At 48.3% G+C, this 60,948-nt stretch overlaps 1 protein-coding gene and 1 long non-coding RNA gene across 2 annotated transcripts; both read left to right on the top strand.

Annotated features, from left to right (window-relative positions):
* Positions 1-10,121: 10,121 nt before the first annotated feature.
* Positions 10,122-15,069, top strand: ASGR1 (asialoglycoprotein receptor 1). Its single transcript, XM_031657327.1, has 8 exons — positions 10,122-10,356; positions 10,894-11,039; positions 12,247-12,363; positions 12,502-12,597; positions 13,952-14,119; positions 14,206-14,357; positions 14,430-14,536; positions 14,663-15,069. The coding sequence occupies exons 2-8, from the start codon at positions 10,970-10,972 to the stop codon at positions 14,835-14,837; spliced, it is 885 nt and encodes a 294-aa protein (XP_031513187.1). The 5' UTR covers positions 10,122-10,356; positions 10,894-10,969; the 3' UTR covers positions 14,838-15,069.
* Positions 15,070-24,760: 9,691 nt separating this feature from the next.
* On the top strand, positions 24,761-37,167 carry LOC103878626. The gene is made up of 2 exons (XR_001896139.3): positions 24,761-25,414; positions 36,889-37,167. It is a non-coding gene; the product is annotated as an uncharacterized LOC103878626 (long non-coding RNA).
* The last annotated feature ends 23,781 nt before the right edge of the window (positions 37,168-60,948 follow it).

Below are 60,948 nucleotides of genomic sequence, written 5' to 3'. Positions count from 1 at the left end.
TTTTCTATGCAGGACCGAGTCCAACAGGATCCTGGGGATGGGGACCAGGGGTCGGCATTTCTGGAAAGCTCCCAGGTGATTTTGATGTCTCACTGGGTGGAGAAGCACTGCTTCAAAGGATGCTTTTCTTTCCTTTTTTTTTTTGAGATGGAGTTTCTCTCTTGTTGCCCAAGCTGGAGTGCAATGGCACGATCTCGGCTCACTGCAACCTCCAACTCCCGGGTTCAAGTGATTCTCCTGCCTCAGCCTCCCAAGTAACTGGGATTACAGGCGCACGCCACCACGCACAGCTATTTTTTTTTTGTTTTTTGTTTTGTATTTTTAGTAGAAACGGGGTTTCACCGTGTTAGCTAAGCTGGTCTCAAACTCTTGACCTCAGGTGATCCGCCTGCCTTGGCCTCCCAGAGTGCTGGTATTACAAGCGTGAGCCACCGTGCCTGTCCCTGGATGTTTTTCTTTCTTTTTTTTTTTTTTGAGACGGAGTCTCGCTCTGTCGCCCAGGCTGGAGTGCAGTGGCGCAATCTTGGCTCACTGCAAGCTCCACCTCCCGGGCTCACGCCATTCTCCCACCTCAGCCTCCGAGTAGCTGGGACTACAGGCGCCCGCCACCACGCCCGGCTAGTTTTTTGTATTTTTAGTAGAGATGGGGTTTCACCATGTTAGCCAGGATGGTCTCGATCTCCTGACCTCGTGATCCACCCGCCTCGGCCTCCCAAAGTGCTGGGATTACAGGCTTGAGCCACCGCGCCCGGCCTCCCTGGATGTTTTTCAAATAATCCTTCTCTTAGCTTGGTTCTGTGTAATAGCAGATGGCTTGAGGCTGTGATAACGTTCTCTATCATGAGCAGAAGGGAGAAATCTAGGAGCTGAGGAAGGTATGTGTAGGTAATGCATCTGTGTGTTAAACTAGAAGGGGCAGAATCACATAGTTGACCTGGAAGGGGTAGAATCACATAATTTTGCATGTATTATTATTATTATTAGAGACAGAGTTTTGCTCTTGTTGCCCAGGCTGGAGTGTAGTGGCAACATCTCGGCTCACTGCAACCTCTGCCTTCTGGATTCAAGCAATTCTCCTGCCTGAGCCTCCCCAGTAGCTGGGATTACAGGTGCATGCCACCACATCTGGCTAATTTTTTGTTTGTTTGTTTGTTTGTTTTGAGACGGAGTCTCGCTCGGTCCCCCAGGCTGGAGTACAGTGGCGCAATCTCAGCTCACTGCAAGCTCCGCCTCCCAGGTTCACGCCATTCTCCTGCCTCAGCCTCCCAAGTAGCTGGGACTACAGGTGCCCCCCACCATGCCCGGCTAATTTTTTTGTATTTTTAGTAGAGACGGGGTTTCACCGTGTTAGCCAGGATGGCCTCGATCTCCTGACCTCGTGATCCGCCCGCCTTGGCTTCCCAAAGTGCTGGGATTACAGGCGTGAGCCACCGCGCCTGGCCTAATTTTTTGTATTTAGTAGAGACGGGTTTCACCATATTGGTCAGGTTGGTCTTGAACTCCTGACCTCAGGTGATCCACCCGCCTTGGCCTCCCAAAGTGCTGGGATTACAGGCGTGAGCCACCGCACCTGGCCTGCATGCATTATTTTGTAAATTACAATTAATACAAGTACCTGACAACAATTCAGATAAATATAGAAATACATATTGTTTTAAAAAAAGTTCCCGGCCGGGCACGGTGGCTCAAGCCTGTAATCCCAGCACTTTGGGAGGCCGAGACGGGCGGATCACGAGGTCAGGAGTTCGAGACCATCCTGGCTAACACGGTGAAACCCCGTCTCTACTAAAAAAAAATACAAAAAACTAGCCCGGCGAGGTGGTGGGCGCCTGTAGTCCCAGTTACTCGGGAGGCTGAGGCAGGAGAATGGCGTAAAAACCCGGGAGGCGGAGCTTGCAATGAGCTGAGATCCGGCCACTGCACTCCAGCCTGGGCGACACAGCGAGACTCCGTCTCAAAAAAAAAAAAAAAAAAAGTTCCCTCCCTGTTTCCCTCCACGCATTATTCCTCAGGGGAAGCACGGTTGCAGCTGGGGCTGTATTCTTCCAAGGCCATGGGAGCTCTTCCCTGGCCGCTTGAGAAGGCAATGTAATATAGTGCACTGGAGCCCCAGGCTCCCAAACAACGTCAGTTCAAATCTTGGCTCCTCTACTCCCCACACTTTTTATTTCTTTCAGTAAATACTTACTTGGATGTTCCTTGGAACTAGGCAGTGTTCTAGATGCTGGGAAGGCAACATCCCTGTCCTTAGGGAACTTTGGGTCCATCCAGTGGAGATGACAGACTATATAGGGAGTAAGTGAACACAGAGCGTTTAGACAATGATGGGTGCTATTATGCAAAGAGAGTGATGGCCCTTGCTGGTTTAGACCGGGCAGTCAGGGAGGCCCCTTGCAGCAGCATTTGGGTTGAGGCCTGAAGGACAACAAAGACTGGGGTGGTGAGAGTGTGCCAAGTAGAGAGAGGAACAGTCTGGAAGGAATCAATTTGAAAGGTTGAAGGATAGAAGGAGACCACTGAAGTGGAGTAGGGTGGGGGACAGAGAGAAACAGAAGGTGTGTCAGAGAAGTCAGAGAGGCCTGGCACACAGGACTTTCCGTGGATTTATTCAGAGTGGCATAGAAGCTGCTGGAGGGCTGTGAAGGGAACACGGTTTGTCCCTGAGCAGGTTACTCTGGGTGTGAAGGGGAATATACAGCAGGGGGCAATGGAGAGCCAGCTAGACTGTTGCTGGGGTTAGGATGAGGGATGATGGTGGAGTCACTGTCACTTTGGGGAGAGCTTAACCTCTCTAAGCCTCAGTATACCTAGCTGTAAAATGGAAATAACTACCTACCTTGCTGGATACCTGTGAGGAATTAATGGTAAAGTACATGTAAAGCCCTCAGCACAGTGCCTGACGCATAGTAGAAAATGGTAGCAATTATTGTCATTGGCCTCTTGGTCTATTTTCAGATATGGATAAACGCAAAAGTTAAAGCCTGGAATCATTTGGAGTTTTTACAAGTTTTACCCTCAAAAAGTAGGAAACAGGCAGGCCAGGCATGGTGGCTCACGCCTGTAATCACAGCACTGTGAGAGGCTGAGGTGGGCGGATCACGAGGTCAGGAGTTCAAGACCAGCCTGGCCAACATGGTGAAACCCCGTCTCTACTTTAAAAAAAAAAGCTGGGTGTGGTGGCAGGCGCCTGTAATCCCAGCTACTCCAGAGGCTGAGGCAGGAAAATCGCATGAACCCGGGAGGCGGAGTTTGCAGTGAGCCCAGATCGTGCCATTGCACTCCAGCTTGGGCGACAGGGTGAGACTCTGTCTCTAAAAGAAAGTAGCAAAGAGGTGTAGAGAGGGTCCTGGGTCAGAGAATGCTGGCTGTCCCAAGGTTGAAAAGGTGGGTGTGCCTGGGGTGGACAGAGTGGTGTTGAGGAGAGAGACCCTGCTGGAGACACGGAGCTTGGGCACCCATTTCTGCAGGCCAGCTTCTTGTCAACTGCAGAGACGGGATATTGAAGCTCTTGGGGTGGGTTGTGTCAGCTCAGATTTAAACTTGTGTGCAGAGGCCCGTCTGCTCCTCTCAGCACTGGTGATCCCGCACTTCCCAGCCCGAAAGGTTGGAGGACAGCCTTCCTTTTCCTCACCCTCCCCTGCTTCATCTCAACCCAATTGCTGCTCAGCCTTTTCTAGATATGGGGCCATCGGCTGCCCTCTCTGGGAAGTTCGTGAAGAGCCCCTGCTTTGCCCCTCCTGCCTGTTTGTTCAGGTGCCTCTTCTTCAGCTCTGCGGGTGTTAGACTCCCTGCAGGCCTGGGAGGAGGTCTAGCTTCAGCCCTTGGGTGCACAGGCCCATCCCAACCATGAGGCTGGAAAGTGCTCCGAGAGGGTTGGCAGTGACTGAGGGAGCTCAGAACCCTCCTTCTCCATAGCAGGGGAAGGGACTGTCTCAACTCAGACAACCCCCGGGCCACCAGCTCTGTCCCAGCGAAGTTGCTAACCACCCTCCGGGGTGTGGGGACAGACATCCTCTGCCATCCTGATCCCAATCTTCCCCCTTTTCTCCTCCTCCCACACTGGAAGAGGCCTTGGAGGTCTAATGCAACTCATGGCTGTGTTGCTGAGAATGAAACTGAAATCAGCTAGCACGTGCTGAGTACCTGGTGTGTGCCGGCACTGCGCTAGGTGCTTTTCACTCATTATCCCGTTTAACCTTGATGAGCACTCTGAGCCGGGCATGAGCCCATTTTCCAGATGAGGGCAAGGTGGAGCAGGTCCGGCTGATGGAGGGCCTCAGGCTGGTTTTGCAGCACGAGCATCCTTCCTGGAGCCTCAGGCCTTCAGCAAGCTTCCTGTTCAGCAGCCAGGAGCCCTCTTGCTTCCGGCCCTTCTCCTCTGTTCACCAGCTGCTCAGGCCTCCCCTAACCTGAAAATACTCCAGTCTTCCTGATTTACCCTCATGGGAAGTTCATTTCATTATCTCTCCCTAGCAATATGTATATATATATTTTTGGCTGGGCACGATGGCTCACGCCTCTTATCCCGGCACTTTGAGAGGCCAAGGCGGGCGGATCACAAGGTCAGGATATCGAGACCATCCAGGCTAACGTGGTGAAACCCCATGTCTACTAAAAATACAAATAAATAAATAAATAAATAAATAAATAAATAAATAAATAAATCAGCCAGGTGTGGTGGCGGGCGCCTGTAGTCCCAGCTATTTGGGAGGTTGAGGCAGGAGAATGGCGTGAATCCGGGTGGCAAAGGTTACAGTAAGCTGAGATCGTGCTAACCTAACCCTTACTCTCTCTCTCTCTCTCTCTCTCTATATATATATATATATATTTTTTTTTTTTTTTTTGGATGGAGTCTCGCTCTGTCACCCAGACTGGAGTGCAGTGGCGTGATCTTGGCTCACTGCAACCTCCGCCTCCTGGGTTCAAGCAATTCTCCTGCCTCAACCTCCAGAGCAGCTGGGGCGCCTGTAGGCGCCCGCTGCCACGCCTGGCTAATTGTTTTGTATTTTAGTAGAGACTTGGTTTTACTGTGTTGCCCAGGCTGGTCTCCAACTCCTGAGCTCAGGCAATCCGCCCACCTCAGCCTCCTAAAGTGCTAGGATTACAGGCGTGAGCCACGGCACTCGGCCTCCCGAGCAATATTTAACTTGGTACTCATAGTCCCCAGAGCTGGCCCTGAAGCTTGGATGACTGGCAGTCCTGGGTGCTTCCTCCTGCTTCTCCCACTGGCAGGGACTGTGCTCGGCTGCTTTCTTTCCACCATGCCCTGTCACGGGGCGGGGTCACCATGGGGCACTTTGCCACACCTGGACGTCGCCCACTCTGCTTTCAGAGGCTCCTGCTCACAAGTCTCTTCAGACTCCAGACCCATCTACAGTAGCCTCTGGACCCTGGGCAGCTGTGCCACTGTCCCCCGCCTCCCTGGTCCCCTCCTGAGTGCACATTCAGTAGCTACCAGGTCTACGTCATTCCTCTACTGAAGTTCTGCTCATCTGGCCCTCCCCGTCTGGCCTCTAGCCTCACATTTTCTCACTGAGACCAACGCAGCAGCCTCCTGATCATCTCCCTGCCTCTGGGCAAACCATCTCTGAGCCATCACCCACCCCAAGGCCAGGCTGTTGTTAAGCTCACAGATCTGACCTCACCACTGCCCTGACTGCAACTCTTTATGGGCCTTCCTTTGTTATCAGCAATACAAAATTAATACATGAGACTTTCTCCACAAGGAAAATCCAAGGTCCATAGCCTTTAAAATTCTTCAATATTTGAAAACATTATTAATTTTTATTAAAGAAAATATTTATTTATTTATTTATTTATTCTGAGACGGAGTCTCGCTCTGTCACCAGGCTGGAGTGCAGTGGCGCGATCTTGGCTCATTGCAACCTCTGCCTCCCAGGTTCAAGCCATTCTCCTGCCTCAGCCTCCCGAGTAGCTGGGACTACAGGCACGTAGAGAAGGGGTCTTGGTCTGTTACCCAGGCTGGAGTGAAGTGGCATGATCTTGGTTCACTGCAACCTCCGCCTCCCAGGTTCAAGCGATCCTCTCACCTCAGCCTCCAGAGTAGCTGGGACCACAGGCATGCGCCACCACACCTGGATAATTTTTTGTATTTTTGGGTAGAGACAGGGTTTTGCCATGTTATCTAGGTTTGTCTTGAACTCTTGAGCCCAAGCCATCTGCTTGCCTCAGTTTCACAGAGTGCTGGGATTACAGGCATGAGCCACTGTGCCTGGCCAAAAAATTTATTTATTTATTTATTTATTTATTTATTTATTTATTTATTTATTGAGACAGAGTCTTGCTCTGTCGCCCAGGCTGGAGTGCAGTGGCCGGATCTCAGCTCACTGCAAGCTCCGCCTCCCGGGTTTACGCCATTCTCCTGCCTCAGCCTCCCGAGTGGCTGGGATTACAGGCGCCCGCCACCTCGCCCGGCTAGTTTTGTTTTGTATTTTTTAGTAGAGACGGGGTTTCATCGCGTTAGCCAGGATGGTCTCGATCTCCTGACCTCATGATCTGCCCACCTCGACCTCCCAAAGTGCTGGGATAACAGGTGTGTTTTCCTGTCACCCAGCCAAAAAATTTATTTTCAAGAAAGGCATTCAAATGTATTAACATACACAGGGATAAACCACAGAGTGGTTACCCTAACCAAGGTATATAATTTTTTTTTTTCTCCCAAGACGGAGTTTCGCTGTGTCGCCCAGGCTGGAGTGCAGTAGCTCGATCTCGGCTCACTGCAACCTCCACCTCCTGGGTTCAAGTGATTCTCCTGCCTCAGCCTCCTGAATAGCTGGGATTACAGGCGCCCGCCACCATACCTGGCTTATATATATATATATTTTTTTTTTGTATTCTTAGTGGAGACGGGGTTTCACTATCTTGGACAGGCTGGTCTTAAACTCCTGATCTCATGATCCACCCACCTCGGCCTCCCAAAGTGCTGGGATTACAGGTGTGAGCCACCGCACCTGGACTATAATCTTTAATTTAATTAAATTAATTTATTTACTTATTTTGAGACAGGATCTCACTCTATCATCCAGGCTGGAGTGCAGTGGCACCATCATAGCTCACTGTGGCCTCAACTCCTGGGCTCAAGTGATCCTCCTACCTCAGCCTCCCAAGTAGCTGAAACTACAGGCACGATGGGGTCTTGCTATGTTGCCCAGTGTGCCTCAAACTCCTGGCCTCAAGCAGTCCTCCTGCCTTGACTTCCCAAAGTGTTGGGATGACAGATGTGAGCCACCAGAGTCGGCCTAACATGTTCTTAAAGGAATAAATGTAAAGGATAAGTGAATTCTCAGAGGGCATCGATCTACTGCCATTGTAGCATAGTTTTTTTTTTAGCTACTTTTTCGTTTTCACTATTATCTCTGGTATTTTGCAGAGGGCCTGGAAGTTAGTGGCCTGGTACATGGTATTATTTGTTTCCCTTCCATCTCTGACTTCCGTTCTAAAGTTACTTGCTTTGCCAAGTGTGGTGGCACGAACTTGTAATCCTAGCTACTCAGGAGGCTGGGGAGGGAGGATTACTTGAGGCCAGGAGTTTGAGATCAGTCTGGGCAACACAGTGAGACCCTCATCTCTAAAAATAATAATAATAATAGAATAAATGTTATTGGCTTTGGAGTTTTTTAGCACTGATCCAAGCCCTGCCCCCTAATCAATGAGTTTGGGGAATGAGGGTTATAGAGTAGAAATCAGATTTGAAAGTCTCTTACTCCAGTATAATGTGCAAACAGAAAAATGCACATATCATAAGTGCACAGCTTTCTGCAGTTTTGCAAGCTGAACACCACCATGGTGTAACCAGCATCCAGACCCAGGAGCTGAACTTTTCCATCATCCCCAAGCGCCTCTTGTGCTCTCGGCTAGTCACTATTTCTGCGAGGGAGGCATGGTGGTGGGCACCTGTAGTCCCAGCTACTTGGGAGGCTGAGGCAGGAGAATGGCGTGAACCCGGGAGGTGGAGCCTGGAGTGAGCCAAGATTGCGCCACTGCACTCCAGCCTGGGCGACAGAGCGAGACTCTATCTCAAAAAAAAAAAATTCTTTTTTTTTTTTTTTGAGATGCAGTATCTCTCTCTGCGCCCACGCTGGAGTGCAGTGGCACGATCTCGGCTCACTGCAACCTCTGTCTCCCAGGTTCAAGCATTTTTCCCACTTCAGCCTCCCATGTACCTGGGACCACAGGTGCCTGCCACCATACCTGGCTAATTTTTGTATTTTTAGTAGAGACGGGATTTTGCCACGTTGGCCAGGCTGGTCTCGAACTCCTGACCCTCAGTTAATCCGCCTGGCTCGGTCTCCCAAAGTGCTGGGATTACAGGCATGAGTCACCGCACCCAACCAGGTGACCACTATTCCGACCGAAATAATGTAGGTTCATTTGCCTGAATAAGCCAGATTGTAAGTGATTATATTAAAGGATGTTTAATTAACAGCCCAACAGTCAACAAAATCATTGGCCATTGTCCCAGCACATGTAAATGACACGGTGGTTGTCAGGACACAGACAAAGGAGGGCACACACAGAGCTGTCACATTTTATGCAAGGGATGTGTTCCTGAATATCTCACATCATTGAAAATTCTCAAAATTCAAGCCTTGTTTTCTCACTGAAATAACTGTAAAGTAGGATTTGGATGACTTCACATTTGGACCTAAAGTGAGACTTATTACCTTTTTTTTTTTTTGAGACAAAGTCTTGCTCTTGTCACCCAGGCTGGAGTGCAATGGCGCGATCTCAGCTCACTGCAACCTCCGCCTCCCGCGTTCAAGCGATTCTCCTGCCTCAGCCTCCTGAGTAGCTGGGATTACAGGCCTGCACCTGGCTCATTTTTATATTTTTAGTAGAGACGCAGTTTCACCATGTTGGCCAGGCTGGTCTCAAACTCCTGACCTCAGGTGATCCGCCCACCTTGGCCTCCCACAGTGCTGGGATTACAGGCATGAGCCACTGTAGCCAGCTTAAATGTATTATCTTTTTTTTTTTTTTTGAGATGGAGTCTTGCTGTCACCAGGCTGGAGTGCAGTGGCACGATCTTGGCTCACTGCAACCTCCGCCTCCTGGGTTCAAGCGATTCTCCTGCCTCAGCCTCCTGAGTAGCTGGGATTACAGACATGCACCACCATGCCCCGCTAATTTTTGTATTTTTGGTAGAGACGGGGCTTCATCATGTTGGCCAGGCTGGTCTTGAACCTCTGACCTCAGGTGATCCGCCCGCCTTGGCCTCCCACAGTGCTGGGATTACAAGCGTGAGCCACTGCACCCAGCCAAGATTATATTTAATACTGCCTGATTTCCAAGTGAGCATAATTCAAATTCACATGGCTCTCTCTGAAGCTCCGTGGGGCTGTAAGGGACCATGGTTTAGCATCTCTGGGACACTGGAGCCCAGCTGTGTCAACCGGATGGGATCCTGGCTCTGGGTGTGGTTCTGGGGCCTGAACGCAGTGCCTGGAGTCAGGCTGTTCACGTTCTAGTCTACCCTTTGCTGCGTCCTTGCAGCATGACCCTGGGCAAGCTCTTACCTTATAGGGCCTTAGCTTTCTCATCTGTGAAATGTGATGTGCTCTGGGGATAATGAGAGAAGTTCATGAACGCAGTGACCTGAGGCACAGAGTAGCAGCGAATGGAGGTTTGCTGGCACCAGTCCCAGCGGAGGCTCGCCTGCCTCTCCCGGAACCAAACCGGCCCTCATGCTGCTTGGAAGACTTTACTCCCCAGGAGAGGGAAGCAAGTCAGGCCAGAGCTGGGAAGCCTGGGGCCCGGCCCCGCAGGAAACTGGGGCCTGCAGCTCATGTGCCAGGGTCACAGGCCTGGATTGGGCAAGAGCAGAGAACCGGTTCCTCTGATCCTGTTCAGGGATATTTGGAGACACCAATCGTTCTGGGGAATTTAGAGGCAGGAAGCGAAATGGGGAGGGAGGGGGGATATGGCAAATTCCATCCCAGCGCCTCCTGGCCTGGCACCCCTCCCAAATGGTGCACGGAAGAGTAAGGTGACTGGCCTGTGTGGTGGCAACATGATTCTCCTCCCTGGGGAGGAGAGCAGAGGCAACCCATCCCCCACTCCCACCCCCACACTCCCCTAAGTCCCAATCCATTTCCACCTCTGTTTACTGTCCAAAGTCCCGGGCACTGGAGATGCCACGTTTGGCGTGCTTGGACACACAGACACGCAGACACAGAGACACCGGGGCCCAGGGCCCTCCTATGGACCCTGCCCGCTCCCACTCCATCGTCCACGGCTGTCCACCCACCCCCATTCTCCAAGCTTCAGCCCCCCTCCTTATCCGGCTTCTGCACAGCACTGAAGAACCTGGGCGTCAGACCCTGAGACCCCAAGCAAGTAAAACGGGAAGAGAGGCGGCGGGAGGCTGGCTGGGGGTGCAGGGGTGTGGAGGAAAGCCAGGCTGTATTGGGAGGTGCTGGTGGGAAACATCAGAGGACAGATTCTGGATGTCAGGCCTGGGGGTGGATGGAGGAAAGAAGAAGGGTCTCGGCCGGGCGCGGCGGCCCACGCCTGTAATCCCAGCACGTTGGGAGGCTGAGGAGGGCGGATTGCCTGAGCTCAAGAGTTCAAGACAAGCCTGGGTGACACGGTGAAACCCTGTCTCTACTAAAATACAAAAAATTAGCTGGGTGTGGTGGCAGGCGCCTGTTGTCCCAGCTACTCGGGAGGCTGAGGCAGGAGAATCGCTTGAACCTGGGAGGCAGAGGTTGCAGTGAGCCGAGATCGCCCCACTGCACTCCAGCCTGGGCAACAGAGCAAGACTCCGTCTCAAAAAAAAAAAAAAAAAAAAAAAAGAGAGAGAGAAAGAAAGAAGAAAGGTCTCCACAGAGCCGTCAATCAGATGGGAGTAAAAAGATGGGCCCCTCATTCCAGCTCTAGTCCTGGTGAGCCCCCACCTCAGCCCCAGCCTCAGCCTTGACTCAGTCCCAGCTCCAGCACCAGCCCTATCATGACCAAGGAGTATCAGGACCTGCAGCATCTGGACAATGAGGAGAGTGACCACCATCAGCTCGGAAAAGGTGAGGGCCGCCTTGCCCTGCCTCTGCAAGGCGAGAATTTGGCGGTTCTCCACCCCCCAGCCACAGCTCCTACTCTTGCCCGTGAGCCTGGCTCTCTCTCTGCGTCTGTCTCCCTCTCCCAACACTGAGAAAAGCGTCGGAGCTGCCCCTCTCAAGAGAGGGGCAGAGTGTGGAGTTGGAGTCCCTTTCTTGGTGACAGCTGCCCAAAGCTTTCCTGTGCCTCCTGGCACTCGGGGGTGGACCCAGGGGATGTGGGAACAGCTGGAAGTTGGAGAGATGAGGTCACTGTTGGCTTTCTATGACGAAGTCAGACCCCTCTTCCTTTCCCCTTCCAACACCACCCAGGGAGCCCTGGTCGCGCGTGTGTGTGTGCGTGTGTGCGTGTGCGTGTGCGCGTGCCTGTGTGTGTCAGTGATCAGGTTGGTGAAGTGGGCAAAGGTTTCTGCGAAGGGTCTGAGGATTCTGTGACGGGGGATGAGGGATCTCTGACCTGAGGGAGAACGACACCCTCTTGCTTCAAAAGCAAATTCCCCTTGACCCATTTCTTTGTCCTCCGAGCAGGCACTTGTTTAGGCTGGGCAAGGCTGAAGTTCTTGGGGGATGGGGTGCAGCGCGTTTTGACGGAAGGAGGGTCCGCAGCGGAGGAGAGAGGGCAGGGAGAGCCCCGGGAGGGCCCCCCACCCTTCAACTCTCAGGACACAGGGCTAACGTGTCTCTTCCCCCTGCTGGGTGGAAGACTTGAGGGCCTGAAGAGTAGCTATTGCACCTTCTCTCCCTGCGCGCAGCCAAAGACGAGTGGAATTCACGGACAGAGACAGAAACCTCCCGCCTTTTCCCACTTTCAGGGGAAGCAGCAGCGGCTCCGAGGCGCGGGTCACTCACTTGCGTTGCAAGGCGCGGGAGGAGGGGGTGGACTGAGGCTCCTGGATTGGCTGCAGTGACACAGTCATGCCATTAGGTGTCAGCAAAAGCTCAGGGCCTCGGTGGGATGGGGCGGCTCAGCGCTTAGCCCCCCTCCCCAGCCCTCTTTTCTCCCCGATTTCCAGTTGCCTCTGGCCCTGCAGGGTCGCCCACCGCCCGCATTTTTTCATGTGCATGGTTCCTCCTAGACTACTAGGGCCGCCTTAGCTTGCTCCCCTTTCAGGACCCCGGAGCTGTGCCAGGCTCCCCTCTGTCCCCGCGCTCCTGACACCCCCTCCTCTCGCAGGGCCACCTCCTCCGCAGTCCCTCCTGCGGCGTCTCTGCTCCGGCCCTCGCCTCCTCCTGCTCTCCCTGGGCCTCAGCCTCCTGCTGCTGGTGGTTGTCTGTGTGATCGGATCCCAAAGTGGGTGCCCCAGGGGTGGGCAGGGAAGGGGGCAACACTGGGGGGTGTTGACGGGGTACCGTGGCGAAGGAGTGGTGGGTGCGGTGGTGGTGGACACAGCGCTCCCATTTTGTTCTCTCTGCACCCTCTCCTGGCCAGACGCCCAGCTGCAGCGGGAGCTGCGGGGCCTGAGAGAGACGTTCAGCAACTTCACAGCGAGCACCGAGGCCCAGGTCAAGGGCTTGAGCACCCAGGGTGAGGGCGCTGAGGCGGGGCTGGGGTTCAATGGACGCGGAAAGGATGGAAATGAAGGGATCTGGAGTGGTGGTGGAATGGAGAGCCCAGTGGAGGAATGGAGGTGGAGGAAACCAGGGAGTGGATCGTGCAGGAACTGAGGGATGGGGTGGAGGTGGAATGGAAGGAAGGATGGAATGGAATGGAATGGAGGAAGGAGGTGGAAGGCGGCGGAAAATGAGCGGTGAGTCCGTGGCGGTCGATGGCAGACCAGCGGTATTTTCGTGATAATCCAGCAGGCGGCGGTTTGGTGGATCCAGGCGACATTGCAGCATAATCCGGATGTAAGCATTGCGGCATTGCGGCAGCAACCTGAGCCCAGGCCCCAGGCGATTGATGCGTAAGCGTTCAGGCATTTGCATCGAGTGGCGGTGGTGAGAAGTGGCGTGATGGTATCAGGCGGTTGGTGAACTGCAGCCTGCCAGCGGCGCAAAACCGGCGATGATCAAAAATATCTCGCGGTCTGGCGGCGCAAACCGGCGCGGCGCGGCACGTGGACGGGCGCGAACCGCGCGATAAGGTTATTCAGGTTAATGTCGTATCAGGGCGTCACACGCATTTATCCTGAGGCATCATCCCATCGCGGTCACGGCACAAAAGATGGGTCATTGTGCGTCAGGCAACGCGTGCGTCAGTGCGAGGGCCGCCATCAGTAATACTGCATCTGGTGCGGAGCGCACAGGTGCGTCTGGGCGCGTCCTGCGTAATGCGGGTTTAGGCGGCAAGCCTGCGGTCCACGCGTCTTTGTGGCCTTGTGCGTCTGGTCCGCGTGGCTTAGGCGCGTCAGTGCGTATGCGTTGGGCGTACGGTTCAGGACCTGCGGGTCAGGGTGGCCAGGTCCGGTGGCGGTTTAGGTGCCAGGTTCTTGTACGTGGCTTGTGGCACGCTGGTGCGTCTTGCGGTCAGTCCATGCAATAGGGCAGCCAGCAAGGGCGCGTCAGGCTTGCACCGTCTGCGGACGCTCCAGGCTTAGGGCGTCGGTGCGTCCGGTGTCATGCGTCAGGCCTTTGCGGCCAACGCCGGTGCGTCCGCTTTGGTTAGGTGTGTTGTGTTTTGTGTGTTGTCTGCCTGTGTATGTGGGTTAGGGCATGTTTGTGTGTGTGTGAGGGTGTGTTGTGTGTGTTTGTGTGTTTGTGTATGTGGGTTAAGGTGTGTTGTGTGTTTTGTATTGTCTGTGTGTATGGGGGTTAGGATGAGTTGTGTGTCTGTGTGGTGTGTGTAAGTGTGTTGTGTGTGTAGGAGTGTGTGTGTATGGGGGTCTCTCAGGCCAACCCTGCTGCTGTTTGTGGCACTGCGATGGGTGTTCGGGTCCCAGCAGGAGGATGTGGGGCTGACCTCGTTTCCCTCCCGGCGGGTCCCGCATCTCCTTTCGCTCCCCTCCGCCGCGTCTTCCCAGATCACTCCAGCCTGCTGCTCCACGTGAAGCAGTTCATGTCTGACCTGCGGAGCCTGAGCTGTCAGATGGCGGCGCTCCAGGGCAATGGTGAGGAGGCCAGCCCGGCCCGCTCTCTGCCTCCCGCGCGCCCCCGGGCAGCGCCTTAGCTCCTGCGCCCGGTTTCTCCCGCTCAGGCTCAGAAAGGGCCTGCTGCCCAGTCAACTGGGTGGAGCACGAGCGCAGCTGCTACTGGTTCTCACGCTCCGGGAAGGCCTGGGCCGACGCCGACAACTACTGCCGGCTGGAGGACGCGCACCTGGTGGTGGTCACGTCCTGGGAGGAACAGGTGAGGACCCGGAGGGTCTGGGAGGCCGGCTGGCCTCGGGGAGAGATCACCACCCGCCTCCTCTCTCCTCAGAAATTTGTCCAGCACCACATAGGTCCTGTGAACACCTGGATGGGCCTCCACGACCAAAACGGGCCCTGGAAGTGGGTGGACGGGACGGACTACGAGACGGGCTTCAAGTGAGTGCGCGCCCTCCCTCGGCCTGGGTCCGGCCGCCTTCCCGCCTGGGGCCCTGGGCGGAGGGGTCTGGAGCGACCTGGCCGCGGGTCCGACCTCCTGGGGCCCACAGCTGGCTCTATCCCCAGGAACTGGAGACCGGAGCAGCCGGACGACTGGTACGGCCACGGGCTCGGGGGAGGGGAGGACTGTGCCCACTTCACCGACGACGGCCGCTGGAACGACGACGTCTGCCAGAGGCCCTACCGCTGGGTCTGCGAGACAGAGCTGGACAAGGCCAGTCAGGAGCCACCTCTCCTTTAATTTATTTCTTCAGTGCCTCGACCTGCCGCAGGGGTCCGGGGTTGGGAATCCGCCCATCTGGGGGCCTCTTCTGCTTTCTCGGGGATTTTCATGTAGGATTTTAAGGGAAAGGGAAGGATAGGATGATGTTGGGAAGGTGGGGGGCTTGAAACCCGTGGCGCTTTCTGCAGTTTGCACGTTATCATTGTCAACTTTTTTTTTTTTTTTAAGAGTAAAAAGAAATATACCTAAACGTTTTATGAGTTACCTGGTTATTGGGGATTCGGAAGCAGGAGTGGGCTGGTTGGCATTAGGAAGCCTTGGCGGGCGTTGTAGCATCATGATAACTGTGTGGGCTTTGGGCCAGAATGGCCAGACTTTGTTATTTAGAGATATGTGAGTTTGGGCAAATTATTCTGTTCTCTGTGTCCCAGCTGTAAACAAGCCATCTTACTGAAGACCATCCTACTTGGAGCGATACCCCCAGGAACAGAACCACCCGAATTTTTTTTTTTTTTTTTTTTTTTGGTGAAATAGTCGTGCTCTGTTGCCCAGGCTGGAGTGCAATGACACGATCTCAGCTCACTGTAACCTCCGCCCCCCGGGTTCAAGTGATTCTCCTGCCTCAGCCTTCGAAGTAGCTGAGATCACAGGAGTGCACCACCACACCCAGCTAATTTTTGTATTTTTAGTGGAGATGGGGTTTCACCATTTGGCCAGGCTAGTCTCGAACTCCTGACCTCAGGTGATCTGCCCGCCTCAGCTTCCCAAAGTGCTGGGATTACAGGCGTGAGCCACCACACCTGGCAGAACCACCCGAATTTGTTGAGTGCTTCAACAACTTTGAATGAAACTCACTGGTGTCCTTTGCATTCATTACAGCAAACAGAAGCAGCGTTCACAGACATGGAATTGTGAACAAAAATTGCCGAAGTATTCACCCATAAACAAGACCTCAAGTGATTCCTAAAAGGAACAATGCTCTGACCACAGTAAAATAAGGTTAGAAATGAACATGAAAGTACAGCCAAGAAGAGATCTATCAACATACAATTTTCTCACCATCTTTTTTTGTATTACTTCCTAAGTAATTCTGAGTTTTTAAGAGAAAATCGAAATGAAAAAGTCAAGCGATTTAGAAATGAATTACAAGAGTACTGTATATGCTGAAACCGTGAGGTGGTCAAAGTAGTTATTGGGAGAAAATGTAGGTAGAGATAAGCACTTTTATTTTTTATTAATTTTCATTTTTATTTTTTATTTTTTTGAGATGAAGTTTTGCTCTTGTTGCCCAGGCTGGAGTGCAATGGCGTGACCTCGTCTCACTGCAATGTCTGCCTTCCGAGTTGAAGGGATTCTTCTGCCTCAGCCTCCCAAGTAGCTGGAATTACAGGCACCTGCCACCACGCCCAACTAAGTTTTTATATTTTTAGTAGAGATGGGATTTTTACCATTTTGGTCAGGCTGGTCTCAAAGATAAACACTTTTATTAAAAGCAAGAAAGGCTGACTTGAAATATGCTGTTTCAACTCAGGAAACTTGAAACAGAATAAGATAAATCCCCTAAAGTAGAAGAAAAGAACTTACAAAATTATAAGCAGAAAGAATGAACTAGAAAATAAAAATGTACATATGGTCAATAAAAGTAAAATTTGATGCTTAAAAAGGCAAGTAAGGCCGGGCGTGGTGGCTCACACTTGTAATCCCAGCACTTTGAGAGGCCGAGATGGGCGGATTGCCTGAGGTCAGGAGTTCATGACCAGTCTGACCAACGTGGTGAAACTCCACCTCTACTAAAAATACCAAAAAATTAGCCGGGTGTGGTGGTGAGCGCCTCTAATCCCAGCTACTCAAGAGGCTGAGGCAGGAGAATTGCTTGAACTAGGAAGGTGGAGGTTGCAGTGAGCCAAGATTGTGCCAGTGCACTCCAGCCTGGGCAACAGAGCAAGACTCTGTCTCAAAGGCAAAAAAAAAAAAAAAAAAAAAAAGGCAAATAAAATAAATATGAAGGAGAAAAAAAGGAGACACAGACAGAACTTTAGAAAGGAGAAAGATTACATAAGTAGAGACATAGGGGATATAATTACATAACACTTCCCGATTTAAAACAGTAAAGCAAACACAGTGTCTTTCCTGCCATTATTGTAATTTTTAGGCAAATCTCTTAGAAGCCGGGTTATACCTTTCAAACTTATAAGCAGGAAAAACGAAGAAAAAATATTAAACTAAAGGAACAGAATAAAGGAGAAAAAAACTCAGAAGAGGTAGATAAGAAAAAACACAAAAGGTTGGTTATGAATCCACGTATGTTGCTGATTTTATTAAATGCAAAATACCAAGTTATCTTGTTAAAAGCCAAAAACCTTTCCAGACAGAATAAAAAATAAAATCCAACGATATGCCTAAGAACCACATCTGAAGCAGGCTGGAAGCAAAAGGATGAAAGACACACTGGCCAAATTCCAGCCAAATGACTGTCATAATGAAGCACACTTTACTTTTATTTTATTTATATTTATTTTTGAGATCGGAGTCTTGTGTCGCTTCAGGCTGGAAGTGCAGGTCGGATCTCAGCTTCTCACTGCAAGCTCACTCGGTTCCCCGCCAGCCCCATTCTCCTGCCCTCAGCCTCCCCAGCTGGGACTACAGGCCCGCCACCTCGGCCTCCTCGCTAAGTTTTTGACATTTTTAGTAGAGACGGGTTTCACCATGTTAGCCAGGATGGTCTCGATCTCCTGACCTCGATCCACCCTCGGCCTCCCAAAGTGCTGGGATTACAGGCTTGAGCCACCACACCGCCCTATTTTATTTTTATTTTTATTCATTACATATTTTTGAGATGGACTCTCACTCTGTTGCCCAGGCATGATCTCGCTCACTGCAACCTCTGCCTCCCCGGTTCACACCATCTGCCCTCAGCCTGCTGAGTAGCTGGTCTCACAGGTGGCTCTGCCACCACGCCTGGCTATTTTTAGGAAGCTTTAGTAGAGACGGGTTTCACCATCTTGGTCAGGCTGGTCTTGAACTCTTGGATTCATGATCCAGCCTCGCCTCCCCTGAGTGCTGGGATTACAGGCTGAGCCACCGCACTCCAGCCATGAAGTACAACTTTATGACAAAAGTACATAGAGATAAAGAGGATTGGCCGGGCTGCGGCTCATCACTGTAATCCCAGCACTTTGGGAGGCCGGCGCGGTGATCACAAGGTCAGGAGATCGAGACCATCCTGGCTAACACGGTGAAACCCTGTCTCTACCAAAAAGAATACAAAACCAGCCGGGCCAGGTGGCGGGCGCCTGTAGTCCCAGCTACTCGGAGGCAGAGGCAGGAGAATGGCGTGAATCCCGGAGGCGGAGCTTGCAGTGAGCCGAGATTGCGCCACTGCACTCCAGCCTGGGCGACAAAACGAGACTCCGTCTCAAAAAAAAAAAAAAAAAAAAAGAGGATCACTTCCTAATGAGAAAAAGTTCGATTCAACAGGAAGATACACCAGTATTAAATATGCATGCACTGAATAAGATAGCCACAAAAATATGTGAAGCAAAAATTTTAGGGGTATAAGAAAACAGACAAGTTTACATTCATAATAGATTATAAAATATCTCTCTCAGTAATTGATAGATCAAGCAGACAAAACAATAAGGAGAAAGATGTTTTGAATCCCAGATTGAACTATTATGATCTAATGGACACATTTAGTACACTGTACTTGTCAAATACAAAATACCCCCCCTTTTTTTTTGAGATAGGGGTCTTGCTATGTGGCCCAGGCAAGTCTTAAACTCCTGGGCTCAAGCGATTCTCCTGCTTTAGCCTCCCAAACAGCTGGAATTATAGCCATAAGCCCCCATACCCAGTGGAATACCTGTTCTTTTCAAGTATACTCAGACATTCTCAAAAAATTTAGCAAATACTTGGCCATTAATCAAGCTCTAACAATTTCCAAATGGAGGCTTTTCATTATAATGACCAGGAATGTAAAATTCTTTTTTTTTTTTTTTTTAATTGAGACAGAGTCTTGCTCTGCTGCCCAGGTTGGAGTGCAGTGGTGTGATCTCAGCTCACTGCAACTTCTGCCTCCCAGGTTCAAGCAATTCTTGTGCCTCAGCCTTCCGAGTAGCTGGGATTACAGGGGCACACCATCATGCCCGGCCAATTATCATCATTATTATTATTTTTTGAGATGAAGTCTCACACTGTTGCCCGGGTTGATGTGCAGTGGTGCAATCTCCACTTGCTGCAACCTTTGCCTCCTGGGTTCAAGCTATTCTCCTGCCTCAGCCTCCCAAGTAGCTAGGATTACAGGCGCCCACCACCACGCCTGGCTAATTTTTTGTATTTTTAATAGAGACAGAGTTTCACTATGTTGGCCAGGCTGGTCTATTGCAGGATCTGGCCAGCAACCCACAATGCAACGGAACTCTTTCATTGTTCCCAAATGGATTGGCAGGTCGAGACACACACAAGATAGTGAAAGCTGGGTCCAGGGAGTCACTGCCTTCTGGTCCTGTGATGCTGCAAATGCACTGGATATACCAGTATTTGTTATTAAGTTTAGTGAGGGCAGGGGTAGGTTAGTGAGGGATTTAGGGTCGTTTGATTATGAGGTGAGATGGTCACATGGGGATGAAGTAATTCTTTAACAGAACATCTGTATGCAGAAGTACAGTATACAGAGAAAACAACTTACAATATAGTGTGTGCGTCAGCAATTTCTAACAGAGCCTTAAAACAGAAACACAGTCTATCCCTAACCTATGATGAGCAAGATATTAATCAGCAGTAACAGATGCAGCAAAAGCTGGTTGCAAACAATCAATAGAAACAGGACATGAAGCTAGACAACCGGTTAGACCAAAAATTCTCAGGAGTATGCCTTAATGCTAAAGAGACCTAGAAGAGCCGTGACAAGATAAGGGCGTTTATAACCCTATCTTATGAATATGAACAGGCGCCCCTCATGCGTCCATTTATAGGCTCTACACAAGGGTCGCATTCCATTCCCAGAGCTATGAACATCTGCTTTTCTGGGATAGGAATCTTGGTGATGTGAAACCTCCCTGATTGCACGTCCATTCATAGATCTCTGCAGGGGGAAGCACATCACGCGCTGTTGGCTCATTCTGGCAGCCCAACCTGGCATTGTCTTTACACAATTCTGCATGCAATTTTGTATTTACAGTAATCAGGAGCATTTCATCTTTATTCTGTAGCAATAGTTTCAGGGAGTCTCCCTACACTGGTCTTGAACTCCTGACCTTGTGATCCACCCGCCTCGGCCTCCCAAAGTGCTGGGATTACAGGCGTGAGCCACTGTGCCCGGCCAATTTTTGCGTTTTTAGTAGAGATGGGGTTTTGCCATGTTGGCCAAGCTGGTCTCAAACTCCTGGCCTCAAGTGATCCGCCTGCTTGGATCCACCTTCAAGTGTTGGGATTACAGGCACGAGCCACCACGCCCGGCCTAAAATTATTTTATCAGATATTAGCCTATCAAATCAAATGCAGCAATAAAAAAGAGAACATGGCCGGGCGTGGTGGCTCACACCTGTAATCCCAGCACTTTGGGAGGCTGAGGCAGGCAGATCATGAGGTCAGGAGATGGAGACCATCCTGGCTAACATGGTGAAACCAACTCTCTACTAAAAGTACAAAAAAAAAAAAAAAAAAAAAAATTAATTGAGCACGGTGGTGGGCACCTGTAATCCCAGCTACTTGGGAGGCTGAGGCAGGAGAATGGTGTGACCTCGGCGGCGGAGCTTGCAGTGAGCCAAGATCGCGCCACTGCTCTCCAGCCTGGGCGACAGAGTCAGACTCATTTCAAAAAACAAACAAACAAACAAAAATAAAAAAATAAAAAAGATAACATGTTCAAGTAGTATATATGCCAATAATTCAAAGATGGTTTAACCTAAGAAAAATCTGTTAATGTTAATATAGTAGATTTAGAGAGTACAGAAAAACAGATTAAAGGTGTACAAAAGAAAACAATTACACAATGCAGAAAAAACACTCAGCAAAAGTTCAGCTCTGATTTATGATGAAATCTTTCTGGACTCTAGTTGTTTCCACCTTGTTGCTCTATCGTTTCAACCTATGGCTGCCATCATGTGTTTCAAGATGTTTGCCCCTCCTGTCATGACACATTCTGTGGAGTGCAATGGTACAATCTCAGCTCACTGTAACCTCTACCTCCCAGGTTCAAGCAGTTCTCATGCCTCAGCCTCCTAAGTAGCTGGGATTACAGTCATGCGCCACTATGCCGAGCAAATTTTTTGTATTTTTTTTTCGTAGAGACGGGGTTTTACCATGTTGGCCAGACTGTTCTCGAACTCCTGGCCTCAGGTGATCTTCCCATCTCAGCCTCCCGAAGTGTTGGGATTACAGGTGTGAGCCACTGCACCTGGCCAGCTTTTTTTTTTATTGGAACACAGCCATGCTTGTTTGTTTATATGTCATTTATGACGGCTTTTGTGCAGCAACAGCAGAATTGAGTAGTTATGATAAAGACTGTATGACTTGGTAAGCCTAAAATATTTGCTATCTGGCCTTTTATAGGAGATGTTTCTGGACCCCTGGTGTAGCAAGAAGGAGATAATTGATATTAGGGGTAATTAGAAGCCTCCGTTATACTGCTGTTATTGCTGTTCAGAATCATCCTGGGCATGCTAGCCAAACTGTGCAAGACAGAAAAAGACATTAAAAGTTGCAAGAATTGGAAAGGAAGAGATAAAACAATATGCTCATCCATACAGAAAATCGGCACCATCAACAAACAAAAAATTCGACCTAATGAGAGGCTTCGGCAGGTGTATTAGCCTGCTGTCACCACAATAACACATGAAGAACAAACAAGAAAAACCTTAAATTATTTCCAAATTAACATATACATTCAATGCAATAAAAATAAAATTTTCAATAGATTTTTTTTTTTTTTTTTGAGATAGGGTCTCCTTCTGTCACTCAGGCTGGAGTGCAATGGCGGAATCTCAGCTCACTGCAACCTCTGCCTCCCAGGTTCAAGCAATTCCCCTGTCTCAGTCTCTCGAGTAGCTGGGGGTACAGGTGCCACCACGCCCGGCTAATTTTTGTATTTTTAGTAGACATGGGGTTTCATCATGTTGGCCAGACTGGTCTTGAACTCCTGACCTCAGGTGATCCACCTGCCTCAGGCTCCCAAAGTGCTGGGATTATAGGAGTGAGCCACTGCGCCCGGCCTCAACTGGATTTTTAAAAGCAATGCAACAACTTTAAAAAAAGTATATGTGGCAAGATAAAAGTCAAAATGGGGAAGAAAGGAGAAATTGGAGGAAGGGGGAACTAGCCTTATTAGACATTAAAATAGATTACAAAGCCATAGTAATAAAAATAGCACAGTAACAATACAAGAACAGATAGATAAACCAATGTTATAGAATAAAGAGCTTAGAGACACAACTGTGCATACATGGAAACTTAATATACAATAAAGGTAACATCTTGAATTGGTAGAAGAAAGACATTATTGGGAAAACTGGCTCTCTATGAAGATAAGTAACACCGGATTCATACCTAACATCACAGACAAAGGTGGATGCTGGATAGATTGAAGACCTAAACATATAATGTAAAATTACAGAACTAGTAGGAACAAAGAAAGAAAGAAAAATCTATACTACCAGTATAGAAGGGCTTCTTCTTCTTCTTCTTCTTCTTTTTTTTTTTTTTGAGATGGAGTCTTGCTCTGTCTTCAGGCTGGAGTGCAGTGGCGCAATCTCGGCCCACTGCAACCTCCGCCTCCCGGGTTCAAGCGATTCCCTTTCTTAGCCTATCAAGTGGCTGGGAATACAGGTGTGAGCCACCATGCCAGGCTAATTTTTTGTATTTTAATAGAGACAGGGTTTCGCCATGTTGGCCAGGCTGGTCTCCTCCTGACCTCATGATCCACCCACCCCGGCCTCCCAAAGTGCTGGGATTACAGGTGTGAGCCATCGCGCCCAGCTGAAGAGCTTGTTAAATAAGGCCTCCAAGGCACGTTCCAAAAAGCCAAAAAAAATTTGTGAAATTGCATGAAAATTATAAATTTCAGTTCAACAGCAGTGTATCAGGTAGGCTCCCAGCAAGCAACAGATGGCACACCCAAAAATGGGTAAGCGCAAGATTTCATAATATAGGGACTAGCTGCAAAGGTGTGAACAGGCTTAGGGAAGCCACGAGAAATGGTGCAAGAACCCAGGCATCCCAGAGTGGGGAGCTGTTACCACCTCCAGGACCGCAGGGAGAGGACCTCCCAACAGCAGCTGTGATACTCGGTTGCAGGGGTCAGCTAGCCCACAGCCACTCTGCAGGGAGGGGCCAGGGAGTTAATATCCTCACTTCCCTCTCTTCCTGGAGGGCTGGAAGCCAGATGGCAAGGGAGCAATTTGATGCAGTCATACCGCTCAGCCTCCCAGTCCACAGAACAACCTGGAGAAGGATAGAGAGTGGATCTGGAAGGACAAATGGAAGACATTCAACACAGAAGGAGCCCGAGATGAAGAAGTCCACAGGAACCCTATTGGAAAAGTAGCACCAGGTATAAACAAGCAGTTCACAGGTGAGGAAGCCTGGGGTTCTAATGCATATATGAAGACATGCTTACAATCGCTAGTGACTAACCAGAGAAATCAAACACGCGCGAGCCATCTCTTTACACCCATCCAATTGACAAACATTAGGAGGAAGTCAAATGCTGTCAAGGTTGTGGGAGAAGCTGCTGATGGGAGGACACATTGGAATAGACGTTCTGCAAGATATTTAGTGGAATTAAGAGTGCATATTTTCAGGTTGGGTGTGGTGGCTCACGTCTGTAATCCCAGCACTTTGGGAGGCCGAGGCGGGCGGATCACGAGGTCAGGAGTTCGAGACCAGCCTGACCAACATGGTGAAATCCTGTCTCTACTAAAAATACCAAAATTAGCTGAGTGTGGTGGTGGGCACCTGTAATCCCAGTTATTCAGGAGGCTGAGGCAGTAGAATCGTTTGAACCTGGGAGGCGGAGGTTGCAGTGAGCTGAGATTGTGCCACTGCACTCCAGCCTAGGCAACAAAGGGAGACTCTGTCTCAAAAAAAAAAAAAAAAGAATGCATATTATTGGCCAGGCACAGTGGCTCATACCTGTAATCCCAGCACTTTGGGAGGCCGAGGCGGGTGGATCACCTGAGGTCCTATTTGTTTTTACTTCTCTTTATCGTTGAGAGTTAGAAATTATTAGAAGAGCAGGCATATCTAGTCACCGGTTTGTTTGTTGTTGTTGTTGTTTTTTGAGACGGAGTCCACTCAATCTGTCACCCATCCTAGGAGTACTCTGCCTCCCAAGCAGCTGGGACTATAGGCTCCTGCCACCACACCCAGCCTGACCAACATGGGGAAACCCTGTCTCTACTAAAAATACAAAAAGTCAGCTGGGTGTGGTGGCAGGAGCCTATAGTCCCAGCTACTTGGGAGGCCGAGGCAGAGTACTCTAGGATGGGTGACAGATTGAGTGAGACTCCGTCTCAAAAAAAAAACAACAACAACAACAAACAAACCAGTGACTAGATATACACACAATAACATTAATAGACCTAATACCCGCATTAAATGAGAAGTAGAAAACAGAATGCAGTCTAGAACACAACATTGATTAAAGTCAAAAGCCTATGTACATAACTCCACTTCATAATTTTCCAGGATCCAGCTATTTTCAAGGACATACATCAAACCTATTCAAATAGATTTTTTTTTTTTTTTTTTTCGAGACAGAGTTTTACTCTTATTGCCTAGGCTGGAGTGCAATGGCGTGATCTTGGCTCACTGCAACCTCTGCCTCCTGGGTTCAAGTGATTCTCCTGCCTCAGGCTCCTGAGTAACTGGGTTTACAGGCACCCGCCACCACGCCCGGCTAATTTTGTATTTTTAGTAGGGATGAGGTTTTGCCATGATGTCCAGGCTGGTCTCGAACTCCTGGCCTCAGGTGATCCTCCCACCTTGGCCTCCTAATGTGCTGAGATTACAGGCATGAGTCACTGCGCCCAGCCTCAAGTGGGTTCTTAAGGAAGGGAGGGTAATTCGAGGGTGCAACGAGGATGAAGAGGAAACATGAAAATGAGGAAAGGCCTTGAACATACGGATGCCGAGAGCGCACCTGGAACTGAGGATGGGAGCAAGTCGCACCTCACCTCTGCCCAGCAGGAGCGACCCGTAGGTGTATCTCAACCCCCCACGCCTGCCATCACCCTTAATGGAGAGAGATGATAAACATTTCCACTAAACACAGGATGAAGAGAAGGAACGCATTGTCACAGTAGTTCTGAAGGTCGATCCTGAGAAGAAAATCAGGATAAAAAGATCAGGAAGGAGGAGGTCAGGTTTTGTACATTTGCAGACACTATGTACTTACTATTGTGATGCAGTAGGGACGCCACAGTAACGCCTGGGCAATGTTGTCACAGAACCTTGAACAGAATCTGATTAGCACTACCTACCAGCTTATTGGAAATGCAGTGGGAGGGGAACAGCCGCACAGGCGTGCGTGCCGTCAGATCCAGAAGGCGGAAGCTTTTACAGCCAACTTACGCTTTCTTCAACAACAAAAAAAAATGGTAAGAAAAAAAAAAGAGGGACCAGGTGCAGTGGCTCAAGCCTGTAATCCCAGTACTTTGGGAGGCTGAGGCAGGCAGATCACTTGAGCTCAGGAGTTCGAGACCAGCCCGGGCAACAACCCTGTCTCTGCAAGAAATACAAAAATTAGTTGGGCGTGGTGGCGTGTGCCTGTAGTCCCAGCTACTCTGGAGGCTGAGGTGGGAGGATCACCTGAGCCAAGAAATGTCAAGGCTGCAGTGAACCATGATTGCACCACTGCACTCGAGCCTAAGCAACAGAGTGAGACCCTGTCAAAAAAAAAAAAAAAAAAAAAGAAAAAAAGAAAAAAGCAATAGACTCAGATGAAATATTTGCAATATTTATAACAATTAATTAATATCCAGACTATAAAGAACCCCTACACAATTACAAGAAAAAAAACATCAACAACCCATCAGAGAAATGGGCAAAGAATATTATAGTAAACATTCATCATTTGTATTTTAGACAGCCCCTTGTAATGTGCATACTTCAGGGGGCGCCAGTAGCCACAGATTCATATTCTTCATCTCTCCCCGCCCCCCGGTGTAGTGGGAGGGGGATGGCATGTGCCATAAGTATCATCCACCTGGCATTCTTTCCCAGAACATTGAGTCTTGAGTGTATGGTGCAAATTTATAGAAATAGTTGGGAGGTCATGTGTAAGATCTTTTTTTTTTTTTTTTTTGAGATGGAGTCTCGCTCTGTCACCCAGGCTGGAGTGCGTGCGGTGGCGCGATCTCGGCTCACTGAAACCTCCGCCTTCCGGGTTCACTCCATTCTCCTGCCTCAGCCTCCCGAGTAGCTAGGACTACAGGCGCCAGCCACGACGCCCGGCTCATTTTTTGTATTTTTTTAGTAGAGATGGGGTTTCACCGTGTTAGCCAGGATGGTCTCAGTCTCCTGACCTTGTGATCCGCCTGCCTCCCAAAGTGCTGGGATTACAGGGGTGAGCCACTGCGCCCGGTGATTTTTTTTTTTTTTTTTTTTGAGATGGAGTTTCACTCTGTCGCCCAGGCTGGAGTGCAGTGGCTCAATCTCGGCTCACTGCAACCTCTGCCTCCTGGGTTCACTCCATTCTCCTGCCTCAGCCTCCCGAGTAGCTGGGATTACAGGTGCCCACCTCTACACCTGGCTAATTTTTTTGTATTTTTAGTAGAAACGGGGTTTCATCATGTTGGCCAGGCTGGTCTTGAACTCCTGACCTCAGACGATCCACCCGCGTCGGCCTCCCAAAGTGCTGGAATTACAGGTGCGAACCACCGGGCCCAGCCCGAATCTCCTTCTTTATTGCTTCAAGTTACCTGTGCTTGGGGTATAAAGGGAGGAGTCTGAATTTGGGGTGAGGCAGGTAGGGGGACACTGCAGTATGGTGAAGGAGTTACAAGCTTCTCAGAGGTATTACAGAGAGGGTCCACACCCAAGGCTGAAGAATGCAGGGTTACAGCAGGACCTGTGTGTGTGTGTGTGTGTGTGTGTGTGTCTACTCCAGGCCAGACTGGTCCCAGCTCTGCTCAACAGCTGTGTAGAGTGGGTGTGATAGTTCTTGGCAGTGGGGAAACCAACTGGTTTGAGTGATTCTCCTATAAAACTCAATTGCCTCACTATGAGCCAGAATCCCATAGGCGGTCTGCCTGAGTTCGGGTGTCTCCCAAAAGCAGAGCCTGAGAGAAGGACTTGAGGGAGATAGTTTTCTTGGGAGCTGATCCCAGAAAGCAGGAGTGAAAAAGAGGAGGGAGTGAGGTGGGGAAGGAGGCAAGCCCAATAGAGGTGCATTATCAAGGCTGCTGCACATTTTGGGTGATGGGGCTCAGCAGCATCTCTAAGCATACAGAATGGTTGATCTGAAGGAGGGGTGGCTGGAGGATTTACCCACCAGCTTCCATTCCCCATGGGCATGAACTCCCCAGCAGGTCTGAGCTGTACTCGTGTTGGCTGAGCAAGCTTCTATTGGTGCTAGAGAAAGCAGCGGGGCAGAAAGTGTGGCTCATGCTTGAGGGGGGTTGTTTTCAGCGCAAGAACCTGGTTGAGTTCTCATGGAACTGTCTACTTCTGTTGTGGCTGAAATCAGCAGGTCAAGGGGGTGCAACATGGGACACCACAGGTGCCTACTACAAGACCCCACACTCAATCTCCAGTAAGAATCTGGGAATGCACAATAGCAATCAACCATAAAACACTCAAGAATGAACTGAAGAAATGTGCAAGACGTGAATGAGAACAACCGTAAAACTCTAATGAAGGCCATAAAAATACTTCACACAGTCAACTTATTCTTGACTACGGTGTCTCCATATTGCTATGATGTCAAGTTTCCCTAGATTGAGCTATAAATTCAAGGTTATGCAGATGAAAATTCTTGGGCAATGTCTTTTTGGAACTGGACAAAATGAACCTAAATTCATCTAGAACACTAAACACGTGAGAGTAGCCAGCAGAAAAAACTTAAATGAACAATAATAAGGGGACTTGTCCTGTCAGATATTAAAATAGATCACAGCTTGAAGGGGGGCCTGCCCCTCCACACCTGTGGGTATTTCTCGCAAAGGTGGAGATGAGAGGCGAAGAAAAGAAATGAGACACAGAGACAAAGTGTAGAGGAAGAAAAGTGGTCCCAGGGGACCAGCGCTCAGCAAGTGAAGAGCTGCACCAGCACTGGTCTCTGAGTTCCCTCAGTATTTATTTATTTATTTTTGAGACAGAGTCTCACTGTGTCACCCAGGCTGGAGTGCAGTGGTGCAATCTCAGCTCACTGCAAGCTCTGCCTCCTGGGTTCACGCCATTCTCCTGCCTCAGCCTCCCGAGTAGCTGGGACTACAGGCGCCCGCCACCATGCCTGGCTAAATTTTTGTATTTTCAGTAGAGATGGGGTTTCACCATGTTAGCCAGGGTGGTCTCGATCTCCTGACCTCATGATCCGCCCACCTCGGCCTCCCAAATTGCTGGGATTACACGCATGAGCCACCGCACCCGGCCTCCCTCAGTATTTACTGATCACTATCTCTACTATCTCTGCGAAGGGAATGCAATGTGACTATAGGGTGATGGTAGGGAAAGGGTCAGCAGGAAAACATGTGAACAAAAGACTCTCTGTCATAAATAAGTTTAAGGAAAGGTGCTGTGCTTGAATGTGCATGCACGTAGGCTACATTTATGTTTAACTTTACATAAACATCTCAGTGCAGTAAAGAGTAACAGAGCAGTACTGCCGCCACGATGTCTCGCCTCCAGCCATAAGGCGGTTTTCTCCTCTCTCAGAATAGAATGTATGCTCGGTTTTACACCGAGTCATTCCATTCCCAGGGATGTGCAGGAGACAGATGCTTTCCTCTTATCTCAACCCCAGAGAGGCCTTCCTCTTTCACTCCTCCTCCTCAGCACAGACCCTTTATGGGTGTCAGCCTGGGGGCCTGTAAGGTCTTTCCCTTCCCATGAGGCCCTATCTCAGGTTGTCTCCGTGGGGGGAAACCTGGACAATTCCCAGGCTTTCTTGGGCAGGGGTCCCTGCGGCCTTCCGCAGTGCACTGTGTCTCTGGTTAATCGAGAACGGAGAATGGCAATGACTTTCACAAAGCATACTGCCTGCAAACACATTTTTAACAAAGCACATCCTGCACAGCCCTAAATCCCTTAAATCTTGAGTCAATACAGCACATGTTTTTGTGAGCACAGGGTTGAGACGAGAGTTACAGATTAACAGCATCTCGAAGCAGAACAATTTTTCTTAGTACAGATCAAAATGGAGTTTCTTATGTCTTCCTTTTTCTACATAGACACAGTAACAATCTGATCTCTCTTTCTTTTCCCCACAATAGAAATACATAATTAAAACACACTTGGCACAGGCATAGGGATGGACAGAGGAGTCAATGACATGGAATGTACTTCAGAAATGGATCCAGGGAATTAGTTGAGGCTGTCTTGGCTGTAAGTGACAGAAATTCAGTGAGAACTAGCTTAAGTAAAGAAGGAAGTCATACGAAAAAGACACATGGCCTGGGCGCGGTGGCTCACGCCTGTAATCCCAGCAATTTGGAAGGCTGAGGCAGGTGGATCACCTGAGGTCGGGAGTTCAAGACCAGCCTGGCCAACATGGAGAAACCCCGTCTCTACTAAAAATACAAAATTGGCCAGGCGTGGTGGTGCATGCCTGTAATCCCAGCTACTTGGGAGGCTGAGACAGGAGAATTGCTTGAACCCAGGAGGTGGAGGTTGCAGTGGGCTGAGATCGTACCATTGCACTCTAGCCTGGGCAAAAGAGTGAAACTCTATCTCCAAAAAAAAAAAAAAAGAAAAGAAAAAAGAAAAAGACACACGCATGCATATGTTTATTGTGGGCCGATTCACATTTGCAAAGATACGGAACCAACTTACATGCCTATCAACCAATAAGTAGATAAAGCAAATGTGGTGTTCGGGCGCGGTGGCCCACGCCTCTAATCCCAGCACTTTCTTTGGAGGCTGAGGTGGGTGGATCACTGGAGGTCAGGAGTTCAAGACCAGCCTGGCCAACATGGCGAAACCTCCTCTCTACTAAAAATACAAAAATTTGCTGGGTGTGGTAGTATGCGCCTATAGTTCCAGCTACTTGGGAGACTGAAGCAGGAGGATCACTTGAACTTGGGAGGCGGAGGTTGCAGTGAGCTGAGATCGCGCCACTACACTCCAGCCTGGGCGACAGAACAAGACTCTGTCTCAAAAAAAAAAAGAAAGAAGGAAAGAAATGTGGTATATATACACCATGGAATACTACCCAGCCATAAAAAGGAACAACATAATGTCTTTTGCAGCAACTTGGATGGCGCTGGAGGCCATTATTCTAAGAGAAGTAACTCAGCAATGGAAAACCAAACACCGTATGTTCTCACTCGTAAGTGGGAGCTGAGCTATGAATATGCAAAGGCATACACAGTGATATGATGGACTTTGGAGACTCAGAAGGGCTGAGTGGGGTGGTGGATAAAAGCGGGGGTGTGGAATTAAAAACTACATATTGGGTACAATGTACACTATCCAGGTGACAGGTGCAATGAAATCTCAGACTTCAACACTATTCAATTCATCCATGGAACCAAAAGCCACTTGTACCCCAAAAGCTATTGAAATAAAATAGTTTAAAAAAAGAAGGGAGTTTATCAGAAAGACAGCAGAACATCTCAGGGGTCTCTGGGTGGGGTTGCAACTGGGCCTTGTGTCAAAATGGGGATGGGTGCTTTTTCAGGGACCTGGGAAGTTCTCTCTGTGTGTGACCTCTACCTCTTTCAGAGGTTCAGAGGCTCTGCCTCACTTTTTCCTCTTATAGTGGACTGGCTTCTCTGCTCTTCAGTTCAATTTTTTTTTTTTTTTTTGTGAGACTGAGTCTCAATCACCGGGCTGGAGTGCAGTGCTGTGATCTCGGCTCACTGCAACCTCTGCCTCCTGGGTTCAAGTGATTCTCCTGCCTCAGCTTCCTGAGTAGCTGGGACTACAGGCGTGCACCACCATGCCTGGCTACTTTTTGTATTTTTAGTAGGGACTGGATTTCGCCATGTTGGCCAGGATGGTCTCCGTCTCTTGACCTTGTGATCTGCCCACCTCGGCCTCCCAAAGTGCTGGGTGTGAGCCACCGCACCCGGTCTCAGTTCAAATCTTTACAACACTCCTGAATTTTTTTTTGCTTTTTAATTTTTTCATCCAACCCAAAATGTCAAATTCTTTAGTTTTATAGCTTGTGGATTTTCCCTACTCCCCCCACCTCTTTTTTAAAATTAAAGTGTTAGATTTATTTTAATACACCTGAATTGAGTGTGGAAAGGTGAAACAAATACACAAGAATATAGATGCAGTATTTCAAAGAGGAAGTCTTTTCAAAAATGATGCTGTAGAAGAGATAAAAAATGTAATAATGGGGAATAGTTTAATCAAGAAGTTCTTATGACATTTGATTTTAAACCATATGTAAATACAGCAGTCTCTGAAGAATTTGGCAAAGATTTTTTTTTTTCTATTTTCAGTCTTTTAAAGTAGATACAGATTTGCTTAGGATAAAGCTGACTTTCAGAGCACACAAAAGTTGAGCACAAAGTATAGGATTAAATTCAGAAATGCAGAGTGATGAAGAGAAAAGATATGGAGTAGGTGCCTTCAACAGAAAACTGACCATCTAAGGTGATTACCTAATAGTCTCTCCTCTCTCTCTCTCTTTCTCTTTCTCTCTCTTTCTGTCTGTTCCCCCCAAAGTAGTGGGGAAGACACTGATTGGCTCTGTTGGATCAGCTGACTAATACTGGCATGATTAATTGCAGCCAAAGGTCATGCCATGGCTACTGTGGTGACCACATGCGAAGGAGGGGAGAGTTCACAGAAACGTGGAGACGGTGTTGGGGGTGGGATGTGGGGGAGGGAAAGCCAAACAGTAGCCGTCTCCTACATGCAAGTGCATATAGGAATCCAGTAGCTCACCAAAGAGGAGTTTCAACTCAGAGGAGAAAAGATGAGTAAATGGTGGGGTGTGGGACATTGCTATCCAATCCATTGATCCCAACACTTTTTTTTTTTTTTTTTAACATTTGATGACAATAATAATGTATTTCTTATGTGTGATCTTTCTCAGTTCTGAATGCCTGGGATAATACTTCTCAAAAATTCTTTTTTTTTTTTTTTTTGAAATGGAGTCTCGCTCTGTCGCCCAGGCTGGAGTGCAGGGGCACCATCTTGGCTCACTGCAACCTCCGCCTCCCAGGTTCAAGTGATTCTTCCACCTCAGCCTCCCGAGTAGCTGGGACTACAGGCGCCTGCCACCACGCCTGGGTAATTTTTGTATTTTTAGTAGAGATGGGGTTTCACCATATTGGGCTGGCTGGTCTCGAACTCCTGACTTCGTGATCCACCCACCTCGGTCTCCCAAAGTGCTGGGATTACAGGTGTGAGCCACTGTGCCCAGCCAAAAATTCTGGCTAAAGGGTTATACTTCATACTAACTGAATAAAGAAATGGTAGAATCAGTACAACGAGCTATGGCTCCTTTTCTATGAAATAAGAACTCAAGAACTTCTTCCCTCCCCACCTAAAGTCGCTTGCTTTTCCATAAATAAACCCTTTGAAACAGCCACTGAATGCATAACCTGTATGGTGGAAAACATTCTGTGGACAATATCTTAATGCTTTGCTAAAATGAACCGTTCCATGATATATTTCTACCAGTTGGTTCCCCAAAGCCCTTCCCACTAAATACAATGCCTTCAGCGCAACAGATACTTTTAACATAAATTCATTCTATATTCAGATTTTTCAATTATAGTGCTTATGCTGTCATTTTTGTCAGGATAATAATAACAGGTATAAATAGCTCTCTTTCTGTAATCTAAAACCAACTGTAAAAGAAAGTAGACACCAAGATACCAAAAATATTTCATACTTAAAGCCAAATGCGTTTAGTTCTTTTCCATGCAGCACGTCATAACAAAGTATCTATGCACTTACTGTTTCTTTTCCAAAGCAGCAGTTTGGGCCAACCTTTGAGGATCTACTTGTCCCCCATGGTGAGTCATCTTACAATGTTTTTTATTTTTTTTTCCTTTGGAGACAGAGTCTCGCTCTGTTACCCAGGCTAGAGTGCAGTGGCACGATCTCAGCTCACTGCAACCTCCATGATATGGTTTGGCTGTATCTCAACCCAAATCTCATGTTGAATTGTAGCTCCCATAATCCCCACATGTGGTAGGAGGAACCCAGTGGGAAGTAATTGAAACATGGGGGCAGGTCTTTCCTGTGCTGTTCTCGTGATGGCGAATAAATCTCAGGAGATCTGATGGTTTTATAAATGCCGAGTTCCCCCACACAAATCCTCTTGCCTGCCGCCATATAAGACGTATCTTAGCTCCTTCTTTGCCTTCTGCCATGATTGTGAGGCTTCCCCAGCCATGTGAAACTGTGAGTCCATTAAATCTCTTTTTCTTTATAGGTTAGTTTCAGGTATGTCTTTATTAGCAGTGTGAGAACAGACTAATACAGTAAATTGGTACCGGTAGAGTGGGGTGCTGCTGTAAAGATAGCTGATAATGTGGAAGCGACTTTGGAACTGGGTAACAGGCAGAGGTTGGAACAGTTTGGAGGGCTCAGAAGAAGCTAGGAAAATGTGGGAAAGTTTGGAACTTCCTAGAGACTTATTGAGTATCTTTGACCAAAATGTTGATAGTTATATGGACAATAAAGTCCAGGCTGATGTGGTCTCAGATGGAGATGAGGAGCTTGTTGGGAACTGGAGCAAAAGTGACTCTTACTGTGCTTTAGCAAAGAGACTGGCAGCTTTTGTCCCTGCCCTAGAGATAGGTGGAACTTTGAACTTAAGAGAGATGATTCGGGGTATCTGGTGGAAGAAGTTTCTAAGCAGCAAAGCATTCAAGAGGAAGCATTGCATAGAATTTTGGAAAATTTGCAGCCTGATGATGCAATAGAATAGAAAATCCTGGCTGGGCATGGTGGCTCACACCTGTAATCCCAGCACTTTGGGAGGGAGAGGAGGACAGACCACCTGAGGTCAGGAGTTTGAGACCAGCCTGACCAACATGGAGAAACCCTATCTCTGCTAAAAATACAAAATTAGCCAGGCGTGATGTCACATGCCTATAATCCCTAAGTACTCAGGATGACTGAGGCAGGAGAATCAGCTTGAACCCAAGAGGTGGAGGCTGGGTGGTGTGAGCTGCAGATGGTGCCATTGCACTCCAGCATGGGCAAAAAGAGGAAACCTGTCTCAAAAAAAAAAAAAAAAAGAATAGAAAAACCCATTTTCTGGGGAGATATTCAAGCCTGCTGCAGAAATTTGCATAAGTAACAAGGAGTCAAATAATCAACAAGACAATGGGGAAAATATCTCCAGGGCATGTCAGAGACCTCTGCGGGAGCTCCTCCCGTCATAGGCACAGAGGCCTAGGAGGAAAAAATGGTTTCCTCGGCCAGGCCCAGGGTCCCCCTGTTGTGTGCAGCCTAGGGACTTGGTGTCCTGTGTCCCAGCCACTCCAGCCATGGCTAAAAGGGTTCAAGGTGCAGCTCAGGCTGTGGCTTCAGAGGGTGCAAATCCCAAGACTTGGGAGCTTCCACATGGTGTTGAGTCTGCTGGTGGCACAAAAGTCGAGAACTGATGTTTGGGAACCTCCGCCTAGATTTCAGAGGATGTATGGAAATACCTGGATGTCCAGGCAGAGGTCTGCTGCAGGGGCAGAGCCCTCATGGAGAATCTCTGCTAGTGCAGTGTGGAAGGGAGAAGTGAGGTTAGAGCCCCCACACAGAGCCCCCACTGGGGCACTGCCTAATGGAGCTATGAGAAGAGGGCCACCATCCTCCATATCCCAGAATGGTAGATCCACCAACAGCTTGCACTATGAGCCTGGAAAAGCTGCAGACACTCAACACCAGCCCATGAAAGCAGCCAGGAGGGGAACTGTACCCTGCAAAGCCACAGGGGCAGAACCATCCAAGGCCATAGGGACCAACCTCTTGCATCAGTGTGCTCTGGATGTGAGACATGGAGCCAATGGAGATCATTTTAGAGCTTTAAGATTTGACTGCCCCACTGGATTTCAGACTTGCATGGGGCCTGTAGCTCCTTCATTTTGGCCAATTTCTCCCATTTGGAACAGGTATATTTACCCAATGTCTGTACCCCCATTGTGTCTGGAAATAACTAACTTGCTTTTGATTTTACAAGCTCATAGATGGAAGGAACTTCGGACTGTGGACTTTTGAGTTAATGCTGAAATGAGTTAAGACTTTGGGGGACTGTTGGGAAGGCATGATTGGTTTTGAATTGTGAGGACACGAGATTTGGGAGGAGCCAGGGACAGAATGATATGGTTTGGCTGTGTCCCCACCCCCATATCTCATCTTGAATTGTAGCTTTCATAATCCCCATGTGTTGTGGGAGGGACCAGGTGGGAGGTAATTGAATCATGGGGGCAGGTCTTTCCTGTACTGTTCTTGTGAGAATGAATAAGTCTCATGAGGTCTGATGGTTTTATAAATGGGAGTTCCCCTGCACAAGCTCTCTTGGCTGCCGCTATGTAAGACAAATATTTACTCTTTCTCTGCCTTCTGCCATGATTGTGAGGCTTCCCCAGACATGTGAAATGGTGAGTTTGTTAAACTTTTTTTTTTTTTTTTAATAAGTTATCTAGTCTCAGGTATGTCTTTAATAGCAGTATGATAAGAGACTAATACACTCCACCTCCTGAATTCAAAGGATTCTCATTCTTCAGCCTTCCAAGTAGCTGGGATTACAGGCATGTGCCACCATGCCCGGCTAATTTTTTTAATTTTATTTTTGTTTTTTAGTAGAGGTTGGGTTTCTCCATGTTGGCCAGGCTGGTCTTGAACTCCTGGCTTCAAGTGATCTGCCCATCTTAGCCTCCCAAAGTGTTGAGATAATGGGCATGAGCCACTGCGCCCAGCTGCAATGTGTTCTGATAAGTGTCTTATATAGGGGGATAAGAAATGTTCTGGCTAACCTACAAAGTCACCAGGCGAGGAGTGTTGTCAGGGAGGGGCAAAACATTCCAGCTCTGCCCTCCTCATCACGTTCATGTTAGGACCTCAACAGATCCCTACAGAAAACCATTCACGTTTGCCACTGCAGGAGGAAGGCACAGGAGAAGACGAGGAGGAGAGATTCAGTATCCGATGATGCAGTATAGAGGCTGCTGGTTAGAAAAGTCAACTGACACAATGTGACGAGAGATAGAAAAGGAGAACTCAAAACAAAAACAAAAACCCAAACAGACCAGGCAGAATGGAAGTGAAGGAGTTCTCTTTAGGACACCATGCCAAGCAGAAAGCTTCCCAAATCCTCCAGTCACTGGAACATTCTTCCTCACAGATGATCCCACCTCCAGTTTTGCTTTGCCATCAACAGGTATCTGGTTGTTCTTAGGGCTTTTCAGCAGTTCCTTGGCTGTCTTCACATCCTTCTCTACTTGCTTCCAGTCAACTTTGCTGTACCCAGTATGGTTTGCAAACTGAAATAGAGAGAAAACAAAAACAAAAACAAAACAAAACAAAACACCTGCCTTCTCCAGCTGTTGCAGCCAACGTCCCAACCTCCTGGAATATGGTACCTGTGCCCTATCCGGGGATACCTCTGATGGACAGTGTGGTGGACATGCTAGGCATTTGGCACAGATTCCTGCCTAAATATGGCTGCTTTGTAGCAAATTCTGCAAGGTCTAGAGACTCTGAACTTTCCCTAGAGTTTCCTTGACTGGACAGAGCCATTCTGTTGGGCTTATCTCTTGAGGACACTGTGGGGGCTCTGCATTATCTTTTCCCACTGTCCTTCTGGAATCAGCCCAAATTTTCCATGGAACTGATGTTTACAGTTTTTTTTTTGTTTGTTTTGTTTTCTTAAGAAATATAGAAATTGACCTTCCTGGTCTTAAAGCTCAAGAAACTTACATTTGTCTTCTCTGAATTTCTTTCTCAGGAAACTGATCATCAGGTCTCCCAGATAGTGTGTGTGTGGGGCTGGCTGAAACTTTCCAGATCACGGCATCCGGACAATGAGATGCTGGACTTCTCATCTGACCGCTGCTGCCTGCTGACCAACTCTTTTTCCTTACCTCTCCCTAACTCCTGTTTCCCTGCACGTAGTTATATTTCTTCCCTGCTGTATAAACTCCTAACTTTCATGGTTGGAGAGACGGATTTGAGACTTGTTTCCTGGCTGACATCACTCACAATAAAAGCCTTTCTTTTCTGGTAATACTTGTTGTCTCAGTGATTGGCTTTCTGTTCAGTGAGCGGGTGGACCTAGACTGAACCCCTGGCGTTCAGCAACACTGCCTGCCCTTGTCCTGTCCTTACTGCCCTTGAAGTCTTCAGTGCAGCATTATAATCACTCCTTTCATATTCTGAACTCTCTTGCTCCTCTTTCCTTCTGTCTTTCTTGACAGGTAAAATGCTGGTTAAATGCTTCCTCTCTCTTAGTTTGTTCCTGAGTGGCTGAGTGTGTCTATATAACAACAATAACAACAAAACCACCACCATATGATGGCCTGTCTGACTTTTTTTTCTTCATAAGACACAATATTTATTATAACCAGGCAAGGGGCAGGAGGATAGTTCTATTTTTAAATAAGGCTGTTTTGTAATCATTTCAAAGGACAAATAGCTTAGTTTTCTCCACTTATACAGTTAATAAAAATACGAAGCTATTTTCTTTTTCTTTTCTTTTTTTTTTTTAAGTGGAAAAAAAGCGGTGCCGTCTCAGCTTACTGCAACCTCTGCCTCAAGGATTCAAGTGATTCTCATGCCTCAGCCTCCCAAGTAGCTGGAATTACAGGCATGCACCACCACTTCCAGCTAACTTTTTTTTGTATTTTTAGTAGAGATGGGGTCTTGCCATGTTGCCCAGGCTGATCTGAAACTCCTGAGCTGTGGCAATCCACCCGCTTTGGCCCCCCAAAGCGCTAGGATTACAGGCGTGATCCACTGTGCCCAGCCTGAAGCTACTTTCTTAATAGTTACTTTCGTACCAAACATTAAATAAAAGGCATATTCATCTCAATTTTATATTTTTAAATGTAGGTACTATACCAGTTCTGAAACAGTGATTCACGGCCTCTGTGTTATTTCTTATTTTTACTTGTTTTTGAGACAGAGTCTCGCTCTGTCACCAAGTTGGAGTGAAGTGGCACGATCTCAGCTCACTGCAATCTCCACCTCCTGGGTTCAAGTGATTCTCCTGCCTCAGCCTCCCAAGCAGCTGGGACTACAGGCATGAAAGGCCACCATGTAGCTAATTTTTGTATTTTAGTAGAGACAGGGTTTCACCATGTTGGCCAGGATGGTCTCGATCTCTTGACCTTGTGATCCACCTGCCTCCCAAAGTGCTGGGATTACAGACGCAAGCCACCGTGCCCAGCCCCTTTGTGTGTGTGTATTAATGCGTCTTGTGATGCATATATATATATATATATAGTTTTTTTTTAATTGTTTTTTTTTTTTTTTGGAGACAGAGTCTGGCTCTGTCACAAGGCTAGAGTGCAGTGGCATAATCGCGGCTCACTGCAACCTCTGCCTCCCGGGTTCAAGTGATTCTCCTGCCTCCAGGCTCCCCAAGTAGCTGGGACTACAGGCAGGTGCCACCATCACCCAGCTAATTTTTTTTTTTTTTGAGGCCAGGTCTTACTCTGCTAAGCCCAGGCTGGAGTGCAGTGGCGGGTCTCAGCTCACTGCAAGCTCCGCCTCCCTGGGTTTACGCCCATTCTCCTGCCTCAGCCTCCCGTGTAGCTGGGACTACAGGCACCCGCCACCTTGCCTGGCTAGTTTTTTGTATTTTTAGTAGAGTGGGGTTTCACCGTGTTAGCCAGGATGGTGTCAATCTCTCTGACCTCGTGATCCTCCCATCTGGCCTCTCTCAAAGTGCTGGGATTACAGGCTGAGCCACGTGCCCAGCCAATTTTGTATTTTTGGTAAGGGGAGATGAGGGGGCTTTCACTGTGTTGGCTAGGATGATCTCCAATCCTGCCCGACCTCGCCCTGATTAGCTTCCTCCCCAAAGTGCTGGGATTGCAGGCGTGAGCCACCAGCGCCTGGCCATGTGTGTTATTTTTGAACAACCATTATTTCACCTTTCAGTAGGGTGCTAAAGGGTGTACTTTTTGTTTTGAGACGGGGATGGCTCACCTGTCACCAGGCTGGAGTGCAGTGGTGCCATCTTGGCTCACTGCAGCCTTCAGCTCCTGGGTTCAGTAGTCTCCACTCCGGCCTCCCGAGGTAGCTGGGATACAGGTGCATGCCACCATATGCAGCAACTTTTTTGTGAGAGATGGGGTCTCACTACGCGGTCTGCAGGTTTGCTCTCTGGGCTTTCCTGAATAAACAGTCTCCCACCTCAGCCTCCCAAAGTGCTAGGATTATAGGCATAAGCCACGTAGCGGCTTCAATTTTTTCATTGATAAATTGCACGCCTGTAATCCCAGCACTTTGGGAGGCCGAGGTGGGCGGATCACAAGGTCAGGAGATCGAGACCATCCTGGCTAACACGGTGAAACCTCGTCTCTACTAAAAATACAAAAAAATTAGCCAGGCGTGGTGGCCAGCGCCTGCAATCCCAGCTACTTGGGAGGCTGAGGCAGGAGAATGGCGTGAACCCGGGAGGTGGAGCTTGCAGTGAGCCGAGATCGTGCCATTGCATTCCAGCCTGGGCGACAGCGAGACTCCGTCTCAAAAAAAAAAGAAAAGAAAAAAAAAAAAAGAAGTAAAAAAAAGTAGTATTATGAGGCTGGGTGGGGTGGCTCACATCTGTCATTCCAGCACTTTGGGAGGCTGAGAAGGAAGGATTGCTTGAGCCCAGGAGTTCAAGACAGTGAGCTGTGACAGTGCCACGCATCCCAGTCTGGGAGACAGAGCAAAGACCCTGTCTCAAAAAAAAAATTATTGTTTTAAAATACTTCAAACCTACAGAAAAATGTAGAGAAAAAGATTTTAAAAAATCAACAACCAGGCCAGGCGTGGTGGCTCACTCCTATAATCCCAGGACTTTGGGAGGCTAAGGCAGGCAGATCACTTGAACTCAGGAGTTCGAGACCAGCGTGGGAAACATGGTGAAACCCCGTCTCTACAAAAAAAAAAAAATGCAAAAATTCACCAGGTGTGGTGGTGCATGCCTGTAGTCCCAGCTACTCGGGAGGTTGAGGTGGGAGAATCTCTTGAGCACAGGATGTTGAGGCTGCAGTAAGCCGTGTTTATGCCACTGCTCTCCAGCCTGGGCGACAGAGTGAGACCCTGTCTCCTTCTCCTTCTCCTTCTCCTTCTTCTTTTTGCTGTTAAATTTATTCAATGCAAAATAACCCTCTCCAATTTTACTGATGTGGCTGACCATGTCCATGACCAAATCCGCCTCTAAACTGGAATTTGGTTGCTGACCCAGCCCCAGCCTCGGCTTTCTTGCCGGCACCAGGGCGCACAGCACTGAGTCTGTAGGTATCTCTGTCGGCTTCCCCTCTTGTGAGTCTCGCAGGTCACTCACCCTCCAGGCTACTTTTTGTTTTTGGAGACAGTCTTGCTCTGTTGCCCGGGCTGGAGTGCAGTGGCGCAATCTCGGCTCACTGCAACCTCCACCTCCCAGGTTCAAGCTATTCTCTGCCTCAGCCTCCCGAGTAGCTGGGATTACAGGTGTGAGCCATCAGGCCCGGGTAATTTTTGTATTTTTAGTAGAGATGGGGTCTCACCATGTTACCCAGGCTGGTCTCAAACTCGTGGGCTCAAGTGATCCACCTGCCTCGGCCTCCCAAAGTGCTGGGATTACAGGCATGAGCCATTGCGCCCAGCTTATTATAATTTTTTTCTTTGATTTATAACATGTTAGAAGTGGGTTTTAAAATTTCCAACAGTACAAGAATGTTTAAATTTATCTGTTAGTCGATGGCTTCTTACTAACTGCATTTTAGTGAGAGATCTGTATGATACTCCTTCCTTGAAATTTTGTTGAGACTTGCTTTATAGCCTATTACTTTATCAATTTAGTATATATATTCCAAGTGTGCTTAAGTTGAATGTATAATCTTTTTAATTATTTGGAGCAGGGTTTTCTGTGTTATTAAATCATGCTTTTACATTCTGTTTTTTTAAATCTTTGCTGTATATATGTATATTTTGTTCCCTTGTTTGATTTTTTTTCTTTTCTTTTTTTCTTTCTTTGACATAGGGTCTTGCTCTTTTGCCCAGGCTGGAGTGCAGTGGCTAGATCACAGCTCACTGCAGCTTTGACGTCCCAAGATCTAGCAATTCTCCCAACACAACCTCCCAAGTAGCTGAGACTACAGGCACATGCCCAGCTAATGTTTTCATTTTTCCGTAGAGACCAAGTTTCACTATGTTGTCCAAGCTGGTCTCAAACTCCTTGGCTCAAGTGATCTGCCTGCGTCAGCCTCCTAAACCCATGCCTGGGATTACAGGCGTGAGCCACAATGCCCGGCCTGATGGTTCAATAATTGCAGGAGACATGTTGAAATTCTCCGTTCTGGTGGTGGATTTGTCAATTTCTCTCTATAGTTTTATCAAGTTTTTCCTTTTTTGTTGAAGTTATTTCATTGAATGATATAATTTTACAATTATCAGATCTTCCAGGTGAACTGAATCTCTTATTATTGCCACAAACCCCTCTATCCTTAAAATGCTTTTCTATGGGCCCAGCCCACTGGCCCATGTGCCGCACTGGGCACTTGGCTGCAGTCTTGGGAGCGGCATCCAGGCCTGGATGTGGTGGACCGGGAATGCAGCGCCCAGGGAGGAGGGTGAGGAAGAGGGGAGGACGGCATGGAGAGTGGAGACTGACATGTTGGATGGTGGCAAGATGAAGCATTCAAAAGGAGACTGTCGGGCCGGGCGCGGTGGCTCAAGCCTGTAATCCCAGCACTTTGGGAGGCCGAGACGGGCGGATCACGAGGTCAGGAGATCAAGACCATCCTGGCTAACACGGTGAAACCCCGTCTCTACTAAAAAATACAAAAATCTAGCCGGGCGAGGTGGCGGGCGCCTGTAGTCCCAGCTACTCGGGAGGCTGAGGCCGGAGAATGGCGTGAACCCGGGAGGCGGAGCTTGCAGTGAGCTGAGATCCGGCCACTGCACTCCAGCCTGGGCGACAGAGCGAGACTCCGCCTCAAAAAAAAAAAAACAAAAAACAAAAAAAAACAAAAGGAGACTGTCCTCATGTCCTGGCACCTGTGATGCCCGTCCACCGCTGGTGGCCAGCCTTCTGCTTCTCATGTGGGACAGCAGCCACAGTGCGCTAAGTGCCAGGACTGTGGTGCTGGCTGGAGAAACCAAGTAAGATCACCAGAGGGCGCAGCCACTTCCTGTATGAATCAGAACTCCCTGTTTGGAAGTGACAGAGACAGAAAGAATGTATTGACTCATAAAACCACATCTTGTAAAGGGCAGAGGCAGAACTGATTCTTTTATTTTATCACATAAGAGAAATGAGGAGAATGAAAAAAAACCATGAAAGATTTCATTTTCAGGGAAACTGGAAAACAGACATATCCACCGTCACCAAAGCTGTGATGGGAAGGAGGGGAAGCAGGGAATGTGGCTGATGGTCAAGGGACCGCAGCTTTCTGGAAGCCACAGCAAAAATACACCCCTGAAGGTGAGAGGCTCCCTAGTGTATCCTCAGAGGTAGCAAGTAGCAGGCACTGGAAGAAGCGAGGCTGCGGGCAGTGTTCTGTTCACCGACTGCCCGGTGAAGTGGAGGGATTGGAGCCACCCAAAGAATCCCAGAGTTGAGCCTTGTGTAGGGAAAGCAGCCCGTCCCTTCAGAGCCAAGGAGGGAGACTTCAGAGTTGCGATGCTGGGAAGGCCACCATGCAAATATTCCTCCCCCACAAATCCCACCCATTCAATGATGAGTCTAAAAAAGTAACTAGCACCGCATTGATAAGCTATGCCAAAGAAAAAATGTGGAAAACAGCAATAAAATTCAGCAGTAGATGATGAATACTTACCAGAAAAAAATGTTGCCATGGAACAGCTGAAAACTGTAGCTAAACATTTTGCTGTGAACTAAAAAAATTAATTAAGTAATCACCCCGATGCAGGAAGATAATAAGGCAGAAATGCAAGAGCTCAGAACAGAGATTATGGGATAACAGGAGCAGATGAAATGGAAACTGAATTTCAGAAAGAGCTGGAAGAAATGAAAAAGGAGGCTGGGTGCAGTGGCTCACGCCTGTGATCCCAGCACTTTGGGAGGCTTAGGTGATAGGATCGCTTGAGCCTGGGAGTTCAAGACCAGCCTGGGCAACATAATGAGACCCTCATCTCTGCAAAAAGTTTAAAAATTAGCCGGGTAGGCCGGGCACAGTGGCTCACGCCTGTAATCCCAGCATTTTGGGAGGCCGAGGTGGGTGGATCACCTGAGGTCGGGAGTTCGAGACCAGCCTGACCAACATGGAGAGTCCCTGTCTTTACTAAAAATACAAAATTAATGCATGGTGGCACACGCCTATAATCCCAGCTACTAGGGAGGCTGAGGCAGGAGGACCACTTGAACCTGGGAGGCTGGAGGCTGCAGTGAGCCAAGCAAGATCGCAAGCATTGCACTCCAGCCTGGGCAACAAGAGTGAAACTCCATCTCAAAAAAAAAAAAAAAAAAATAGCCGGGTGTGCTGGTGCATGCCTATAGTTCCAGTTATTTGGGAGGCCGAGGCAGGAGGATCACTTTGTCCCAGGAGTTTCAGGTTGGGGCAAGCTATGAATGAACAACCGGACTCCAGCCTGGGCAACATAGTGAGACTCTGTTTCAAAAAAAGAATAAAAAAAAAAAAGGAAAAGTAAAAGATAGCACAGTGGCTCATGCCTGTAATCCCACCTTGGGGAGCCTGAGGTGGCAGATCACCTGAGGTCAGGAGTTTGCGACCAGCCTGACCAACATGGAGAAACTCTGTTATTGCGGGATCTGGCCAGCAGCCCGCAATGCAACAGGGCTCTTTCTTTGTTGCCAGGCAGATCAGCAGGTCGAGAAATAAAAGACACACACGAGACAGTGAAAACTGGGTCCAGGGGGGTCACTGCCTTCTGGTCCCACGGTGCCGCCAATGACTGGATATGCCAGCATTTGTTATTAAGTTTAGTGAGGGCAGGGGTAGGTTAGTGAGGGATTTAGGGTCGTTTGATTATGAGGTGAGATGATCACATGGGGATGAAGTAATTCTTTAACATAACATCTGTATGCAGAAGTACAGTATACGGAGATAAGAATTTACAATGTAGGCCGGGCGCAGTGGCTCAAGCCTGTAATCCCAGCACTTTGGGAGGCCGAGACGGGCGGATCACGAGGTCAGGAGATCGAGACCATCCTGGCTAACACGGTGAAACCCCGTCTCTACTAAAAAATACAAAAAACTAGCCGGGCGAGGTGGCGGGCGTCTGTAGTCCCAGCTACTCGGGAGGCTGAGGCAGGAGAATGGTGTAAACCTGGGAAGCGGAGCTTGCAGTGAGCTGAGATCGGGCCACTGCACTCTAGCCTGGGCAACAGAGCAAGACTCCGTCTCAAACAAAAAAAAAAAAAAAAAAAAGAATTTACAATGTAGTGTGTGCGTCAGCAATTTCTAACAGAGCCTTAAAACAGAAACACAGTCTATCCCTAACCTATGTTTAGTAAGATACTAATCAGTAGTAATAAGTGCAGCAGGCCGGGCGCAGTGGCTCACGCCTGTAATCCCAGCACTTTGGGAGGCTGAGGCGGGTGAATCACGAGGTCAGGAGTTCAAGACCAGCCTGGCCAAGATGGTGAAACCCCATCTCTACTAAAAATACAAAAATTAGCCAGGCGCAGTGGCAGGAGCCTGTAATCCCAGCCACTTGGGAGGCTAAAGCAGAGTTGAACTGCTTGAATCCGGGAGGCAGAGTTTGCCGAGATTGCGCCATTGCACTCCAGCCTGGGTGACAGAGTAAGATTCCATCTCAAAAAAAAAAAAAAAAAGGGCAGCAAAAGCTGGTTGCAAACAATCAATAGAAGCAGGACATGAAACTAGACAACCGGTTAGAGCACAGATTCTGAGAAGGGAGTACGTCTTAACCCTAAAGAGACCTAGAAGAGCCGTGGCAAGATAAGGGCGTTTATAACCCTATCTTATGAATATGAACAGGCGCCCCTCATGCGTCGTTTATAGGCTCTACACAAGGGTCACATTCCATTCCCAGAGCTATGAACATCTGCTTTTCTGGGATAGGAATCTTGGTGATGTGAAACCTCCCTGACCGCACGTCCATTCATAGGCTCTCTGCAGGGGGAAGCACATCACACGCTGTTGGCTCATTCTGGCGGTCCAATCTGGCATTGTCTTTACACAATTCTGCATGCAATTTTGTATTTACAATAATCAGGAGAATTTCATCTTTTATTCCGTAGCAATAGTTTCAGGGGGTCTCCCTACACCCCGTCTCTACTAAAAATACAAAATTAGCTGGGCATGGCAGCGCATGCCTGTAATCCCAGCTACTTGGGAGGCTGAGGCAGGAGAATCACTTGAACCAGGGAGGCCTCCGCGGGTGAGTCAAGATCACACCATTACACTCCAGACTGGGCAACAAGAGTGAAATTCCGTCTCAAAAAAAAAAAAAAAAGAAAAAAGGAAAAAGAAATTGGAGGGAGCATAAATGAGAACAGTTACTATGGAAGACACTGTAAAGGACATAAAGAATAGAAATGAGAAAAGTGAACCAATGAAGTGGAAATGTGGTAGATTAAAAACAATATGGGAAAATTATGTATACGTATGCATATATATAAGATGCAAAGGAAATTCAATATGCAATATATGCGTAACTGAACTCTCTAAAAAATAAAACCAAAACAATAGATAAAACATACAGCTAAAGATATAATTCAAGAAAGTTTTCTTGAAATTGGCCAGGCATGGTGGCTAATGCCTGTAATCCCAGCACTTTGGGAGGATTAGGAGGGAGGATTGCTTGAGGCCAGGAGTTCCAAACCAGACCAGGTAACATAGTGAGACTCTGTCTCTCCTTTAAAAAGAAAAGAAAGTTCTCCTGAAATAAAAGAGGCTTGAATCTATCACGAAAGAGAAAGCTAAATGTCAGGGAAAACTGATCAAGAATGTTTTTGTTGAGACCTGGCCTAGTAAACTTACTGAGTTTTAAAAATAAAGAACTATTTGAGCAGTCAGGAAAAAAGATCCATTCCTTTTTTCTTTTAGGGGATAAAAATCAGGCTAGCCTTGGATGCCTGCGGACCCATGTGGAGTGCCGGAAGAGATGGAGCAAGATAGTCAAGGAAAAAAAACATGAGTCAGGGATTTCATTAGAAGACCATAAAATTTGTTTCCCTCTCCCCTCTCTCCTCCTTCTGGCAACCCCTGATCTTTTTACTGTCTCAATAGTTTTGCTTTTCCAGAATATAGTATCATATAGTTGGATATATATAGTTTATAGCTTTTTCAGACTGACTTCTTTTTTTTATTTTTTGAGACAGAGTTTCGCTCTCGTTGCCCAGGTGGGAGTGCAATGGTGCAATCTCGGCTCACTGCAACCTCTGCCTCTTGGGTTCAAGCGATTCTCCTGCCTCAGCCTCCCGAGTAGCTGGGATTACATGCATGCACCACCATGCCTGGCCTGACTGACTTCTTTCACTTAGCAATATACACTTAAGCTTCCTCCATGTCTTTTCATGACTTGATAGCTCATTTCTTTTTTAGCTGGATAATGTTTTATTGCATGGATGTACCGTAGTTTGCTTATCGTTTCGTGTACTGAAGGATCTGTTGGTTGTGTCCAATATTTGGCAATTATGAAAAGCTGCTATAGACAGTGTTGGGGTTTTCGTGGGGATATAAGCATTCAACTCCTTTGGGTAAATACCTAGGAGCATGATTGCTGGATTGTGTGGTAAGCCTATGTTTAGCTTTACTAGAAATTTCCAAACTGTCTTCCAGAGTGGTTATACTATTTTGCGTTCCCACCAGCAATGAATGAGAGTTTATCTTGTTCCACATCCTTGCCAACATTTTATGTTGCCAGTGTTTCGGATTTTAGCCATTTTAATAGATGTGTAGTAGAGTTCAACTGTTATTTTATTTTTTATTCTTTCGAGACAGAGTCTTACTCTGCTGCTTGGGCTGGAGTGCAGTGGTGCCATCACTGCTCACTGCTGCCTTGACCTCCTGGGCTCCAGCAACCCTTCCACCTCAGCCTTCCAAGTAGCTGGAACCACAGGTGTGTGGCACTATCCCTGGCTAATTTAAATAATTTTTTTTGGTAGAGATGGGGGTCACCCTATGTTGCCCAGACTGGTCTCGAACTCCTGGGCACAATTGATCCCCCCGCTTTGGCCTCCCAGGTGTGAGCCACCATGCCTGACCCTCCAAATGTTACTTTAATTTTAAATTCCCTAATGACATATGACGCTGAGCATTTTTCATATGCTATTTGCCATAGGTATGCCTTCTTTTGTGAGGTGTCTCTTCAGCTATTTTGTCCATTTTTAAATTGTGTGGTTTATTTTCTTGATGTTGAATTTTTGGAGTTTATTGTAAATTTTGGATACGAGCTCTTTATCAGATACGTGTTTCGGAAATATTTTCTTCCAGTCTGTGGCTTGTCCTTATTCTGTAAACCATAGACAATTTTGAGAATGTATGATCTTAGAAAATATAGTTCTCGATCGGGCGCGGTGGCTCATGCCTGTAATCCCAGCACTTTGGGAGGCTGAGGCGGGCGGATCACCTGAGTTTGGGAGTTTGAGACCAGCCTGACCAACTTGGAGAAACCTCGTCTCTACTAAAAATGCAAAATTAGCCCGGTGCGGTGGTGGGTGTCTGTAATCCCTGCTACTCGGGAGGCTGAGGCAGGAGAATCACTTGAACCCGGGAGGCGGAGGTTGCAGTGAGCTAAAATCATGCCATTGCACTCCAGCCTGGGCAACAAGAGTGAAACTCCGTCTCAAAAAAAAAAAAAAAAAAAGAAAATATAGTTCTCACGAACCCTTCCTGGAGAAATTACTGGAGGATACACTTGAGTCAACTAAGGGCTAGCAAAAAAGTAAATTTTAGCAAGAGGAAGGCAGTGAATGTTTAATACATTTAATGCAGAACTAAGACCAAAACAGGCCAGGTCCAGTGACTCAAACCTGTAATCCCAGCACTTTGGAGGCGGAGGCAGGTGGATCACTTGGGCCCAGGAGTTTGAGACCAGCCTGGGCAACATGGCAAAACCCTGTGTCTACAAAAATTAGCCGGGTATGGTAGCTTGACCCTGTAGTTCCAGCTACTTGGGAGGCTGAGGTGGGAGGATCGCTTGAGCCCGGGAGGCGGAGGTGGCAGTGAGTTGAGATTGCGCTACTGTACTCAAGCCTGGGTGACCGAAAAAAAAAAAAAGACTAAAATAAAAGTTTGTTGGTAGAATTGAGAGAGGGAATGAGAGATGTGGTTATAAGTTAGTTTATTCATTGTTTTTAAAAACCAAATTTAAAAAGCTAAATAATTGTCTGGGAAAATGTTATTTATCAAAAAGACTCTGGGCCGGGCGTGGTGGCTCACGCCTGTAATCCCAGCACTTTGGGAGGCCCAGGCGGGCAGATCACCTGAGGTTGGGAGTTCGAGATCAGCCTGACCAACATGGAGAAATCCCAACTCTACTAAAAGTACAAAATTAGCCAGGCATGGTGGTGCATGCCTGGAATCACAGCTACTCAGGAGGCTGAGGCTGGAGAATCACTTGGACCTGGGAGGCAGAGGTTGCAGTGAGTCGAGACCATGCCACTGCACTCCAGCCTGGGTGACAGAGTGAGATTCTGTCTCAAAATATGAAAATAAATAAATAAATAAATAAATAAATAAATAAATGTAATTAAGAGAGGCCAGGCATGGTGGCTCATGCCTGTAATCTCAGCTGTTTGGGAGGCCGAGGTGGGCAGCTTATGAGGTCAGGAGTTCGAGACCAGCCTGGCCAACATGGTGAAACCCCGTCTCTACTAAAAATACAAAAATTAGCCGGGCATGGTGGTGGCTGCCTGTCATCCCAGCTACTTGGGAGGCTGAGGCAGGAGAATTGCTTGAACCCGGGAGGCAGAAATTGCAGTGAGCCGAGATCGCGCCACTGCACTCCAGCCTGGGCGACACAGCAAGACTCCGTCTCAGAAAACCTGTACTGTCAGAAAGTAACCAAATCTACCAATAAACATTTCTCTCCATACAAAAATTAGGATTATTATGTAATAAAATCCCACAAGTGAGGAAAGCATCCTGCAAGATTTGTGCTAATGAGTTCCTATTTTGGAACCCGTATTTGATTGGTTAAATTCCTCATTGGCAAGATTCCAGAGTTGGCAAAAATGGCCAGGGTAAGATGGTATCACTGCTTTCACTGCTGGGCCGGTCTGGAGCATTAGCAATGAAGTTTGTTCTTTTTGTCCTTTTAAGACTCACTCTGAGCCAGGCGCGTGGCTCACGCCTGTAATCCCAGCACTTTGGGAGGCCGAGGTGGGTGAATCACCTGAGGTCAGGAGTTCGAGACCAGCCTGGCCAACATGGTGAAACCCCGTCTCTACCAAAAATACAAAAAAATTAGCTGGGCGTAGTGGTGGGCACCTGTAATCCCAGCTACTCGGGAGTCTGAGGCAGGAGAATCGTTTGAATCTGGGAGGCGGAGGTTGCAGTGAGCTGAGTTTGCACCACTGCACTCCAGCCTGGGAGACAGAGCCAGATTCCGTCTCAAAAAAAAAAAAAAAAAAAAAAAGACCCGCTCTGGGCCGTTCTGCTGCGGCTACTTTGAAGTGACTTGACCCCATCCCCTGTGTTTTTCTCTGCAGTTTCTAGGCCACTCCGTGGAGGAAATTCCTTCTTTCCTTCGGATAAATTCCTCTAATTTAAGCTCCCCTCGTCATGGCGATCTGCATTCCTTCATCCACAAGGCAAAGGAAAGCCTTTGCCATCAAACAAGCTTCAGTTGTATTTTCCTTGGTTTGCTTTTCTGCAGCGGAGTTCCAGGCTGGTGGGTGGCTCTGGGCGGGGCAGTGGACTTTGGGGCTTCCTCTCCTCTCTGTGCCCTCTCTTTTCCTTGGGCTTGGGGGCTTCCTTGCTCAGGTGACTGGGGTGACCCCGCCCTCTCCAGCGCAGGGCCACACTTTCTGATTTTGTGGAGAAGAGAACGATGTACACACACCCAAAAACCAAAACGCGACTCAATGTACCCTAACACTTTTTGACCTGAGACAGGTTTCAATCAATTTAGAACGTTTGTTTTGCCAAGGTTAAGGACACACCCGTGACACAGTCTCAGGAGGTCCTGAGGACATGTGGCCAGGGTGGTTGGGGTACAGCTTGCTTTTATACATTTTAGAGAGATGTGAGACAGCGAGGGTGGGGAAGCGGCGGGGAGAGGGGCTTCCCATCATAGGTAGAGGAGAGACAAAAGGTTGCATCCTTTTAAGTCCTTGATCAGCCTTTCACTGAAGACACAATTTAGTCTGGCTTAGTGTGGGCAAATTGTGAGGGAGGTATGTAGGCTTTTTTACCTTTGTAGCTATCTCATTTAGGAATAAAATGGGAGGAATAAAAAGGCAAACCTTTGCCTGACTTTTCCTTTGGCTTAGGGATTTTGGGATCCTGAGAGTTCTTTTTCTTTCTTTTTTTTTTTTGAGACGAAGTCGCCCAGGCTGGAGTGCGAAAGGTGTGCAGCTCACTGCAACCTCCGTCTGCTGGGTCCAAGCAATTCTCCTGCCTCAGCCTCTAGAGTAGCTGGGATTACAGGCGTGTGCCACCATGCCCAGCTAATCTTTGTAGTTTTAGTAGGGATGGGGTTTCACCATGTTGGCCAGCCTGATATCAAACTCTTATTTTTTTGAGATGGAGTCTCGCTCTGTTGCCCAGGCTGGGGTGCAGTGGCCGGATCTCAGCTCACTGCAAGCTCCACCCCCTGGGTTTACGCCATTCTCCTGCCTCAGCCTCCCGAGTAGCTGGGACTACAGGCGCCCGCCACCTCGCCTGGTTAGTTTTTTGTATTTTTTAGTAGAGACGGAGTTTCATCGTGTTAGCCAGGATGGTCTCGATCTCCTGACCTCGTGATCCGCCTGTCTCGGCCTCCCAAAGTGCTGGGATTACAGGCGTGAGCCACCGCCCCCCACCTTGATATCAAACTCTTGACCTCAGGTGATCCGCTGGCCTCGGCCTCCCAAAGTGCTGGGATTTAAGGAGTGAGTTTAGAAACAAAATAAAGATTCTCCAGTGTCCCTCAAGAGGATGGTGCTCAGTTGAGCAATATGGTTTGTTGTTCAAGGGAGGTGCTAAATCCTTCAATACACACATCACTGAGGTACACTAAATGATTAATTGTATTTTTATTGCAAATATTTAATGACCTGAAAACACAGAGGGTAATACTCCCACTGGTGAAATGAAAACTTAGCTTTGTTTTGGGAGCAAATGAACTCTTCATTATCAGCACTTTCTGGAGTTGGGGAAGTGCAGGTTGCATGTTTACACACAAATTAACTTGTTAGAAACAATTAAAACATAAATTACATACCAGAGGTACAACCTATGCAGACAAACATTAACAACAAATCTACGGAGAGAGGTTGTGTGTGTTGGGGGGATGGGAGGGGCAGGGAGTATATGGGAAATCTTTGTGCCTTTATTTATTTATTTATTTATTTATTTACTGGACAGGGTCTTGCTGTGTTGCCCAGGCTGGAGCAACATGGCTCACCACAGTCTCGAGCTCCTGGGCTCAAGTGATGTTCGTGCCTCAGACTCCTGAGCAGCTGGGACTGCGACAGGAGCTCGGCAGGACTGGTTTTGCAAGGTACAGATCACGAGGACCCCACTGCTAAAACGGTACATAGGTGGATCAAAGCCCGCCAAAACTAAGATGACAACTGAAGTGACCTCTGGTTGTCCTCACTATTCACTATACACTCATTATAATAAATGAGCATGTGGCTGGGCGTGGTGGCTCATGCCTGTAATCCCAACACTTTGGGAGGCCGAGGCGGGCGGATCACGAGGTCAGGAGATCGAGACCATCCAGGCTAACATAGTGAAACCCCGTCTCTACTAAAAATACAAAAAAATTAGCCAGGCGTGGTGGCGGGTGCCTGTAGTCCCAGCTACTCGGCAGGCTGAGGCAGGAGACCCGGGAGGCAGAGCTTGCAGTGAGCGGAGATCGCACCATTGCACTCCAGCCTGGGCGACAGAACAAGACTCCGTCTCAAAAAAAAAAAAAAAAGATAATAACAATAAAAAAAAAAAAAAAAAAATGAGCATGCTAAAAGACATGCGCACCAGCACCATGACAGTTTACAAACACCATGGCAACACTTGGAAGTTACCCTATGTGGTCTGAAAGGGGGAGGAACCCTGAGTTCCAGGAATTGCCTGCCCCTTTCCTGAAAACCTCATGAATAATCCACTCCTTGTTTAGCATACGATCGAGAAATGATACTCCATTTGAAAAATAAATGAATTTAAAAAAAGAAATAAGCATAAAAGTAGCCAACTAGCGAACCTCAGGGCTGCTCTGCCTATGGAGTAGGCACTCTTTTCTTTTCTTTTTTTTTTTTTTTTTTGAGACGGAGTCTCGCTCTGTCGCCCAGGCTGGAGTGCAGTGGCCGGATCTCAGCTCACTGCAAGCTCCACCTCCCGGGTTTACGCCATTCTGCTGCCTCAGCCTCCCGAGTAGCTGGGACTATAGGCGCCCGCCACCTCGCCCGGCTAGTTTTTTGTATTTTTTAGTAGAGATGGGGTTTCACCAGGTTAGCCAGGATGGTCTCGATCTCCTGACCTCGTGATCCACCCATCTCGGCCTCCCAAAGTGCTGGGATTACAGGCTTGAGCCACCGCGCCCGGCCGAGTAGGCACTCTTTTCTTTCCTTACTTTCTTAGTAAACTTGCTTTCACTTTACTCTGTTGGCTCCCTCTGTGTTTTTGAGACAGGGTCTCGTTGTGTTACCCACGCTGGAGTGCAATGGCAGCAGTCTGGGCTCACTGCAACCTCCGCCTCCCGGGTTCAAGCGATTCTCCTGCCTCAGCCTCCTGAGTAGCTGGGATTACAGGCGCGCACCACCACACCTGGCTAATTTTTGTATTTTTAGTGGACACGGGGTTTCGTTGTGTTGACCAGGCTGTTCTCGAACCTGACCTCAGATGATCCGCCCTCCTTGGCCTCCCAAAGTGCTGGGATTACAGGCTTGAGCTGTTGGCTCCCTCTTGAATTCCTTCCTGCCTAAAGGCAGGAACCCATGTGACCTCCTGGGCTGACCTCTAATTTTGGGGTTCACCCTGTGACAGGATTACAGGAATGTGCTACCACGCCTAGCTAATTTTTTTTTTTTTTGGAGAGAGAGGGGTCTCACTATGTTGCCTGGGCTGGTCTCGAACTCCTGGGCTCAAGCCATTGTCCTGCCTCAGTCTCCCAAATTGCTGGGATTACCAGCATGAGCCACCTCGATAGACCAGTATTTTGTTTGAAGGAGAATTAAAAAAAAAATTTATGTACAGAAAACGAACAGTGGACGTTTAACCCGGTTTAGGGGCAAGTTCTTAGCCTTTGCCTTTTCCAGCTTAGCAATGTCTGAGCCACAGATTTTCGACCCAGGGCATAGCTGTGACCACCCAATGGGCTCACCTCGCCTGCTGCATAGACAGAGCCGATTTAGTAAAACAGGGGAATTGCAATGGAGAAAGAGTAATTCACACAGAGCCGGCGGCGCAGTAGACAGGAGGTTTTTTTTTTCACAAGAGTTTCACTCTTGTTGCTCAGGCTGGAGTGCAGTGGCGTGATCTCAGCTCACTGCAGCCTCCATCTCCCGGGTTCAAGCGATTCTCCTGCCTCAGCCTCTTGAGTAGCTGGGACTACAGGCACGTGCCACCACATCCAGCTACTTTTTGTATTTTTAGTAGAGATGGGAGTTTCACCATGTTGGCTAGGATGGTCTCAATCTCCTGACCTCATGATCCGCCCACCTCTGCCTCCCATAGTGCTGTGATTACAGGCGTGAGCCACCGCGCCCGGCCTGTCAGGCCTCTGAGCCCAAGCTAAGCCATCATATCCCCCTGTGACCTGCATGTATACATCCAGATGGCCTGAAGCAACTGAAGATCCACAAAAGAAGTGAAAAGAGCCTTAACTGATGACATTCCACCATCCCACCCTAACTGATCAATGTACTTTGTAATCTCCCCCACCTTTAAGAAGGTTCTTTGTAAACGCCCCCAAACTTGAGAAAGTTCTTTGTAATTATCCCCACCCTTGAGGATGTACTTTGTGAGATCCACCCCCTGCCCGCAAAACATTACTCCTAACTCCACCGCCTATCCCAAAATTTATGAGAACTAATGATAATCCCACCACCTTTTGCTGACTCTCTTTTCGGACTCAGCCCGCCTGCACCCAGCTGAAATAAACAGCCTTGTTGCTCACACAAAGCCTGTTTGGTGGGCTCTTCACTCGGACACACGTGACACGGCCCAGAGTTTTCCTATTACTCAAATCAGTCTCCGAGCGTTCAGAGATCAGAGTTTTTAAAGATAATTTGGCGGCTGGGGGTTTGGGAACGAGGAGTGCTGACTGGTCAAGTTGGAGATGGAATCACTGGAGATCAAAGTGAGATTTTCTTGCTGTCTTCTGTTCCTGGGTGCGGTGGCAGAACTGGTTAGGTCAGATTACGGGCCTGGGTGGTGTCTGCTGATCCACTGAGTGCAGGGTCTGAAAAGGATCTCAGGTACAGATCTTAGGTTTTACAATAGTGTTGTTATTCCCAGGAGCAATTTGGGGAGGTTCAGACTCTTAGAGTCAGAGGCTGCATGACCCCTAAACTGTAATTTCTGAACTCGTAGCTAATTTGTTAGTCCTGCAAAGGCAGACTGGTCCCCAGGCAAGAAGAGAGTCTTTTCGGTTAAGGGTTGTTATCAATTTTGTTTCAGAGTCAAAGCAGAACTAAATTCCTCCCCGAAGTGAGTTCAGCCGACGCTGAGGAATGAACAAGGACAGCTTAAAGGTTAGAAGCAAGATGGAGTCGGTTAGGTCTAATTTATTTCACTGTCATAATTTCCTCAGTTATAATTTTTGCAAAGGAGGTTTCATTGCCTCCCCAGCGACTGTGGATCTCATCATCCCTGCCATTGTAATCGGTCCTGATAGCTTCCCCCACCTTAGCCAGAGCTGCTTTGTCTTCCCAGTGAGCCTGTGTGAAGGTGACAGTCTTCCTGGGCTCTTCCTGCAGACCAGGCATCTCCGTCCTGCCTTCCCCTGGGTAATGCAGTAAGGGACCCCCACTGTAGGACCCAGCACAGACAGGGAGACAGCCAGCTTGACGAGTGTCACGTGCAGTCACCGCCAGCTGAGGCTTCTTGTTCTCCACAAGGTGCTGTTGGGGTTAACCCTGCTCGTGAGACAGCTGGGGTCTTCACGGAGATGCTCTCTTTGCCGGCAGCTTTCTTCTCTGGCAGACCAACAGCCTCTGCTTTTTTCTTGCCCTGTCTCTGGTCTGTACATGGTCCAGCTGATGCAGTGAGGAGCTGTTTCTCGGTCCAAGGCCTGGATGAGTCGGTCACTCGCAGGAGGCACTTTCGTCTGCTCGTGGAGGTCAGCCCTTTGCCACTGCAACCAGATGTGGTTGGGCCATTCAACAGTCAACACAGCAGGTGAGCTCCCTTTTGGGCTGGATATCCTGTTCAATGCCAAATTCTTAGGCTTTTTCTCAAATGCCGAAGTTCTTTTTTTTTTTTTTTTTTGAGATGGAGTCTCACTCTGTTGCCCAGGCTGGAGTGCGGTGACGCCATCTCGGCTCACTTCAACCTCCGCCTGCTGGGTTCAAGCCACGAGCCACTGTGCCTGGCCTCTACTGCCTTCTCATTTCTGTGATTGCCACCAGATGCTGCTGCTGCAAACAAGTCCTGCTCAGCCAGAGGCCACCCCTGCCGTGGCTGTGCTGTAGTCACCGTGGATCTGGCTATAGTTTGGCTATAGTTTGATACAGTAATACAGGAACTAAAAAGAAATGACTTAGGCATTTGGTAAGGGTAAGAGAGTCCTCGGTAAGGCATCCCTTTTAACAAAAAGCAGCCCCCAAATCATTTCTCTTCTAACAAAGAGCAGCCTGTAAAATCGAGCTGCAGACATAGACAGGAAACCTGGACGCTTGGATGGGTGAATGGCGGCAGCTGTGCCAATCGGAAAAGGCTACCTGGGGCCAGGCATGTTCAACATGGAGGCTTCATCTTCCCTTTTATCAACCACGGGTACAGTAAAGGAACCAGCAACATGACGCCAGACAGGTAGAGAATTCATTTGCATAATAAAAGATTAGGGTGGGGTGGCCAGCTTCTTCTTGCATTATGTAAATAGCACACCTGTTTCCCCCAGTCTTTTGGGCCCTATGTAAATCAGACACTGCCTGGCTGGCTGGGCGCGGTGGCTCTTGCCCGTAATCCCAGCACTTTGGGAGGCTGAGGCGGGTGGATCACCTGATGTCGGGAGTTTGAGACCAGCCTGACCAACATGGTGAAACCCCGTCTCTACTAAAAATACAAATATGAGCCAGGCATGGTGTGCATGCCTGTAATCCCAGCTACTTGGGAGGCTGAGGCAGGAGAATTGCTTGAACCTGGGAGGCGGAGGTTGCGGTGAGCCGAGATCATGCCACTGCACTTCAGCCTGGGCAACAGGAGTGAAACTCTGTCTCAAAAACAAAACAAAACAAACTCCAAATCAGACACTGCCTCCTCAAACTCACCTATAAAACCCCGTGCATTTCACCACAGAGCCAGAAGACCCACTGGGTTACCTCTCTTTCTCTGCAGGAGAGAGAGCTTTTCTCTTTCTCTTGCCTATTAAACCTCTGCCCTTAAACTCACTCCTGTGTCTGCCCGCATCCTCAATTTCCTTGGCATGAGACAATGAACCTTGGGTATTACCTCAGACAACGCTGCTGCTTCAAAAGCTTAATGGAACAGACCATTTACCCCTGTTGTGCCCTGCTCAGCTCTGTCCCCAAAGCCACCAGGCACCTAGGCTGTGAGAGTTTCAGTCTTTATTTTCATTAATTATTATTATTATTTTTGAGACGGAGTCTCGCTCTGTCACCCAAGCTGGAGTGCAGTGGCACCATCTTGGCTCACTGCAAGCTCCGCCTCCCGGGTTCACGCCATTCTCCTGCCTCAGCCTCCTGAGTAGCTGTGACTAGAGGTGCCCGCCACCACACCTGTCTAATTTTTTGTATTTTTAGTAGAGGTGGGGTTTCACCATGTTAACCAGGATGGTCTCGATCTCCTGACCTCGTGATGCACCCGCCTCGGCCTCCCAAAGTGCTGGGATTACAGGCTTGAGCCACCGCGCCCGGCCGAGAGTTTCAGTCTTTAACCCCCAATGACAGCTTGCTCAGGGCACACCCGGTCCCTCGTTAGTGCTGCTGAGAACCGTGTTGGGTCCTCGGGCTCCAGAGAAAAAACACTTCAGTTCATAGCCCTGCTCAGCTGTGGTCCTCAAAGTACATCTTCTCAGCATCTATCTGGTCAGGGGGCACCTTCAACCTGTGCCAAACCCGGCTTCCCTCACAAAACCTACCTGGCCTTAGCACTGATACAGGTTCCTAGGGACTGAATGTTTCTGTCCTCCCCACCCCAAATTCATAGGTGGAAGCCCTACTCCCCAGTGTGATGATATTTGGAGGTGGGGCCTTTGGGAGATAATTACATTTAGATGAGGTTGTGAGGGTGGGGTTCCCACGATGGGATTTGTGCCCTTGTTGGAAGAGAAGGAGGCCAGAGTGCGCTTTCTCATCCACGTGAGGACACAGCAAGAAGGCGGCTGTCTGCAAACCAGGAAGTGAGCCCTCCCCAGACACTGGAACTGCCAGTACCTTCACCTTGGGCTTCCCAGCCTCCAGAACTGTGAGAAATAAATGTTTTTTGTTTAAGCCACTTAGTCTATGGTGTTTTGCAATAGCAATGCAAGCTGACTAAGACACAGGATCACGCGTTCTATTTCCTCTTCAGTTATGATGGGCTTCCCTCGGGCCCTTTGGTGCCCTTTCCCGTCAGCTGACTTTAGCTAGAGCCATCTCTATTCATCACAGAGGTTCTAAGGACATTAGATCTCCAAAAGAAAGGGACTAGAGTCTCAAATTTCTTTGCTTCACAGGAGCTTTTCGGCCCCACCTTTCAGTGGCCTGTCTGCAAACCAAAACTGGCGAAGAAGGGCAGTCTCCCCCGAGCCACTGGAAAAGTCCTGCCTCCCCTGCCTGGGGTAGGCGACGGCTGGCTTCCCACTTACACAGATAAGGGGAGCTGCTCAGGGCTTACAAAGTCACTTGCTAACTTGCCTAGACAAAGAAGTTATTAGTAACTTTTACATGTCAGCGTGGGTAAACAAAACAAGTTTAAGTTCCTGTAATCAGGCACCATGTTTTATTATTATTATTATTGTTATTATTATTTGAGATGGAGTCTTTCTCTTTCGCCCAGGCTGGAGTGCAGTGGCGCGATCTCGGCTCACTGTAAGCTCTGCCTCCCAGGTTCATGCCATTCTCCTGTCTCAGCCTCCGGAGTAGCTGGGACTACAGGCGCCCACCACCACGCCCAGCTAGTTTTTCGTATTTTTAGTAGAGATGGGATTTCACCATGTTTGCCAGGATGGTCTCGATCTGCTGACTTCATGATCCGCCCGTCTCGGCCTCCCAATGTGCTGGGATTACAGGCGTGAGCCACCGTGCCCGGCCACCATGTTTTATTATTAAAAGTTAACGGGGACCGGGCATGGTGGTTCACACCTGTAATCCCAGCACTTTGGGAAGTCGAGGTGGGCGGATCACCTGAGGTCAGGAGTTGGAGAACAGCCTGGCCAACGCTGCATTTAGTGTGTCAAAAGTAAAACTCGAGAAACTCTTTTTCAAAGAGTCTTTTAAATCTGGGGCTTATAAATGCACTCATCCTGGTTTCTGAACTCCATTTACTAGATCTGGGGATGAAACAGAAGCTATCACGGTCTCATGCCAAGCTGCTTCAACACCTTTAGGGGCTTCGCAAGCCTTTTTCCGACTCTAAGATGTGAACCAGAAAGTGTTTGTGATTCAAGCTAGAATGAGTTACAAGTTGGCAAAAGAAAGGTAATGAGAGGTAAGTGTTGCCAAATGGTTCTCAGGAGCTGAATAACTGAATACTCTTAGCTATGCAAGAATGATCTCCTTACTGTTTAATGTTTCACTTCAGCTACTTGGAAGTATAAAATGCAGATTGATTGCCCTCAAGTCATCTTCCTGCCTCAACCTCCTGAGTAGTTGGGAGTACAGGCGTGCAACACCATGCCTGGCTAATTTTTAAATTTTTTGTAGAGACAGGGTCTTGCTATGTTGTCTAGGCTATGAAGGTCATTTTATATATTATTTTATTTTATTTTATTTTTTATTTTTTATTTTTATTTATTTATTTATTTTGAGACGGAGTCTTGCTCTGTTGCCCAGGCTGGAATGCAGTGGCTGGATCTCAGCTCACTGCAAGCTCCGCCTCCCAGGTTCACGCCATTCTCTTGCCTCAGCCTCCCGAGCAGAGTAGCTGGGACTACAGGCGCCCGCCACCTCGCCCGGCTAGTTTTTGGTATTTTTTAGTAGAGACGGGGTTTCACCGTGTTAGCCAGGATGGTCTCGATCTCCTGACGTCGTGATCCGCCCATCTCGGCCTCCCAAAATGCTGAGATTACAGGCTGAGCCACCGCGCCCGGCCTATATATTATTTTAAACAATTTTGTGCATGAAACTGTTTCGACGGCATTTTGACTGAAACCTGTCACATGAGTCAGGTGTGAAATTTTCCACTTATAGCTCAGAAAATTTTGGATTTTGGAGCCTTTCGGATTTTGGATTTTTGGATTAGGTTTGCTCAACCTGTATTAACAAATAGTTGGGGTGCAGGGGAGTCTCTCTCCTTGCAGACTGGCACCTGCAGCTGTGACCACACGGTGGCGCTGCTATCCTGATGTTGGGAACATAAGCGAAAAAGAAAAAACCCAATTTCCTAAGGGCGAAAAAGTAAACTAGAAATATGAAATGAGGTTTAATACTGACCAGTAATTTTTAAAAACTTTGCCTTTTACATAAAAAATCGTGGTAAAATACACACCACATAAAATTTAACCGTTTTTAAGTATGCGTTTCTGTTGCATGCGGCACATTCATCGCCATGCAACCATCCACAGAACTCTTTCCATCTTGCGAAACTGAGACTGAACCCTTTGAACAGCAACTCCCCATTCCCCGCCCACCAACCCCTCCCCCTGGCAACCACACCATTCTACTTTTTGTCTCTGTGAATCTGACTACCTTAGGTAGTGGGATTATACAATATTTGTCCCTGTGTGACTGACTGGGTTATTTCATTCAGCATAATATCTTCAAGGTTTATCCACGGTGTAGCATGTGTCAGAATTTCTTTATTTTTAATTTTTGAGATGAGCCTGGCTCTGTCACCCAGGCTGAAGTGCAATGGCTCAATCTTAGCTCACTGCAGCCTTGAACTCCTGGGCTCAAAAGATCCTCCTACTTCAGGCTCCTGAGTAGTGGGACTATAGGCACGTGCCACTACACCCGGCTAATTTTTAAAAAGTTTGTGTAGAGATGGGGGTTTTGCCATGTTGGCCAGACTGGTCTCAAACTCCTGGCCTCAAGTGATCTGCCTGCCTCGCCCTCCCAAAGTGTTGGGATTACAGGCGTGAGCCACCGTGTCCAGCCCAACTAACGTTTCTTGACAGCCTACTGTGCGCTAGGTGCTCTTCTATGTTGCAGGGACACAGCACTGAGCAAGTTGGTCAGAAGCCTCACTTCTCTGAGGCCTGCAATCTCAAGGATTCTACAGGGTCATCCACTAAATAGAGCATGTTGGACAGGTGCTGGGGGCAAGTGGGGAGCAGTGGAGACGGGGCTCAAGGGAGCCCTTGGGGTCCTCTGTTGAAATTCTGTCCACCCCGCATCACTGACTTCTACTTAGCCCTAGCTGGGAGAGTGGGTCACCAAATGCAAATGATTATAAAG

The sequence above is a fragment of the Papio anubis genome, chromosome 17, assembly GCF_008728515.1.
Source record: "Papio anubis isolate 15944 chromosome 17, Panubis1.0, whole genome shotgun sequence".
NCBI classification, from domain to species: domain Eukaryota; kingdom Metazoa; phylum Chordata; class Mammalia; order Primates; family Cercopithecidae; genus Papio; species Papio anubis.
This window is presented reverse-complemented; position numbering and strand designations above follow the sequence as displayed.

What these genes read in the sequence shown, in the direction of transcription:
- ASGR1 (XM_031657327.1), top strand. Translation starts at nt 10,970, where the DNA reads ATGACCAAGGAGTATCAGGACCTGCAGCATCTGGACAATGAGGAGAGT. An exon ending in CCACCATCAGCTCGGAAAAG is followed by an intron (nt 11,040 to 12,246) that starts GTGAGGGCCGCC and finishes CTCCTCTCGCAG; the next exon opens with GGCCACCTCCTCCGCAGTCC. An exon ending in CAAGGGCTTGAGCACCCAGG is followed by an intron (nt 12,598 to 13,951) that starts GTGAGGGCGCTG and finishes TTCGGGTCCCAG; the next exon opens with CAGGAGGATGTGGGGCTGAC.